This window comes from Cucumis sativus, chromosome 5 (genome assembly GCF_000004075.3).
Source record: "Cucumis sativus cultivar 9930 chromosome 5, Cucumber_9930_V3, whole genome shotgun sequence".
NCBI lineage: Eukaryota > Viridiplantae > Streptophyta > Magnoliopsida > Cucurbitales > Cucurbitaceae > Cucumis > Cucumis sativus.
The window spans coordinates 19,479,721-19,551,484 of NC_026659.2; the positions used below are offsets into that span (position 1 = coordinate 19,479,721).

Below are 71,764 nucleotides of genomic sequence, written 5' to 3' on the forward strand. Positions count from 1 at the left end.
TTGTAAGACATACCATAGTTGAATTCAATAATTTTTATAAGGTAAATAAGTTGTTTTTGTTTTTTGCTTACAGATTTTCTATTTCCACGAAATTTCCAAATTCCCTTTGATTTTTCATGGGACAAGAGAGAAAGAAAGTGAGACATTGAAAGACAGTAATTTCATGAACTTCATTATCTTCTTCTTCAACTTGATTTGAACAAACCAAACCAACAATAAACAACACTCCCAATTTCCACTTAAAAGTCCATAACTTTTAAAAACGCACAAATCAAACCACAGTTTTCCTCAGTATACGATTGTTATTTCAACCAAACATCTCAACAATCCACAAAAACTCACTAAATCACACGACTCTGCTCTTTAAATTTGTTGAATTGCTCGTTGCAAACGCTTAATTTTCCAAATTATTGGATCTCTGGAGACCAAGCCATGTTCAATTAAATTGCTAAATCAGCTATCAGAAAGATATCTGGAAACACAGAAGTATAACTTTGTTTTCACTTGTTTTCACTTTTCAATTTTCACTATTTCCAGAGCTTGACTTATCCCCATTCCCAGAAGCAGAATGCTCATTACTCAGAACAAGGACTGAAGAACAAGAACAAACTGCGTTTCCAATCAGCAAGTGTAACATATATTTACGAAGCAATCATCTGTTAGAATATGATTCTGAAGAAAACGAGAAGAAAAAATATGCTAGAAAATGAAAGTAAGTTATCAAAGATTAATTAGGAGAATAGATCACTTGGAAGGTTCCAAATCAGGAAGATCACCAAGACAATGTACAATGGAACTCCGAGATGTTCTTGGCTAAGGATAAGCAATCAGACTTACAAAACAGAATTAGATTGATAGTAGAGCTGTTATTGCCTCTATAAAGCCTCCCAAAAGAGGTTTCTCAAATCAAAATGATACAAACTTACTGTGTCATGATTGTACAAGGCTCCAGGGGGGAAGGAATCTACCTAATGACTTGCAAAAGAACCAAGACTTTCATATTTGATTCTTTACACCAAAAATCCTGCAGTATCATTCTTGTTGAAATAAAGTTAAAAAGCTACCAACAAAAACATAGACGATCCTGCAGTATCAAAGCAAAAACAGAAAAGGTTGCTGGTCGGTTACTTGTGAGCAAAATCAAAATTCATGTGGAGATTCAACTCCTCAACAGCCATTAATAATCACTTCGAAGATTTGAATACCCTCCAGCATGAAACACCATGATCAAAACCCTCCCCCTGTGGGAGGAATGTTGCCATGATCCCTACCTCCCATAGTAATCAAATTCTGTGTCTTTTGGCCTCTTGCCATACTGATATTTCAAATCTTGGTTGTTTCTGTGAATATTTGGCTGTGTTCTATCAGGTAAATGCCTGACATTATGAATGTAACTGCTATTCCCAGGCCTATTATAATGATCAAAATTACTGTTACCAAGCAGGTGCCACTGCCTTCTCGATGAGTTATTTCTTGCATCACTGGCAAATCCTTCGGTCTTCCAGGAGGCAGTGCCACCTTGATGCTGTTTATCTTTCCGTGCATTGTCCACCACACCCCTTGCATTACTAGCAAATTCTTTGTTCTTCCATGAGGTGGCAACTTGATTCTTTTCAACCTTCCAGATACTGTCGACCATACCTTTGTTCCCCTGGTTAATGCTACTGTCCCAAGGATTGCCATCATTATTCACATTCCCTGAATCACTAAAATTCCACCGGCGGCATCCTTGTCCTGTTTTATCAGTGAGCTGATTATCATGTCCCCAGGGATTACCCTCGTGACCTGGACCTTCAATGTGCCCTTCTGTCCAAACAGAATTTGAGTTCCTTGTTCTTTTATTTTTACATTCCAACCAATCATCACGTTGTTTCATATTTGGAGTGTAATATGCCCAATCCAGTTCCTCAATCATTTTAGAATCCATGTCAGGACTCCAATCGATTTGTTCAATATGTTTGTCTGGATCAGGCAAATGGATGTCACTCTGATGCCCATTAATCTCTGCCCAGTAACGTCTTTTGGCATTGTGGAATGCCTCTTCACAAGCGGAATCATCCCACTTGACTACATTAGAATGACAATAAATAAAGTTCTTGGAATCAACTATTTTACCCCATGGCACACAACCGATCTCTGCACAAAATTTCTTTTCCCATAGAGGAATACCATCTCGCCAATGCTCTACACAAAGAAGAAACGATGAAAATTATATTCATAGTTCACTGAAGGATTAAAAATATGGATGAGGATTTACAAAACAAGATGTTAAATTCAAATTCTACGATCAAATATTTGCAAATGCTTTAAAATCAGTGAAGAGATGAAAATAAATAGAATATGTCTTATTTCGATCGTTAATAATAGGCATAGGTTTCATTTTAAATCCTGAAGCTTTAACACAAAACAATTCTATCTTGAAGTTTTGAAGATTAGCCAAATTAGCCCCTACCATCAACTTTCTCTAAGAAGTTGGGAACTTCTAATTTCATTCATAAAACACTTTATGTTTATGTTGGACCCTCCTCTCCCTCCCATCTTTCGAATCCCTTGCTTCTCTCTCCAATTCCCTGTTTTCTCCCTCAGGATCTCTCCGTCTCCCCCCTTGTTGGATCTTTTTCTTTCTCACTTTCCATATTTCTTTTGCCACTGCATCACCCTTAACAATTCATTGTTACCTTCTCCCTCTACAGTGATTGACATGAAGAATGCACAAAAGGGCATTGAATCCTTCTCAGGTACCATGTCTACATATTCAGTTTCGAGAAGTAGGAGAGTGATTAGATGTGAGTTAGTTTGAAGTTTAATTGAGTGTTAATTTTATGTCTAATCAAAACTATTTTGTGGCAACTCTCTTGTCATTTCTAATGCCATAAACCACTGCAATCCACCACTTGGCGATAGAGATAGAAGGGAAAAAAGAGAACATAAATTTTAAGGTTGTACAATCAACTTTATCCTTGTTTCCTGTGATCCCCATTTTTCATGAGAGTGTTTCTTGTAATGTAATAAGATGTTACAGCATCCATCTTACAATAGTAACCATAAGCAGTTTCTGATGGTTCGTTTACTTCTGAGAATCACATTATTAATCAACTAAACTTCCATAAATACAAGAAATAAGCAACACTCCTATCCTTAAAACACCAATCATCTAGAAATGCCGCATGTATTCAACAAATTGGGAGCAGTTCTAACAAAGTTAGAAAGGACCTATAGCCCCGTTTGATAAAAATTCTGAATTTATATGTTTATTTCTTTTCAATTTTCCATTTACCGTTAAGAAAAGAACACTTGAATCCCAAATCAAATTAGAAAAACAAAAACCACTCGTTTTTAAGATTTCACACAGCATACATTCACTTTTCTCATCTTCCCAGAAAAGAAAAGAACGTGATAAGACGTTGCAATGCATTTTTATAGCAGAAACTACTCAAAATAGTAACCTAATCGCCCATACACTAGTAGTAGCAATCACAAATTCACAACATTATGAAAAAATATAAGAATTTTCTCCGAATATAAATCTAAATATGTAAAGAAACAAAACAACAATCAAGATTGGTGCCAACTCCAACCCAAGCTTCAGCTTACTTCAACATCTTGCCCAAAAACCATTCTTAAAACAGAACCAAAACAACCCAGATGTCCATTCAATTCAACAGCTGAAGAAACGAATAAAAAATCTATCCAAGAAATGGAATTGAATGAAGAACAAGGCCATTGCACCCTAAATCTAAAAATAAGAAAGGGAGAAAATCACCAAGTGGAGGATCGTGATCGTAATTTCTTATCGCCGACCATGGAGGCTTCTGGTATCGAAAATTTCTCCTGGGTCGTTCTCTCCAATTACCCATTAATGAAACAGAAAACCCAGATAAAATATAGGAATTGGGCAGTGAAAATCTCAAGAAATTAATCAAATTAGGATAGAGGGGCAAGAATTGAGAGGGAACCCATGTTGAAGAAGGGAAATTCGTGATGGGAAGAAAGCGAAAAAAAAAAAAGAAAAAAAAAAAGAAAAGGGCGGCGAATGTGTAAGAAGAAAGACGAGGAAGAGCGAAGTATGAGGGAAATTGAAGTGAAAAAACGTTGGATTTGAAAGAAAGATGGTACAAGGCGCTGCGGCTGTACAGATTTGGGGGAACTGACCGACTCCTTTTTGTTCTCTTCTTCTTCTTCTTCTTCTTCTTCTTCTTCTTAGACACGTTTCACTACGTATATTTGTACTTTCATTTCCATTTATACTCAACTTTCTACTTTTTTTTTTTTTTTTTTCTTCTCACTCCCTCCACTTTTTATTTTATTTCTCAATAGTCATTCAAATAAAAATTGTTTAAGGTATAAACTACGAAAAGTTTTTTCTTTTTTAACGGGATGGATGAAATGAGTTATAATAGTCTAATCTTTGTTTGAAATTAGTTTTAGTTGAGGATTAGGATGAAATCTTTTAATAACTTAAGTCTTCACTATCTTCAACTTTGAAAGAATGTTTGTTGAAATTGTTGGAATGTTTGTCGATAGGAGATGTCTACGAGTGTGGGAGATGTCATTCTCCCTCTCTGTGCAATTTTCCATGGGAATTGGATTGGAATTCCCCACAGTGAATTTAAGGGATTGGGTTTCATGGGGGAAATTTTTTCCAGTTATTTAAAAAAATATATAAATTATTAATGAGAAATTTTTTATTAAAAAATTAATCTATCACTGAATAGCTTATTATGGTTAGTTTATTTAGTTATCAAAGCATCACTTACCCGACATTGAACAATATGTTCTTCAAAATTGATCCATTTTTTCGATTAACTTTGTTTTCCTTTGATAAAAGGCTTTACATATAGTCTTTCTCATTGTTAATCCATCATTTATAAAATTGTAAGTAGATGACAGGTGCTATGCACAACGTTTAAATTATAATGAAATCTCGTAAAAAAAATATGTATTGAGTTTAATTCTCAAATATTTGACCTAAAATGAAGTTTGGAAATAGTGTAAAAAACTGTATATTTCCTATTTCAAGTTGATTAACCATGGACATGAGATATTTTGTAGACAGTGTATAAAAGAAATATATATGGATTAATAAAATGAAAATAGCATGGAAATAAAAATTGATATAAAAGTGACATAATAACACATATTAATTATTATTTAATGGGAAAAAATAGTTGGTTATTTATTATTTAAAAAAAGAGAGTGAAAGTGTGTGAATCTCATTTCCTAAGATTATTGACTTGATCACTTTATAACAAACATTTCTCTCCAAGTTTATAATAAATTGGCTATCAATTATCACCTACCATAAGAACTAAGAAGTTACCATGAGAAAATGTGAGTTTGGGCTTTTATTTGGCCCTATATGATTTTTGGCTCCAATCCATTACTACCCTTTCTTTTTTGTTCGCTTTTGGGTTAAAAGAGTTCTTTTTTCTCAAATTATATCTAATAGAACAAATTAAAAAACAAACTATATAAAAGATAAAATTAGTAAATTTTTTAAAACGATAGCAATCATCAATTGCTACTATCAATAATAGCTTTTAATCTGAATGTTTCAGGAAGTAGTGTCCAAAACGGTAGCTATACGTTGATTTTTTTTGTTTGTGTTATATATGTATCTTTTTCCTTCCTATATATTCAATTAATTTTTAGTTAAGTGCCATTTACTCGAGTGGTCCTCTTTGGTCCCTAGTTTAATTGAATTAAATCCGATATTTTTAATAAATTTGCCTAAATTAATTTATTTAATTTCAATACAATATTTTTTCAAGATCGAAGTCCAATAACATATAATTTTATTATCAATTTAAGAAAGTATGTATGTTACCCTTTATTAATGAACTAAAATTTCTTATTAAACTATAGATCTTACATGTAAATACTTAAATTATGTCATGTCATGAGACTTTTAATTAAGTCTCTCTAGGGAAAAGAATATTCATTCATGTGACCAACACCAATGACATTTATGTATGTACAATATTTTGTACTTTTAGGTCGAAATAAAATTTCTTAAACTAAGGTCCTGATTTTTTACACAATCACAGAGTTAAAATTTAACCTAAAAAAACTAATTATTATATTTTGTTTTTAAAATATTTGACGAATTATAAAATATATTTATTTTTTATTTTGTGTTGTACTAACTGGAAATTCAAAATTTGAAATCTCGCTTTTATTATATGAATAAAAAAGATAGAATAATTTAATGGATTTCTTTTTTATGTTTTTTACAATATGTGATGAAAAATTGGAGATCAAATTAAATGACTTGTCCTTTTAATGGTATTAATATAGATCTTGTAATTGTTTGACCTATGAATCTAATGTTTTAATAAAATCAATGCACAGTTACAGACCTATTGTTTTAATATCATTTGTTTGTAACAAATTCAAACTTTATTTTAAAATCTGAAACATTCTTTAATTTATCTATATAAATAGAGGGAAAAGACTTATGATGATCTTTATTTTTTATCTATTTCAGTAAAGCATTTTCTTCATTCTAACTCTTTTCTGACAAGTGCTCGTTGTTGAAGGAAACTTCGAATATAAAATAAACTAAAATACTCTAGCCAACTTAGTACACCTCAATTGAAAACAAATACACGTTGTAATGTATGATAAGATGATGTAACAAGACTTAGATATGGAAATAATAAAGACTTTTGAGAAAACCTCAAAATCTTTATATACTCAAACCATGGTCGAGGCATGTTTATGATAGTCGTTGTCCTGTTCACTTTGCAAGGAGACTACAATTACCATCTTTTTGTAAAATACAACGACTAACTCGAGTAGAACTACAACTCTGAACTACTTGATTTTTTCACTACATATGTATGTTAGTCAAGAGTGTTGTGTTAACCTTGGAGAGAGATCAATATATGCGATTGAGTACATATGTTGTTGTATTGAGTCTTTGTTTTGAAGGTAGTGGATCTTCTATGACACAATAATAATGGACCATGTAGATTAAATATAATATAATAAGAAAAAATAAGAGAGGAGAGAGAGGGAAAAAAGAAAAGAAAAGAAAAGAAAAGAAAAGAGAGAATGGAATGTGTGGGAATTAATGTGGGGGAAAGATGAAACTAAATTATATTCCTAAGCCAAAAGAAAGAAAGATAGAAAGAAAGAGAATAATATATGATGACAAGGCTTCCTATGAGGGACCCATTACCAGCTGGCTTATCTGTTCCTTTCAACAATTATGCTTTGTTTTCTTTCTCACATTCTCACATTCTCACATTCTCACATTCTCACATTCTCACATTCTCTCCTCTATTTCACTTCCTCAATTCCCCATTTTACCCTTGTCTCCCTCCTTCCTTTACATCACATTACTAAACTATATACTTAATTACATATCTTCTTATAATTAATTACTTTCCACTTCAACCTTATTCCAAACCCGTCAATATGTAAATATATATCTATATATCCAAACGTTTGATATCCATATTTAATATCCATACATATCTCCAAATCTTTTAAGATTTAAAAACTATGTTATCTATCAAACCAAATATGGATAGGAATACTAATTAATGACAATATCCACGACTTTGTGTTCAACTAAAACAAATTGATTATTAACCTAAATAAAATTTATAATTTTTGCCACTATATTAACATATATTCATTGATATATATCTATAGAATTGAAATTTCCATATTGACATTGATAACTATATCTCAAAGTTAGATAAGTAAAAAAGGGTTGCAATTTTAATTGATAACCAAATTCTATCTTGTGCATCCTACGAATTGTATAAGTATCTTTATGATAGTTGTTAAGTCATGTACCGATTACTTTAAGTTGTGGACTGGGTACATGATTAGGCCTACACGTTTGCAGTTTACTTAATGGGCTAACTGACATTGAAGTTTTTTTTTTTTTTTTTTAATTTGATTAAAGTAACGTTGGAATGAACTATTTTTATGATATTTTACCAACTTTAACGGTTGATTAAATATGTCTGTGCATTATGAAGATCTAGTTATTCTAAAATCTAGTAATGACCGACTGATGCATACTCAACTAACAAAATTTTGTGCAAATGATTAATATATATGTTTTGTTGTCTAACTATGTTGTTTTTTACAGATTAATTGGACATCATACACACACGACATTATGACATTGCTTGATCAATGTCATAATGATCAAGAAGTTTTGACTTCCTTTGGCTCTTTGATATGCTTCAATATCATAGAATGATATTTACTAGATCGTGTGTTATGACAGTTCGGTATGCGACAAATCGTAACATCGTTGTGTTTTACAGACCCAAAACTACATCAAATTGATTAGAGGTGAACACAATCAAAACTAGTGTAAGATTCATAACAAATATATCACAATGTGGTGTGCACCTCATGAGATCCTTGTGCATAATGAGAGAAGAAACACATGACCCAACTGTATCAGATGATTATTTTTCCTAGTATAATTCAATTACAAGACAATTTATCACATACGACAATACTTACTATTATTGCATGATAAGAATTTTAATATGATACGTTTTACCGTCCATCTCTTCATCACCTCCTTTACATCATTTCCTATTTATTCCCTATTTAAACTATTACCTACCAATTCTCGGTTTATTTTACTTTTTCTTTCTCTCCTTTAATCTCATTTTGGTTATTGTTTGACCTTTGTTTATCACATAAAACAAATACTATCCCTTTAATTAAGATATATTTGGATTGTAACAAAAGAAAATAAAATAATAGAAGCACCAAAGACACCTTAAGACTTATATATTTAGGGTTAACTGTGCGTTAATAACTAGTTGTGTCTTTTGTGTATTTTGTTATATTTATCAATTTAGTATAAGCTCTAAGAGACTAAAATTTGTGAGATTCCATACTTTGAAGTATTAGTTTATATATTTTGCGGTGAAAATTGGTGTAATAATTACACAAATGGGAGTGAAAAATTGGTGTAATAATTACACAAATGGGAGAACGACGAGAGTATTTATATGAATAAAATGATATCTATAAATTTGTTTTAGATGGATTCTTTTCAAATTCAAGAAAACTTCAAACGAATAATTGATCACAGTACTAGCTGTGGAAAACATTAGTTTAAACTTTGTTTTTCAAACTAAGAGAATGAAAGATTTTTAATTAAGTATTGTCCGTTTAATTTGTAATGAATGATTTTTAATTAAGTATTGTCGGTTTAATTTGTATTTGTATACTAACAATAAAGCTATATTTGAATATTGAAGTTTTTTTATAAAAAAATATAAGGTATTTATGAAAGTTTTGAAATTAGTTTAAAGGTATTTTAATTTATAACAAAACACACTAACACTATTTCTATCTAAAACTAACAATTAAAAGAGTTACTTTTTAACATTTTTAAACTTACAAAATAGGAAGAAGATTGAATTTTAATCTCACAAATTTGTTCATCCTTTACATATATCTGTTGAACTATATGAATAAATACATTCCTATTAACTACTAAATGACAACATTATTTATTAAACTTAAATTTTTTTATAAAACAACAATTATTAAACTTAATTCTTTTATAAAGCATAAATATATTGTTATTTTTTCTATTTTTAACACATATTAAAATAGTTTGTAGAAAAAAGTATTAATCACTTGGTTAAATGTATTTTTATTTTTAAGTGAATTATATTTCATAAATACAACACCACATCTCTTTTTCCTTAAACTGAACAATTACATTTAATTACGTGAAAGAATATTTTGATTCTTTTTTTCTAGAAACATATCAAAATTACCAATCCAAGGTTGTTTATAGACTAAAGAATTAATTTCTATGTTTATGGTATTAGAAATTAATTATGTTGCTTTCCACCACTATTTTCTTCAAATTAGTATGTTTTCTTTTACTTTTTGTATATTTTCTTAAAAAAATTTCCAAAGAAAAAAGAAAAACATTCTAGAAAACAATGACCAAAGAGAACCTATACGACCATTTACGTATTAAATTCTCTTAATGCAAGGTATATTTTCTCGATCAATTGTCCTTGAATTATATTTTCATTTTAACGTAAAAATAATTATTTTAATTTTTAAAATTTTTTTTACCCAAACTCTAAACCATAATTTCAAAGTTCAAAGATGAAGATAGAAACTTTTGAATGTTATTTATAGACACATACTAAAATGTCTTTTTATATATAGTTAATCCGTGTAATATTGTATTTAATATTTCTAGCTAGAGACCTACCAAAGCATCAACCATATCATACTTTACATTTTTAGAAAGAAAAAGAAAAAATAGATGTAGACTCATTATTATTGTAACCATCTCTATAAAAAGTCTCCATACAATATAACAAAATGGTTATAATAATTGTGTATCCTTTCATAAACTCATTTAATTTAGCCCACAATCATTAATTAATACCCAACGATAACATATGCATATATACTATTCTTTTGTTGTTTTTCAACTTAAAGAGGATGTTAAGTACTTAACAAGCCTTTTTATGTCATGATTTAGTCCTAAATGACCTTTTTCATTCCCAAACTTTTAAGGTTTCTTTTTAATAAAATATGAGTTCTATGTTCACTTTTGTATTAATATAAGTTTCATATATATGTAGCTTACATAACCAAATTTAGTATTGAAAAGCCAAAAGCCTTAAGTACACATCAATATAATTAAATATATATTTAATTTAACGGTAATTGATATAACATTTCATCTCCAATTTAACGGTAATTGTAACATTATTATATTATCGTAGGTATAAATGTTAGCTAGAGTTATTTGTTTTAATTCATCTCAATGCAAATGTTTATTGGAATAATGCATTAATGTGGTAACATGCAAATGTTTTTTTTTTTTTGTTCATCTTGAATGGGTTCACAATAATCACAATAATGTTGTTTTTCATCTTGAATGGGTTCACAAAAATAACAACAAAAACACATTGTTTACAAATTAAAATATCTCAATCGGTGAGATTTGATTTTTCATCTCAAGCTAATACATATTAAAATGTGGGGATATAAAATTAGAAGGGTAAGAAAAAAGTATATGAAGTAAAGAAGGGATTTTTTTGGGTGTAGTTTTAGAACACATAACTTGAAACTGTACTAAAATAACAAATAAAAACAATAAAACACTATTACCAATTTGTACTATTTGTTTGTTTTCAGAACCATTTTCCCATCAATCTGTTTCTTTAAAAAGTGCTTTTTTTTTATATATATATATAAATAAAAGATTATGTTATTTATAATCCCATAAACTTGTTAAAATTAAACTTTGAACAGTTTTAAGAACTTTTCTTTCTATTTGTTATGAAAGGGAACCATGTCTTAAATACTTACACATGGTTTGGTATATGAGTTAGTACTTTCACTAATAATGTCTCTACATTATCAATCCTCAATCATGGTCAAAACTATTTCAAACTAAAGAAATTAAAAACATCATTGACAATTAACTTATTACAAAACAATACACTAAACTTTTGTTTTTGGTCAAAAAAAAAGAAACTGAAAGTTGAAGAAGAAACTTATTCATTACAGAATTGAAAGTTATGCTAATTGAAGTTAAAAAGAAAAGAAAGTAAATTGGTGATTGTGAGATGTTAGTAAAAGGAATGGAGTGGAGTGGCAATTCAGTAATTTGGTACCCAACAAGCCTTTGAATATGTTTGATGGATTTTGAGAGAAAAAGTAAAAGGCTGTGACAAAAGATTAAAGGACCCATTCAAGTCAAAACCATTTCTTTTTAAAATTTTGAAATACCCATTGAAGAAGATGTTCCCACAAAAGTAGAGCTCTGATGACTCCTCTCCCATTCTTTTTCCTTTTTTACATTATGTTCATTGAAAGGCCCACAGAACTGGAAGCAACCAACACAAACTCATCTCATCAAAATCACTTAACAAACACACATCAATTCACAATTAACTAAACACTTCTAAACTATTCACTTCACATCTTTTCTCATTTCCCCCATTTCTCTTCTTCTTCCCACTTGATTCTTTTTTTTTTTCTTCTTCAAAGTTCCTCATGATTTGGGCAAGATCTGCCTCTCTTTCTACTTTCCCCCCTCTTTTGCCTGCTTGCTGTTTCATGAGATGCATCCTCCATTGTTGAAGGTTCTATCAATGCCTTCCCTCTAACATTTATTCTTTTTTTTTTTTTTTTTTTTATGTAATTGGGGTTGAATTTTGGAGGGCCCTTGATTCATTTTTCGTGTTACTTGGATAACTTTTTTTTTTTTTTTTGAGTTTTCTGGAGATTAGTTGAGATACTGTTCTAGACCAAGTATTTTCTCTCCTTTGGGATTGAGATTGAGATTGATTGAGATACTGTTTTATTTCCATTGCTCATTGATCTCATTGGATTAGCCACTTGATTGTCTCCTGGTTCTCAAATGGGGAAGAAGAAGGGCTGGTTTTATTTAGTCAAGAAGCTATTTATTTCAGAGTCACAGCCTAAGCCTGAGAAGGTAAAGAGAGAGAGACCTATATAAAGTTTGGTTTTTATTTTTAATTTTTTATTATGTCTTCAACTAATCATCAATTCCAATGAATTTGTTTCCTCAGAAGCAAAAGAGATGGAAATGGGTGTTTGGAAAGATGAGGAACAAGAGACTAGCCACACTAACAGCGCCATTGCCACCAAAAGCAACGACGACGACGACATCGAGACTAGAGGAGGAAGAAGAGGAAGAGGAGAGGAAGCAGGCTCTTTCTGTGGCCATTGCAAGTACTGCAGCGGCCGAGGCGGCAGTTGCAGCAGCTAAGGCTGCGGTTGAGGTCGTTTGGCTCACAGGGACCACTCAATCTCATCAACAAGAGGCTGCAGAAGAAGTCTTTAAGCCTCTCAAAAAGGCTCCTCCAGCTGATCTCCTTAAACGTGAAAGGGAAATCCATGAGTTTGCTGCTATTACTATCCAAACTGCTTTCCGTGGCTTCCTTGTGAGTACTTCTTCTGACTGTACTTTCTGCCTTGCTTCAATAGAACTAGATTTCAAAATGCTGCAACAAATTGGTACTGCTACTGTCTGAGTTAAAAAAGCAGAACCCATGGAGCAAGATTTTAAATCTTGTATTCTGATTTTTTTCTTTTTAAGGAATTGAAGAAATAAACATTCAAGAAATTAGGCATTTATTTTGTTTTTTTTGGGATGAAAATGAGACGTATGAGAGATAAAAGCTTAGAAACAAAAACAAAAAAATAAAAAATAAAAATGGAAGTTCTATCATCATTTGTGGAAAGTTAGACACACTAGGAAGGGAATACCAGAACTTCTTTTTTCTTAACTTGGTATACACATATAACAATAAGAAGTAGATATCATGTAAACAAGTAGTTTTGTTCGTTTTATGGATTTGGTTTTACTTACGTCGGTGTATTGGTGCAAAACTAAAATACTTCAGTTTCCAATTGGAAATACTTTTTCTAATCACCTATTGGTGTTTGGGGTCTGCCCTTATTTCATTGTTTTCAATAATAGAATGTTTCTCCTCTAAAAAAAAAGTAGAGAAGGTAACTAAATGCACTTATTTTTCAAAAACAGAAACGAACAGTAAGAAATATGAAACTAGTACGTTATCAAAAGACATTTAATAGTTAATCCTAAGACATCAAAATGTCACAACTACTTGTGTACTCGTTCACAAATTGTGACTCTCCAGGCTTGTCTACTTAGTGATATTTGTATTATTAAGTAAAGAATGTAAATTTTCAGGCGAGAAAAGCATTAAGAGCACTGAAAGGAATAGTGAGGCTACAGGCAATTATTAGAGGGAGAGCTGTTAGGCGCCAAGCCATTGCTACTTTGAAGTGCTTGCAGTCCATTGTTAGCATACAATCACAAGTCTGTTCAAATAGACTTCATCTTCCTCAAAACACTTTCAATTCCCCTGAAACGAGGCAGTTTCAGAGCTTGAAGGATAAGATCATAAAGGTATGCCAAGTCGAATTATGGCAGTATTGTGATTGATGTACTCTGTTAAAACTATGATTGGTTCGATCATACTATTGTTTCTGAACACAGTTATTCAAGACAACAAGTCGCTTCATAGACTTAGCTTGCATGAATTTACTTCTGGACTCTTCTCTAAAAGCCTTTATCAATGGTGATGTTGACCATTGATAGAGGACAACATTTCTAATCTTCATCAATAACTCTAAAAAAAGGATATCTATGAAAGATATTTTCCATTTCTAACGAAAATAGGATTGTGTTCCCATCAATAATTCTCCCACACAGCAGAAATAGTACCATGCCCACATTGCTTTACTTTTGAACTCTCCCCAAAAGACTTGTACGAAGGTTGTTTTACATATTCAACATTTTTCTTTTACCTGATGTAGGACTATATTCACGTCCCAACAATTCTCACTCGAACAAGGAACCACCTAAACTACATCTTAAATTGTTGTTTATGCATCCACACTTGATCTTAACAAGTTTGCTCTCATTTAGATTAACTCCTCTTCTCTGAAGCATGCGAGTGTATTTGCTAAAACTCAACCACGAATCTCATTGTCGGATTACCATAGGCAGCCACTTTTTGTTGTTCCTTAACAAGCCTCTTCCTTGTCTTCCTCTGATTTTCTTTGACATCCTGGATCAATATACATTAGCAGTTTGATTGATTCAAATTGTTTTCTTATTCACTTTCTTTCATTGACTTTTGAAGTTGGATTCAAACGATCAAAGGTGGGATGATAGCCTATTATCAAAAGAAGAAGCAGATGCAGTGTTTTTGAGCAGGAAAGAGGCAGTAATCAGGAGAGAGCGAGTGAAGGAATACTTATTCGCCCACAGGGTAAGTAATTATAGTACTAACAATGAACATTTCTTAAACAAACACTTCCGTTCCTTTGCTTCCTCAATTCAAATTTCTGATATTCCTCCATTTTACAGAGATCTGCAGAATCAGAAAGAAAGAAAGTACGAGGAAGATGGAGATACTGGCTAGACCAATGGGTCGACACCCAACTCTCGAAAAGCAAAGAACTCGAAGATTTGGACTCCATTTTCACCTCAAATCCAAAATACAAAGAGACAACAAACGAAAGATTCAAACCAAACCCAACAACAAAAAACATGGATAGAACAACAGAACACCCCCCCAACCAATCTCCATCTCAAAAACCAGCGCTGAAAAGCCCCTTTCATCACAAGAAGCAACGTTCATTAGGAGGTGGAATAGACTCAAACAGCTCATTTTCAAGCTCCCCACTGGTACCAACGTACATGGCTGCCACTGAATCAGCAAAGGCAAAATCAAGATCCTTAAGCTCCCCAAAGCTAAGGCCAGCAGGGGGATTGGACACTTGCTCTGATGGGAATTCTCCATGCAAGACAAAGCAGCTCTGTTTGGTTTCTTCAATGGTGAGTGAAGTTGGAATTAGCAGTGGGAGAAGAGGTTTTCATCAACAGCAAAGATCACCAGGACTTAAGGGGCTTCCAGGGCCAACAAGATCAAGCAGAACTCTTATCAAAGATTTGAGCATTGATTCTGAGCATTCCTTGCCAAACTGGGATAGACAAAGTGCCTTCCAATGATTGTTTTCTTTGTTGGGCAGATTGATATTAAAATGAATATAGAAAACAGTTTGTGGTGTTGTGCTCATATATCTAATAAAAATGTGTTTGATGTTTGTAGATCATAGGTGTGCCTATATTTAATCATGGTGAGTTTTTCTTTTCTTTGTTATTAAACCATATTCTGCATATTTGATCCTTGTACTAATTGTTTTTGTTTACCTTTTCTCCAATAGTTTAACCCTACCAGAGGTAGAAATTGGACGTTAGACTTTCAAAAACAGATATATAATACTTTGACTAGTTGAACTGTGTACAACTCCGCTTATTGTTTTGATCATCAGTAAATTACTATTCTATCAAATTTCTTAACTAGCGGTCACATTTAACAATTTTAATTCTTAATCTTATTTTACAACTAACAAACCATACGTAACCATGTTCATGTAGTCAAAGCGAGTTTAGTTTAGAGGGTGTTTGATGCATATGTTTGGAATCTTAAAGTGCAAGAATATTAGGTTTCGAATGGAGATGGTAGACTTAGACTGTCTAAGAATGATATACAAATTTTTAAATCTTGATTTTGTGAAATATTTTTTTCTGTTTTTAATTTTTCTTTTTTTTTTTTTTTTATCATTGTTTAGATTTTAAATTGGTTTAAATTTTCCTCATCTTAATAATTTTAGTATAGTTAAATTTAAAATAAACTAACAAAATCTAAGAATTCTTTTTTATAAAAAATTTGAAATAGAGATTTGACTAAAATTATAATTTTATTTGATTTTACTAGGTTTTAAAATAAAATTTCAAACACTTTTTTGGTCACTTTCATTCATTTAAAAAAACCAAGTTCTTTTTAACCATAATTTACTAACTTCAAATGGAAATAAATTAGTATTTTGATTTTAAATTCAATTGTTAAAAAATTATAATTTTTCTATCAAGCAATATTTGAGAAATAAAAGTAATCATAAAGTTGGAGTTTTAATTTTTATTTGACTAGAATGTTTCCAACATTTTAATTTTAATTTTAAAAACAATTTTCTAGTTAAATTGATAAAAAAAAAACATTATTACACTAAAACATAAGCAATGATATATTTAATAATATATTTGATTTATAATTGAGAATGTAATTGATAGATGATCAATTTTTACCTAAGAAAAATAGAAACAAATAAACAAAATCTTCTCAAATGAAAGAAACTTATTTTTTTAAACTAAAAAATTAATTAGAATTTCTTAAGAAAATGTATTTCAAAAATCCATTTTTTACATGCACTCTTCATAAATATTTCTTAAAATAAAAACAAAAATGTGTTTGACAACAATTTTATAAAAATGCTTTTATATAGAAGTTTAACTCGGTTTGTTAGTGTTTTTATTAATATTTTTAAGGTTAGTCAATGATAATCGAAGATTGGTATGTGAGGGTCATTGGAGTTGGTGGTCGAACGTTTGTTGGAAATTGCAGTTGAAGATTAGCTCTTCGGAGGTTGTGTTCGTAAGTTGACCAAAAAATTTTTTTTAACTTTTATTTTTTAGTACAAGAAATGTGAGTAAGAAAATTGGAATTTGAGAAAAAACCATTTTAATTAATTTTAATTATTTTAAAAATATTCAACCAAAAATCTACTAATGAACTCAATTCTTTCTTTTCATATACCTAATTTGTAGACATGTACCACATGGATACGCGATCGAAGCCAACACTTGGTAAGTTAAGTTATATAATCCCGAAATGTAAGAAATCTTAAACATGTTTTGTATGAAAAAGTTATAAGTTCTACGATATTGAAAGAAATTGCTAACACAAACATAGTTTAATTGAATAAGTGTAACATCCTACGTTTAAGAGAGAAACATGAATGAATCAATTTCATATTTGAATGAGAGAGATCTTGAGAACATGAAAGTAAGGTTAGGAAAGACTTGAAAGAATTAAAAATTACTACCTATACCAATAAGTGTTTACCTTTCTTTTCGGTGGCTCGATCATAGGTTAGCTTGGAGCAATTCTATGGTGGGTGACTTCTTGAGGATTTTTCTAAAATGCATGTGAGTGCCTTTAAGACAAGTAAAGATGATGTTGGTAGGTCGTAGATGATGCAGAAGAATGTTGAAGATCTAAATTCTAAATCTTTATCCAAAATAACAATATACACAACATAGATACAATAATATTAGAATAAATAATAGAAAGTTAGGTTTGCATATAGATTATAATATTATGTTATATTTATAAACATTCTCCTTATTCAAAACAATTTTTCTTTTCTTCTCATCATTCTTTCTCAATCTTGCACCAAAACATTTAAACCAAAAGAGGTGGGAGAAAAAACAAAGAGAGAAAAAAATTAAAGTTTTTCTAATAGAAAAATTAAACAAATCCTTTTTTCTTAGAAAAACAAATAAATATGTTGGTACATCAATATTATGTTAATACATGAAATAACAAAAAATTAAAATAATATCAAACTCAAACTTCAAAAGTAGATTATCAAGATTAAAAATTGAAAGACGAACATTTGAGTTAAGGAGTTCAGATTATTATCGTTGGATTATATTAAATGATGTTTGATGTGTAAATTATTTTAGTTTGAGTTATATTAATGTGTGTTTGAGGTGTAAATTATGTTGATTTGAGAATTAAGGAAGGAAGAATAAAAAAAAAGATGAACCAAGTGAAAGTAAACCGAAGGAAAAAGAACCACTTTTGGTAAAAGGGATTATTGAAGTTGAAGGGGCCAGCATTGTTGTTTATTAAACGCCGCCCCCATAATTCCTTGTGATTTACACCGAACCAAAAATATCTTCCTATCCCTTCATTCCAGCCGTACGATCATCACTCCTTACTACCATCCATCCCTTCGTTCTCTTTCGCTTTTTTACAATACAACTTTTGAAGAGCCATGTCCCAACCGAAGCTTCGGTAGTTCCTAACCTTCTGCTTCGTTTCTTCCAACTCTCATCATCTTCATCTTCTTCTTCTCGTTTCACTTTCTTCTCACTCCAACAAACATCTCTCTTTCTTCACTCTAACGGTAACAACAACCATCCGTTTCTAATTTCCATGATTTTTGTTCTAACTCTAAACCTGTAATGATGCTGATTCCTGTGTTTAAACTGTATTCACTTCCATTTTTGTCCCTCTTACTATCTTTGTTTGCTTTTTTATTTTTTGAATGATCCTTCTGATTTCTTGGCTGTTGTAATATCATTTTTGTTCTGAACTTATTTGAATAACGATTCTGTTCTTCAGATCGACGTATTATTAACTCTTTAGGATTTGATTCGCTAGTAGCCGAACTGACTTTAAATTCTTATGAACTCAATACAATCAATCCCCCCCCACGTAAAAGTATTAATCGTTTTTCTAATTGGTTTAAAATCATATGGAGTTGTGGTTTTTCTTGTGTGGTCCGGTATTTTCAGCTTTATCAGCTGTCATAGTTGCAGGGATAAAGAGCAGTTTTTGTTCTATTTTGTGAGGGCTTTTGGGGCAGAGGAACAACCAAATCTTCAGAGCGCGTGCGAGTTCTTATAGCCATATTTGGTTCTTTGTTAGATTCTTGGTTCTCTGATGGCCTTATGTTTCTACGTTCTTTTCTACCGTCTTGTTTCATTCATAATCTGACTCCTTTTTTAGGTTTTTCCGTTTTCCTATGCTAGTGTATTCTTTTCACTTTTCTCTATGAAAGTCTCTCTCACTTGGTTAAATGCTTGAATTCCCCATTCATTGGTTTAGTATCTTCTTCTCAAAAAGAGGAAAGAAAATTCAATTGAAACCTGTTGAATTGGATTGAGTTGTGTAGTTCTTCGAGTGGCTGAATTTAAGGACACGACAATAAATAGATTTAACAATCTGGTGAGAGCTTAAACTCTGTTTTTTGAAGTTAGTGTGTTAAATTAACTACTAAGAACTTGCTCATTTAGAGTTTACAAGCTTAGGGTTCCTTTATAGAGACAGGTTTCCTGTTGTACTGCCTGATTTAAAGAGAGAAAGTAATATTCTTTTAATTCCACTTGCATAGTCTAGTCATTGCTCTATTTTAGTGGAGTTCTCATGATGGTTTTACTCAATCAAGTGTCTCATATCAAAACTTTCCAGGTTTGTGGTCTGTAAAGGCTTTTTTAGAGCTGCTGTTCATTAAAAGAATTGGCTAGTCTAGAGTAAGGATGACATTATTGTCTGGAAGAAATTTTACACTGAACCCCAATGCTCCAATCTTCATTCCTTTTGCAATTCGCAACGTTGAGGATTTCTCTCCAGAGTGGTGGGAACTAGTCAAGACATCTTCATGGTTTCGGGACTATTGGCTAAGCCAACATCAGGAAGATGATTTCGAGAGTATTAATGATGATCTAGACACTACAGAAGAGTTTCTTGAGGCTATGGCTCTATATGAAGCAGATGAGAAACCTGAAGTCAAACCAACGGCTCATAAGAATCTCACAAAAGGTGTGCCTTTTGCTAATCTTGTAACCTTATAAAAGAAGTATAGAGTACAAGACTTTGATCCCTTCATAATTGAATTTGATAGGTGCAAGTAATGAAATGGATGCGAAAAAATTACTGAAGGATCTAGTCATTCCAAATTCTCCAAAGAACAAAGGTCCAAAGTCCCCAATTGGTCCTGCGAAGTACAGTGAGAAGCCAGCCAAGTGCATGAGCCCAAAACACACTCCAAGGTTCATTCACCAGCCTCGTTGAAAAAGAGATTCATACTCGTTACTGGATTGCTATTGCAGCAAGCACATCAAATGAGTGAGTACAATATTGTTGTCATCGGGATTGTGTAAGTTTCACTTAATGATGCATTTTCTTCCATATTAGCAGTCAGTCATTCATTGCCCTTCCTTTTAGTGATGCAAACTGGATATCGGATTGTAGCTGCAGCAAGCGCATGGAATGAGTAGAATCGTCTTGTCACACAGGTCATGTAAGTTTCTTGAAGACAAGTAGACTAAAATTTGACAAGTTTTTCATCAATTCACTTCTGTATGTATGTATGTATGTATGTCTGTTTGATATAACAAGTTATATGTATAAATTATCAGAGTCTTGTAGTCTTTGTGTACAGATTTGGAGTACTACTTTACCATAATATCATTACTCAATAAAAGAGCTGTCTCTGTTAATGAGGTCGTCTCGTTTTCTTCTTAATTGACTTCAATTTGTATTGATTACTGACAACTAGCTCGGCTCTCGGCTAAACTATAAAAGATACCTCTAAAGGTACCACTTTTCTTCCTGAAATTGCGAAATTTTATTACCTTTTGACTTTTATAAAAGTTTTAAAACCACTTTTTGGAGTTTCAAATGTGGATTGAGATCAGAACAGTTTAGTGATCTAAATTTATGTTGTAGGTTACTACTGTTGCAATGTTCCAAATCTCAATTTGTATTTGAAATTGTAAAGAATTTTAACTCTAAAGGTAGTTTGAAACGTTAATGAAAGATCTTAAACATTGGATATTTTTTGAAATAATGGAAGAATTTGAGGTATTTTTTCAATCATTTTATTTAACCTATACATTTTCATAGTTATTAATTGATGAAATCCTTAACTTCCAAAGGGTTGTTTCATATCCTTTGGCTTTAATAATAGCTTATAAAAAAATATCAATTATTAAGGTTGGACGAAACTAGCAATGGTTGAAAATTAGAAATATAACATCATCAACTTGAGCATAATTAGAATGGTTAGATGTCTATAATTTCTCATCAAAAATTTTCTACAATTAGCCTTGTGGTTATTTATTACTAATATGAAGAGATAGACTCGTTCCAGAACAAACCATAGTTTCTCACAAATCATATATAGATTAATAATGATAAAAGAAATCACACTTGTAGTTTGAATGAGTTCGAACAGAGATTATTGAATTAATAAAAATGAAGTTGGCTGTGGGAGTGTGGCTCTCCCAAATGTATGTTGAAAAAAATAAAAAGAAAAATACCTCTAAACTACATATATATATATATTTACCTTTTCTTTGGGTTTCTAAGTCATGTTTTGGCTATGGAATTTGAGCTTTTATTATGTTGAAACTGTCCTCAACTTCTCTTGTGATAGCATTCACCATCTGCATAAGAACACAAAATTAAAACGTAAACCATAATAGGATCAAATTCCACTTACCACAAAGTTTCCTTAAAAACAAAATAAATGTTATTTTTGAATATGGTGTGTTAATTTGAAAATTTGTTTTAAATTATAAAATTGTTGAAAACATTTATAGATATAGATGTAGAAAGTGGTAGATGCTTATTTGAGACTATCACAATCTATCACATATACAAAGTAAAATAAGTTGGTTCATTTTGCTATATTTGGGAGTATCCCAATTTTTTCTCCTAATTTTATTATCTTTTCAATCTCAATTTTTTTTTTATTGAGCAAAATGAGTCCCTTCCTATTCATTTATTTAATGTTAAATATCCATCTCAAGGAATTGGATTAAGAGAAGTATGTTAAGGCCTTAGCCACAATTTTATTTATCAACTATTGGAGAAGGATTTGAGAGCTTCCCAATCAATTAACTATTCTCTAATGAGAGTTCTATACCAAAATCATTCAACAAAAAGATACCCACCCCATCATTCAAGATACCTAAATAGGCAAATACTAAGAAAATTAACATAATACTTGGCTCCACTCTAAGAATCATACTCCAAAGGGCCCGCACATTGAAAATTAGTAACTAACTCTCAATCATTCTTTCTTCTTTCCACTTTTATCCCTAGGTGAATACATGGTTTCTACGGGGGTCTATCATTACCCCTCCCCCCAAAGCTACCTTGTCCTCAAGGTGGAATTCATAAAATTGTTCTTGAAAAAGAGTGGCTTGTTCCCATGTTGTGCTATCAGGTGTGCCCTCGCTCCAACGGGTCAAGACTTCTAGGTTGTACTCATTTTCTCTTGTTTTGCGAACTTCCAACACTTCGATCGGAGAAAATTGTATAGAAAAATCAACAACCAAATCTTTGAGAATTAGGAATAATAGCCTGTTTGAACCCACTACCTTGTGAAGAATAGAAACATGAAAAATCGGGTGAATAAACGATTTCTTGGGAAGGGCCAAACAGACCAATTCAAGTCACAATCATAAATGGACCAATGAATCTTGGGGCCAATTTGGGGTGCTTAAAATGACTGAGAGAGGACTATCGGTAAGTGCGTAGCTTCATATAAACACAATCATGTACCTCAATTTGCACCTCTAGTTGTTTAGCATTGGCATATACCATTCATTGTTGTGCCTTCAGTAAATTGGCCTTCAAAATGCCCATAATTTCATCTATTTCTTTCATCAAATGGTCTACTTCATTCACCGGACTCGAGCCCTTCACATACGGTAATATAGAGGGGGTAGCCGATCATAGAGAGCCTCAAAGGGGGTCATTAATGTGGTTGTATGGATAGTTGTATATAGCTTAATTCATCCCAAGCTAGCCTAAGCCCACTGTTTAGGTGTGTTCATAACAAAACATCGCATATACGTCTCCATCCCTCAATTGACAACTTCAGTTTGACCATCTTTTTGAGGATGGTAAGTGGTGCTTCGTCTAAACTTAGTTTCCAACAAACGTCACAACTCTTTCTAAAATAGACTTGTGAAAATACGATCACATTTTGACACTATATTTCAGGGGTATCCATGCAAACGAATAATTTCTCGCATAAAAACAGAAGCTACAACTTTTGCACCAAATGGATGCTTCAAAGGAATGAAATGTGCATACTTGGAAAGACGATCCACAAACAACAATATGACATCATAACCATCGCATTTGGAGAGACCCTCAATAAAATCTATACTAATATCCTCCCATACATGGTCCAAAATGGGTAATACTTGAAGGAGACCGATCGTAGTTAATGACAAATATTTGGCTTGCTGACAAAGCGATCATTCAACAACATAGATGCGTATATGTGCTTTCAATACCTTACCAATAGATCTCCCTTACTAGCTTTTGATATGTTTTCAATGCACCATGATGTCCCCTTATCGAACTGTTATGAAATTCAACTAATAATAAAGGAACAGTTGGTGAATCCTTCGGAAGAACCAAATGACCGTGATAGCATAGAACCTTTCCTTGTAGCGAATATCCCTTCGGAGTTGGGCGTTCATTTATCAAAGATAACCGAATATTGTTAAGAGAGTCATTCCCAACCACTTGATCAATGAAAATTGAAGGATTTAGCTCGTCCACAACACTTAGGAGCCCAATTTAAATACCGGTGGTAATCTAGATAAGACATCAACTGTTTTTTTTTCAATCCCTTCTTGTATTCAATCACAAAATCATACCCCAATAGTTTAACGATTCATATATGATATTCTCTCCCAATAGCTCGTTGTTCAAGAAGAAACTTCAAACTTTTCGGATTCGTACGCATCATAAAAGGCTTACCCAATAGATATGGCTGCCATTTTTGAATAATCATCATGATTGCCATAAGCTCCCATTCATAAACAACTTTAAACCTATGGGTAATAGGTAAAGCTTGACTAAAAAAGGTCACTAGTCGTTGATGCTACATTAAGACAGCCCCAATACCCATACCCAAAGCATCAGTTTCCAGCACAAAACTTTGTGTAAAATAAGGAATACCTAACACCAACACCGATATCATGCATAGAGGATTTTAACTACTGAAACACATTTTCTGTCATCTCATTTCACTGAACATTATCTTTCTTTAACAGTTGTGTCAAGGATAGTGTGATAGAGTTGTAGTTCACCACAAATTTTTGATAATACCATGTAAGACCTAAGAAACCTCACAGTTCCTTCACGTTCTTGGATGCTGGCCATTTAACCATAACTTCTATTTTTGTTGGATCTGCCGCCACCCCATTTGATGAGATAATGTGGCTCAAGTATTCAGTTTGATCTACTGCGAATTGACATTTTTAAAAATTCGCCACCAATTGATGAGCTACTGAAGTTTCTAAAACCACTGCCAATTGGTGCAAATGTTCCTCCAATGACTTGCTGCAGATTAGGATGTCGTCGAAGAAACCAAAATGAATTTGCTTAAAAAAATGTGGTTGGGGTATTCTTAAACCTAAATGGCATCACAAGAAATTCATAGTGCCCTTCATAGGTACAAAATGTCATTTTATGAACATCGGTAGCTCGCACTTTAATTTGATGATAGCCATACTTTAAACTAATTTTTGAAAATATAGTTGTTACCCCAAATAATTCATCTAGCAGTTGAACAATAGGAATCAGATACTTATTTGTTATAGTAGCGAGATTAACTCACAATCGTTAACTACTGTCCTTCTTCTTAACAAGGAGCACCGAGCTTGAAAAGGCATTTTTCTTGGTTGGATAATTCCAGATAACAACATTTCCTTCACTAGTTTTTCAATCTCTTCTTTTTAGAATTGAGGGTAGCGATAAGGCCGCACATTCACCGCTCGAGTCCTTGGTTCTAATTTAATAGTATGATCATAATCGCGAGGTGGAGGCAACTGATTATTGGGTTCAAACACACTGCTAAAAGACAAAAAAACTCTTTGAACTTCGGGTTTTAGACTCAGACAGTCTGCTAAAATATCCTTTGACTCTTTCACTTTCCATTGTTCAGCTGTACTCAACTCGATTAACGCTTCTTGATCTTCCTTCTCAAAGGTCTTCCTCATTGATTTTAGTGACATCTGCGATTTCACTAAGCTTCTGTCCCCTTGTAGAATCACAAAAAAATCTCCCAATGAAAATTCCATCTTCGATAACTTGTAATCGAACATTACTTTCTCCCCAAGGTTTCCAGCTATGTAACTCTCAAAATGACATCGACACTTCCAAGTGGTAGAGGAAGAAAATCATGAGTGATTGATAAGTTCACGATATTAGATTTTCACATCCTTACACATTTTTGTTGCTCAAACTACACCCCTTGTTCCCAAAACAATGCCATAAGCATCTAAGGTTTCCATTGAAATTTTTAATTCCTTAACCACCTCCTTCAAAATAAAGTTGTGTGTAGCTCCCCCATTGATTAGCATGACAACCTTGCGACCCCTAATTTTGCCTTTTATTTTTATAGTTTTGGGAGAACTAAGACCTACCAACGAATGCAACGATAAATTCGCAATCTCATTAGTTTCCTTATCCTCCTTATCATCAGTTTCCCCTGTTACCTTATCAATTCCATTGCTTAATTCCTCCCTTTCTTGAATAGCAATGATATTTAATTTTTGTCTTTTGCAACGGTGTCCCGGGCTGAATTTCTCATCACACCAAAAACATAGTCCCTTTTCCTTCTTAATTCTGATTTCATTGTCGATCATTCGGCGGTATGGTTGAGCCATTGAATTTTTCACATTAGAATTGTGAGGGGAAGTAATGAACTGTGACTAGGGTTAGTTGTAATGGTTCTTGACGTTGCGACCCGATCTATTCTCTTTGACCCAGTTTGATTGACCGACCCATTACCCAATGTTTTATTTGACATACTAGGATTTTTACTCGTCCCATGGATCCTTTTTAGTTGGACCACTTTGTCATTTTTTATTACTTGAGCCATTAACATTTTACCTTCTAGATCCATTGAATTTAATTTACGGATCTCTCTTTGGATTTTTTCCTTCAGCCCACACACAAATTTACTTTCTAGAGTTGCATCACTCATATCCGTAAAGTTGACAAAAAACTGCTCAAATCGCAGCCTATATTCCCTTATGGTGGTTTCTTGTTGCAATTTCATCAATCTCACGTTCTTATCCCTCTGACTAGTCTACATGAATCTTGCCCAATTTTGCCCAACTACTAATCTTCGTTCGATCCTCTTTTCGATAATACCAATCCAACACTTCTCCTTCCAAACAAAGAACTGTCACATCCAGCTTATCTCTCTCCACCAGTCTATTCACCCACACAATAACGTTCCACACTATGTAACCATCTATCCACATTTCCTTCTTCTCCTCTCTTAAATATTAGTTCATCTAATTTTCGTAATCTCATGTCGACTAGGGGTATCTCACACTGGTTTGATGCACAAGGTACTCTAATTCCTTCATTCATAACTGAGTTAGTTTTCCCTTAACTTTTTTCTTCATGAATTTGTTCCTCATTCATTATTCCCTAATTTTTCTTGTCTGTTATAATTCTTTCACTAGATTTGGATCCTTTTGAAGCACTTCCCATCACCCCATCCCTTATATCAACAATTTCATATCCTCACTCATTTTTGATAGATTGTCCTCAATCTTTTGTTCGGTAATTGTTCTTTAAATTTTTGCTTCCACAAACTCTGTTTCCATCTTCCTTTCGAATGCTAATTGTCATTCTTTTGCTTGCAACTTTTTTTTGCTTCTACTCTACTTTCCATTTAAAACATTCTTGTGGTTACTCCCTCCAAACTTTCTTCCAGTTCAATCACCCTAGCTTCAATCTTACCAACCATTTCAAGAACGACGACTTTGATACAAAAATTGTTAAGACCTTAGCTACAATTTTATTTATCAACTGTTGGGATGAGGATTCAAGAGCTCCGACCCCAATCTCTCTACACTTCTCTAATGAGAGTTCTATACCAAAATCATTCAACAAAAAGATACTCACCCCCATCATTCATAAGATACATAAATAGGCAAATACTAAGAAAATTAATAGAATAATTTGTCCCACTCTAATAGTAATACTCCTAAGGGCCCACACAGTGAGAATTACTAACTAACTCTCTTCTTCTTTCTATGTTTATCCCTACGGGAATACATCTTCACTATAGGGTACTCTATCAATCAAGAAGTTTTAAACAACATCATTGCCCAAAACTCAAACTCTACAATTTTAAAAAGTAATGTACCTAAAGTTGCAAGAAGTCATGAATTTAATTTATTGGTATGCTTTCTTAGTATCATTGCTAGAATGATTAATTACTTCAACTCATACTCATTCTACCAAAATTTTTGAATCATTATCAAGTTTAGAGTGATATTATCTTAGATGAAAGATATTTTAGAAACAAAAATATTTGGGTGCATCTTGGGCAACAATAAATTTTTGTTGGAGTTAACCAATTTTTCAACCACATTTTGTGGTGTGGTCAATTTTTGGTTTTTTTTTGTAGTTAGAGTGATTTTGTATTTTCTACTTTTGGTTCTATTTTTGGTCATATAGTTACTTTTCTTGTTATTATTATTAAAAGAAAGCTAAAACGAAAACTTTTTTTAAATTTTAAAATGCAAAAATATTTACAAAATATCATAATCTATCTATGATGAACAACGATAGACCAAAATAAACTACTATCTTTGTATATCTGTATCATGATGAACATATATAGTAGCCTATCTTAGTCTATCAAGATAAATTGTGGTATTTTGTAAGTATTTTTAAAAAGTTTTGTCCTTTAAAGTAATTTTCTGTGTTTTATTAAAAAAAGAAAGTAGTTTTAATAAAAATATTAAGTGCAAAGTCAAATACTTCTAGTAAAGTAAAAGAAAAGTTAAAATGGGTAAAATTGTTGAGTTTGAAAAAACTGATGCAATCAAATCCAAGCTAAAAAAAAATTGAGGAACCAAAAGTATTAACCTTTTAAGAATTCTCAAATATAGTATACTCACTTCAAAACTTAACTTCTCCTTTGTGGCATGTCCTCTTAGATAACCAAACTTGGAAACCCTAGACAAACTCCAACTTTCTATTCCCTGTATCAACATAAACCAAAAAGTAGAATAATCATTCTTCCAAAAAAAAGTATACAGTGCACACCTTTTATAATAATCATTTTAAATGCGTATATAATTATAAATAAATAGAGAGTGTGGGAGAATTGAGAGGAAAAAAGGAAGTACAAGTAGGGGGAATTGGTCGAGGGTAAATCCTGCCATGCCAATGACTGCATGAAGTGGAGCAGTATAATTATTATGATCATAAGTATCAATTCCATTTATGTCTTTCAATGGCATTCCTTTGCATATGCTGTTAAATATAGAACATGTTCTTTCATAGCTATGAACATGTCCAAACAACACCAAATCCACCTGCATTCATATAATATATATATATATATAATTAATTTTCATCCCCATCAATATTAAACTTAATTAATCATCAAAATAATACTCAACATCTCATCATGAGTATAATACTTAAAAGTATATATAGGTTGGTTGGTTTGGTTAATCATCATATATATATATATATACTTTCGTTGTTTGTATTATTACGAGTTGAGTATTTGACTATATATAAAAAGAGCATATGTTAATTAACGAGGTTTATAATCGTCTATTGTTTCGATCACTTTGACATTCTTGATATATTATAATTAACAAATATGCTTCATTTATTTAGATTTTTATATATTTTTGGAATAAGATACCTTTCTTATCCATAAGTCTGGAGTATGATTTTCTGTAGTATTGGGTCGTTTCAAAATCTTACACTTTTAGTTTGAGTTTCAATTTAGGCTTTTTTTTCTTTTCATTTTTTTTGGATACAAATGACATAGAAGACTTAAAAAACTAATCTTTTAGTTCTTAGCTTGTACTATGTTTAGTTGAGCTAAACTCCAATCGGCTAGTTTAGATCCTATTTTGTTCACAAGTTTTGAGATTTTACATCGTTAGTTATCTTTAAATGTTCGGGAGTATCGGCCACTTTTGGTCGGTTGTGTTAATTTCTTATTAATGAATGGAATAGATCATGTGAAAACTAAACTGAACAAAATTAATAAATAACAAAGTATAAATTGGAACCAAAATTGTGGAGGGAATAAAAAGGTATTTTGAAAAGAAAGAATTTAGGGTTAGAAGAGAGGATATGTGAACCTTATTTTGTAGGAGAAGTGGCTCAACAGCTGCAACAAAGCTTGGATCAACGCTAGGAATGAGAAGTGAACCACTTATGGAACTGTACATGGGTCTATGCCTACAATTCAATTTCAAAAGTTATTTGGAACTAATTTAAATCTTCATCATACATTTGTTTTATTTTTAATTTAAAAAGAAATTTATAAAACCTCTAAATGAGAGGTAATATACACTAAATTATAATTCACTTTATTCTAATATAACATTTGTAGGTCACAAATAGAATAGTGTTTACTATTTTGGTCTAAAATAGTATAATTATTATAACAGATAGACTATAATAATAATTATAATAACTCATCCAACTTAATCAGGGCTTCATAAATCCTAAAAATTTACATAATATTTTTCTGAGTTATGTATTGGAAATTTAATGGTATATGTATCATCACATTGCCACACTTTCAAATTAAAGATGTAGATTTGTAATAAATTAAACTTAATTACCCAGCAAAAATGAGCCACGGTGTTCTTGACCTGTCAACAGATGCCATGTCATTTTTCATCCATTCATACTGTTAATAGAAAAAACAGTATATATATATTTAATTAAAACAAATTGAATTGAATGAATATGAAAAAGAAAAAAGAGTTGGAGTAGAAATGATTACTTGTGGTGAATTGATAGTAAAGTCATGCTCAGTTGAGATGATAGTGAAGTGAATAGAAGCCATTTCAATGGAATACCAAGGTTGATCTTTACCAGAAATTGGCATTTGAAGATATGTTTCATAAGGAACTCCACATTCTCCTCCTGAATCAGGAAATGTGTATACCGACGTCGATTGAAGGTAGTCTCTACACCCTCAAATTGAAACATACCATGTTTAGATCGATTAGTAAGAAAAAAAAATTGTTTGAAATATGATTTGAAAGTACTCAAAATAATTTTTCAAGAGAAGACATCAAACCAAATACACCCCATAATGAATTTGTTACTTAGCTAGACTGCATGTTTTAAAGTTTAAATACTTATTAGAGCACATTGAATTAACTAATTAAAAGACGAGAAGGAGTTTTGAGTATGTTTGTTTATAAATTTGAATAATTTCTGAAATCTAAAATCGGAATAATTATGAAAAGAGAGGGGTTATATTTGAAATACCTCTCATGGTTACCAATGGCAGTCATGTAAGGAAGACGAGAAGCAATGGGATTAATAAGATGAAGAAAGAAATCCCATTCAACTAAGAAACCAGTCGCATAACTTATATCTCCAATATGAAACACTCCATCTATTTCCCCTCTTTCTACTTCCTCTTTCATTGCTTCCACCACTGAGATCGACCCTGGCTGTTCATTTCCCCAAAATATATATACCATTAAGCCCTAATCCATCAATGCTAATTTCAAAAATATATGCAGATCGATAGTACCTGAATGTAATGCTCAGCTGAAGAAGAATCAAGAGGAGCCTTTCCCATATCACCAAATGCAATAAAGCTAAAATCAGTTTCATCTCCGGCCGCCGGTGGTGTTCTAAATGTTGTTTCCTCACTCCAACCAACTTTCTCACTACACACATACACACACAACCTCTTTTGTTTTTCCATTTTGAATTGGGTTTAGGGTTTAAAATAGGAACAATACATATACCTTCCATATTTGTAGGAATAGGTTGTAGAAGGCTTAAGTTGAGTCATTATTGCTGTATGAATGAAGCCAGGATCATGCCATCCAAAATCCTTCGCTGGACTTTGAAGAAATGATGCATCTATATCATACACACCCATATATATTATCAACAAAGTTTAATATATGTCAATGTCCACAATAATATCAAATTATCGATTCACCCATTACATCAATGTCGAACTCATAGAAATTAGACATGGAAATATCAATAAAAGTATCAACATGCGTTGATTGCATTTTTTGTGAACACTCCATAACGCCTTCATCACTCTCACTTCATTAAGGTAAAAAAAACTACTACAGAAAGTCAAGAGAGGGCTAGAGATAAATCTAATGATAAAGTTATAGAAAGGCAGCCCAATAATTAGGGAAAAGATTCTAATTATTACAAAAGCATTGATTACAATTTGACACTATGATCAAACATTATAATCTCTTCTAGTTGGTATGGGACAAGTCAAGAACTTTTCTTTGTACACCATGGGATGTAAAGATTGTAAAATGATGACAACAATTGGCATAAAATTTATACACCCTTGGATGGTAATATATGATTAAAAGCTAAGTGACTTAGAAATTATACACAGTTTTAACTATAAAGTTAGAGAGTTAATTAATTGTTGAAATAAAATTATTTTCTTAAAAGAAAAATTGAAAACAAAAGTGTTGAAATTAGGAGATTAATGGAAAAGGAGAACTCACTGCACATGTCATTTTGTGAGAAAGTAGAAACTTGAGAAGTTTGTATCTTTCCATCTTCATCATATTGAACTTGTTGAGGCTCTCCATCTCCACTAACCCAACTCAATCTCATCTACATAAATTATAAAAAGGCATATTTTTAACATATTATTTCTTTCAGTACAACCATTAGAGAGGTGAGATTTGAATTTCATACCTCCAAAGAAGAAAAATTATGCCAATAGAGCTATTTATTAGAATAGAACATAATCCGATCACAAAGCATATTTATCATTGCAGTAGAGCTATATTCATGATAGAAATAAGCATTTTATTTTTGCTTCATGTAAATGGAAGAACCACATAAAGTAATTCAATACAAAGTTTCATAATTCAAAACTGTTAAAATATAATGGACTAAATTGAAAATTTCTAAGCAATAAAGGAGGTATCAATGCGAAGAAAATGAAATAATAGGAAAAAAAAACCTTACAAAACAATTTAGATTTTGTACTCTCTAAATAGTTTTGTTCTTGTTTAGTACAACAATTGGAGGGGGATAGGGCCATGATGAGACTTCCCTTCCCAGAACGAAAAAATCAAATCAATCACTATATATTAATTTTGGAAGTTTAATCGTAATTAACAATTAGTCTTTTATATGCCAAAAAAAGTTTAACTTAATTGACATTCATCTATATCAAGAACCAGAAGATTTGTCGTCCTCAACGTAGATTGAGGCCAATTGACAAAAAGATTCATAGTTTAAATCCACCACACAGTAAGAAAAGTTAGTGCATATTTGGTAGTTTGCAACAATTAATTTAATTTCTGCTTAAAAAATATTATCAAAATTTAATAAATTAAAAAATTGATAAATTGATGAAAGAAAAATTTTATTTATAAAATATAAAAATGGAAAGGTAGTACATGCATCTCGGGATCATCCATTTTTGTGCATCAAATGATCTCACCACTCACATAAAAAATTAATTATTAATTAACATAGAAAAATTATTGTAAATGACAAAAGTGTTGAAATTTTTTACAAAATGTAGTAAAATTTCATGTTCTATCCGTGATAGATCCTTTAACTATATTTTTTTTTAATTGTTAGGACTATATTTGACATGATTTTTATTGTTTAACTCTCCCCTCATATCACTTCATATATTCATTAAACTTACCTTATTGTAGGAAACAATAAACGACATCATAATAAGCCCAATGCAACGAAATTGCTTAAAACAGAGCAAAACGAGTCAGAACAAGCTTTAGGGACAATTTTATAATTTTATAAAAGTCAAGCGTTGCACATCGACACTTGAAGGCAGAGGCGTTGACATGCAAGCGTCACGACACTCAGCAACATTCAGTCAAGTGTCGAGACGCTTCGAACATTTTGACACGAATTAAGACGCGCTTCTCTGTGCGTTCCTCAACCCTAATAATTGCCATTATTAAGCCCTATTTAGCCCTAATTTCATTTTATTAATTGCATATCTCAATCATTTTTAGTTTGTAAGCAATAATTCTCTTAAATTTGTGTAAATTTTCTCAATTGTTCAATAAAATTCTCTCAATTTGCTTCAAGAATGTCTATCTTTCTCCATCAAATCTCTTTTGTTTCTTCAATCTCCGTGACGAACTAAGGTAACTCTTAGAGAAATTGGGTGTATTTACTTCAATTGTAAGTTTATGACCTTATTCTTTCTTGAACTGAGTACCAGAAGCCAAGATAATTACCAAAAGACATATTCATTCACAGTTGTAATTGTAGTGTCTTCACAAAATAGTTAAACATCATAGGGTCATAAAATCAAGTCTTCAAAATTACAAACAACAGTAATAAATCTTCATAAAAAATTAGTATAAACACTACTATTTCCAGCAAAATCTTCACAGACAACAATGATAACTTTACACTTAATAGTAACAGCCAACATTGACTTCATAGTTACTCCCCCTTCGCGTAAAACAAAAAACTAACTTTATTCTGAGCTATGGGTAGCAGAACCACCAGATGTTGAAAGAAGAAGAGTATTTAGATGTTGATCTAAGGCATCTACTTAGTCCAGCGTTCAGAAAGAAAATGGATCAATCACTCAAAGACCTGGATGCTTTTGATAAAACTCTAATAATTCTAGCAGCCAAAGTAGGAGGAATTAACAATTAGGAGAAATGCTGATATTTTATGAATTTGACGAGTGAGTTGATCTAGAAGTTCGAACGCTGTGCTCAATGTCTTGAACATGAGTTCTCTAGAAAAGTCTATAACTCAAATGCAAGGTTGTAGGAGTAGGTCCAAGGACATCTTGATCTGTTAAAACTTCAGGATGCTGGAGTACTAAAATGCTTGATAAAAGTCTTGAGAAGCAAATGAGAAGCTTCACACCAAAGGTGTCAACATGATTAAAAAACTTATTATAAATAAACTGACCAACATTGATCGATGAGCCAGTTCCAATGCGGTAAAGAAGGCTAGCAAGTAGAGACACTAGAGGCATGAGTGGAAGGGAATCAGTTGGCTATACTAATTTTATGCAAGATAGCATACTTGACCCTAAATGAGACAGCAGGTATTTGGCCATTTGAAAGCCATTGAGAAAAAATACCAGCAGTAAGCTCAGAAACCAAGGACTTACTTGAAGGCTGTATATATTAAAGATTGTTAATGCTTTAGGATTGATTTCTTGTTATTTTTATTATGTCCAAGTTTGTTCCTATTTTTAGGAATGAGTTATTTCAATATTCATGATTTGTAAGCATAGAGAAAGTTTAGGGTCATGTTATTAGTGGGTAGTTATTTTTAAGACTTTTAATATTTTAATATTTCTTTGAATGAAATACATCTACATTTCTGTGTCTTTAATTTACTACTGTAATCATTTTTTAGAAAACAACAATTGGTATCAGAGCGTTTTTCTTAACGGATCTATGAGTGTGAAGTTGTTGGGTCATGGATGTTGAAGCAAGTTCCAGTTTCTCTTCAATGTCTCCATCGATATTTGATGGAGACAACTACCAAGTTTGGGCAGTTCGTATGGAGGCATATATGGAAGCTTTGGATATTTGGGAAGCAGTGGAGGAGGATTATGAAATTTCTGTTCTTCCAGGCAATCCTACCATGACGCAAATCAAAGCACAAAAGGAAAAGAAGACAAAGAAATCCAAGGCAAAGGCCTGTTTGTTCGCTGCAGTCTCATCTACTATCTTCACTCGAATTATGAGTCTGAAATTAGCATATGAGATATGGAATTATCTCAAGCCAGAGTATGAAGGTAATGAGAGAATCAAAGGAATGTGTGTGCTAAACTTGATTCGAGAATTCGAGTTGCAAAAAATGAAGGAAACAAAATCAATTAAAGAGTATTCTGTTAGGTTGCTGAACATTGCAAATCAAATCAGATTACTCGGTTCTGAGTTCAAGGACTCGAGAGTTGTTGAAAAAATTCTTGTATTAGTGCCAGAAAAATTTGAGGCATCTATTTGTGCTTTAGAAAATACCAAAGATTTAACTCAAATTACTCTTGCAGAGATGCTCAATGCTTTGCAAGCACAGGAACAAAGAAGAGCCATGAGACATGAAGGTGCTGTTGAAGGATCCTTCCCAGCCAAGCATCATGAGAATGCTAGAATCAAATTTCTTCAAGTGAATCTTCAGCTTACAACAGAGCAGGAGTCAAGAAAGGATCCTACCTTCGATGTCAACATTGCAATAAATTGGGTCATCCTCCTTTTAAATGTTTGAGGAGACCGGATGCCAAGTGCACCAAATGTAACCAAATGAGGCATGATGCTGTAATTTGCAGAAACAAGAATCAACAATAAGGTGTAGAGGCCAAAATTGCTGATCAGGAGGAGGAAGAGGATAAATTGTTTGTGGCTACATTTTTCATGACTGGTGAATCAAATGAAAGCTAGCTGATTGACAGTGGCTGAACCAACCATATGACTCATGACAAAGAATTGTTTAGAGATTTGAAGCCAACAAATATCACCAAAGTCAGAATTAGCCTTCTTGAGGATATTACCACTTTAAAAAGGGCAACGAGAATTTACCTCTTTCTTCAGAATGTGACCTAGAATTTTTTGGTAAAGAAGACTCATGAATATTTTATGAACCTTAGGAATCGAATGCATGGAAGAATCGAAGGTTGTGTCAGCAGAAGACTTCCTTAATTTAACAGATTTTTCAAAAGGACGACGAGAAATGATCATTTTAAGCCATTTAAAGCTTGGCGAAGAAGGCCCTCTCATCTAAACTCCATGGATATTTCCCTAGGATTTTTGTCTTGGGAAGAAGCTTCTGAAGGAAAGCGAGCTTGGAATTTAGATTTTTTGGTGTTCGCCATTGTTGCAGAAACGAAAGGAGGAAAACTGGAAGATTGATTTCAGAAGGCTTTGAAGAAAAAAGATGGAAAGTTTCTGGTACTCTCGCTTGGAGTTTGAAAATTTGAAGAAATCTTTTAGCAAAGAAAATAATGGCTGTTTTGTAGAAAACTCTGAGTTTTTTTAAAAGAAAAATGAAAATTTTACTTGTTATGGGCTTAATTTAACAAAAATTATGTCAACATAAATTTAACCAACTATTTAAAAGTCTTTATCTGATTTGTTTATAAATAAGGTTTTATCAGTTCCTCCTCAAGTGTATCCTTTGGGTGCTAGAAAAATAGTGAGTCTTGCAGAGCAAGGTCTAGGAGCTTATTTGAGGCCATACAAGGCTTTGTTAAGCTTGTAGACATGTTGAGGGTGATCAGGATCTATAAATCCTTTGGGTTGAGAAACATAAACTTCTTTATTTAAGTACCCATTTAGAAAGACACTTTTGATATCCATTTGATATAGCTTGAACTTTTGTAGACATAAAATGCTAAGCATAAGGCTATGGCTTCAAGTCTAGTTACAAGAGTAAAAGTTTCTTCAAAATCTATCCCTTCAATTTGAGAGTAACCTTGGACTACAAGTCTAGGTTTATTTTTGGTTAATATACCACTTTCATCTACTTTATTTTTAAGAATTCATTTTGTTCCTATAATATTTGGTGAATCAGGTTTTAGAACTAGAATTCAAACATTATTTCTCTTTAATTGTACAAGTTCTTCTTGCATGTCATTAATCCAGGATTCATCTTTGAGATTCATGGAAGTGGGTTCAACATGTGACGTAGCTAGAGCAAATGTTGGCAATTAATTTGGCATAATCAACTTTGTCTTTCTTTCTAGTTGTTATTCCAGTATTTAGATTACCAACAATACTGCTTGAGTAATGATTCTTTTAGACACGGGTGGAAGGAGCACTTTCTTTTAAGGATTCTAGAGTTTCATTTGAATTGGTAAAAGGTTGAGAGTTATTAATGTTTTCATTGATGTTATTGTCTTTAGGAACAACTAGAGGAACATCTGTATTTTTCTGATTTAGGTCATCATCGAGAATTCCATCATCATTTGGACGTTTCTATAAGACTTTTTCATTATCTGATTTTCCTCTTAAAAACTTAACCCATGTATAACGAGCGTAATCATCAACACAACACAAAAGCATATTTTTGCCTCCAAGACTTTCAGATTGCATTTGACCCATTTGACCCAAATGAAGTAGTTCTAGAATTTTGTTAATATATCACTGCCCAAGCTTTTTATGTAAAGCTTTAATTTGTTTACCACTTTGGTATTCACCACAAAAAGAATCTGAGTTGATTTGCAACAGAGATATATCTCCAACATAGGAACAAAATAAACATATTAAGGTGGATTGTCACTTCATTCGTGAGAAAATTCAAGATGGGTTGGTGCTCCCAGGATATATAAAGATTGGAGGACAATTAAAAGATATTCTAACCAAAGCTGTAAATGGAGCATGAATAAGCTATCTGTGCAACAAGCTGAACATGATTGACATATTTGCTCCAGCTTGAGAGGGAGTGTTATGATATCAATTTATGTAAAACCTTGCTATGAAAGTAATTGAAAAAGTAAAATTAAATAGTTTATTTTACTTTTAGGTTGTTACTTTGATTTAGTTAAAGGCTAGAGTGATAGCTAAAGGAAAAGGAAGTAAAAGAACATTGTAACTTTAATAACTCCGTTCAATGAGATATCACCTACTTCTGGAAAGCTTTTACAGTTCATATAAATAGATTTTATTAAGATTCAAATGAGTAATAATTAATGAACACATTTCATTAATCTAAAAGACACCCCCTAGATTGGTACACTTTCTAGTATTTCTTATTTACTAAAAATAACCATGTTGTCAACATGAACTTAGCTTAATTGGAATCTATATATTCTGGAAGACAAGAGGTGTTAGGTTTGAATCCCATCACCCCCAAGTCGTCTTTAAAAGACCTTTTCAAAAAAGAAAAAAAAATCAAGCTCCTCCTGGGTTGTAATTTAAATCTTTTGAAGATGATTTTCAATGTTCATGAAACAAATATCTTCTTAAAATATGTTTTAGCTAGAGAAAGTGTGATCTTGCATATCTTTAAAATGATCCTACCTAAAAAGCAACTTTCAGAAACGTAGGAAGATAAGTAATAATATTGGAAATACAGATGAAGTATTTATGAAAATTAGAAAGGGGAGGAATATAATACTCACAGATGTAGCAGTAGAATCAATAGAAGACAGATGTCCGTACAATGGAGCATTTGGATTTTGGAAGGAGAGAGTTTTTGATTTGTAGAGAAGACAAGGGGTGAGAAAGCCACCATCAAAGAGGAAAAATTCCACGTCAGTTCGAAAGTTGATGATGTGAAATGACAACGTGGCAATACATGTTGGTTCTTCACATTTATCCCCTACTGGAGGCACCACACACCCTTTCTTCTTGCATGGCAAGTAATCTGGATCACTACTTAAATATGCTGCCTGCCAATTCAATAAAAAAAAAAACTTGCATTAGGAGAGCCAAAAGAAGACTAGTAATGCATTGAATAAAAATGATGATAGAAAAAAAAGATTTAAATATTTTTCAAAGTCATGACCAAAATGGTCAAATTTAAAAATTTAGGAACTAAATGCACCTTTTTATCAAAACTTAGTAACCAAGACAATATTAAAGCAAACTTTCTTATAGTTTTAATTAATTTAAATATGTGACTAAATAATCTTATATAAGAATTGGAAACAACTTACTCAAATATATTTTTTTTGCAACAACTCTTTAGTTTTATCAATTTTTATTTACCTCTTTAAATTTTTATATTAAGAAAAACTAATAAAAGGTATGATTTTAAAAGATAAAAGTGTAATCCAATTCAAATTTCAATCCTTAACGTGGAAAACTTAGTTATGAGGGAAGGCAAATACCACAATGAGGTTGGTAAAACCTAGCTCAAGAGGTGAGAGAACTAGAGGATTGAGTTCAGGGAAAGGAAGCCCTAAACACTATCTTTAAGGTGGGTCGTGGACGTCTAAGGTAATGAAAGAAGTGGAAGTTTTCATGCCTCAAAGTACCCAACCTTCAAAAGCAATGTTTGGTGAGATGGAAAGGAATAATGTGCATTACTACAGGATGAAGTGAGCAAGCCAGACATCAAGGTCGGAGAAAAGGAACAGATGTTAAGCGAAGATAGCCCTAATGTGATGACATAAAAGAGGTAGTTGGGCAACTTATGGAAAAGTGGAAGTGTCACTTTTAGACCTTTAAGTATCTCTTATAGAGAGCAACGTTAGTGGCAAAAAGCAAAAAAGAAGAAGGTGATAAGAATTCGCCTTTAATCTTAGAGAGTAAAAGAGTCATAGAGCCGAGCCGAAGAAAAGGTCTCACGCGTTTAATTAACTGGCTCAAGAAGTAACCCCAGGTGGTAGGCGAGAAGAGACATAGGCATTAGGCAGATGGTAGCCAAGTATCAGTGCCAAGAGAGTTTAAGAATTGTAATTGTAATATCCAAACTTGTAAAAGTGTTAAGTTAATGAAGAGAAGTAATCATGTATTCCGCTGTTTTATCATTATCTATTGAGATTTTTGCCTAAGATTTAAAATTGAGTTGCATCATACTAAGCGATAAAGTCAATATTAGAAGTTGCAATTTTTCGTCGAGTAAAGAGAGTCTAAGTCCAAGGTAAAGACTCGCGAAAGGACAAATTTAGTAAGATGTTCTACTTACTAGGTCTTTAACGCGTTATCTTGCGAGAAGTACGCAATAAAGGTATAGGCGACACGCCTCCACTTAATCGTTGGAAGTGACTTTGGGGTGGGGTGTGACATCCCCCTCAAACAAGAGGGCAAATTTATTAATTCGTGTTTTGGAATGTAAAGTTTGAACTATGAATGAGTGAGAGGTTTGGTTAAGAAGTTGGCTAATTGGTTTTAGGAAGGAACATACCGTACATCCATAACACTACGAAGCACTACTTGGTCTCGAATGAAATGAACATTAATTTCAATATCTTTCTTTCGAGTATGGAATATGGCATTGGTAGCAAGAGCACTCGTATTGAGGTTATCAAACCAAAGGACCGATTTCATGGATGAAGAGAAACATTCAATTTCGATAGAAGTTGCTGCAACCAAATAATCTTAGAGGTAGCAAGAGTCAGAGCATGATATTTCAATTCCATACTAGACTGAGCAACAATAATTTGCTTCTTAGAGGACCAACACACTAGATTAGTGTCTATAAACACATAATATGTTGTAACGGATTTTTGATCATCAATATTAGATGCCTAATTAACATCAGGATTGTTGAGTTTTATGTCCTAAAACTCGTAGATATTAAATGTAATATGTTGACCGTTATTAATAAAATGATATTATTATAATTTCAATAAACGCTATTGATTATATTATTAACTTTGTCTTAATAACCTAAATCCAATAAACTAACATCCTAAGTTGGGGATAAGGCTCGGTACCTTATTCCAGTAACACTATGGATACAACTTATTTTGTATTTGATACATACGCAATGATCCAACGTGTTCGTGTAGGTGAGATGCGAGTGAGGGTATGCTATGCGATGAGCTTACATAAGATTGAACCATGAAATAAGAACTACTAGATGTAACTTCGATAGCTAGTTAGGTTTCTATTTTATTGGGATGATTTAGTCTTAATCTTGAGTGTATTATGAACTCCTGTTTGTGAAAGATTGTCCTTTGATTTGTACGGGTGAGTGTGACCAGATTGTCAACTCAATATACTTATCATTTTGGGGACAAGATCAAGTCAGAAGTTGGAAACATAATCACGCAAGATGAAATTTACTCATTTCCAACTGTAGGGTAAGTAGAAGAGTGTTCCCTTAAATGGTGTCTCTGAGACTTGAAGAAATAGCTATACCCTCTTTATGGCATGAGATGGGTTTCTGTTTAGTGGTTAGACCATAAACAAGTTGTTCATTAGAAGAGCATTGATATTTAAGGACTAGAAGAGTAACTCGTAGGTAAAACGATAATTTGACCCAACTTGTGTTATGAATACTTGTGCAAGACTAGTTTAATGTTATTGGTCTATATTGTGGCCATAGAAATATATCTACAATGAGAATAGTTCAGCTATGAGTCTAGTAAATTGTACACATAGTTAACGAATATTGATTAATGTGGTTAATGAGTTTAGCCAATTAATCTCATATCGTAGTAGCTTCTGATTTATGAGTCCATAAGGTCCTCTTCCTACTCGTAAAGAGTAATGCGGTTTATAAATATTGGTTGTAATTTGAAATGTTCAAATTTACTTTGGGAATTAATATAATGTATGGTGATACATTATCATTTAAAATTTATATTTTAATTAAACTTTATTATATAATTTAATTTTGGATATGATTCAAAATTAATTTGGGAGAAAATAAAATATTTGAATGAATTCAAATATTAATTTAATGTGAATTAAATTCATATTAAAACGATACGTTAAAATTTAATATGTATATGATACACATTAAAACTATAGGTTATGAGAGAAATTTATAATTTTTAATATGATTCAAATTTGAATTAAATTAAATATAAGATATTTAATTTAAAAATTAATTAATTAGAAAATTAATTAATAGTCTAGTTTAAATTTATTTAATTAAATTAATTAAATTAAAACTATGAGTTAGGTTAAAGATATTCATTTAAATATGATTTAATTAATTATTTTAATGTTAATTTATTTTATTTTAAATTAAAATCAAAGAAATGGAATCGTGGGGTTCTCTCCCACGTCATCCAAGAACCTGTCTAACTCTCTCTTCTTCAGGATTAAGAAGTAGAGGGAGATAATAGTATAACATAATGGAAAAAAGGTATTGTGGGTTCTATGCGTTTTCTCTTAAAGGAAAAAAAAATCTCTCTACAAAAATTCATTTTTTCAATTTTGGTTCCCACAAACCAAAATCTCAACTTAAAAAATATGAAGGATTTCAAGTGGTGGTGCCTCAATTTGGCGTTTGATAGATATAGAGTAATCAACAAAAGTAAGTGTACTTTTTCTCTTCTCTGTAATTTTTTAATAATACATGGTTAGCCATACAAATTAATTTATGTTATTATTTTTCTAATTCACTAGTACTTTTAATAATACATGGTTAGCCATAGAAATTAATACATGTAGTTTAAATTTATTTAACTGTGTAGGGCTCTTATCCCTTAAGAAATAGGCAGGACTTGAAAGATCGGGACTACACTGAAACATTAAACCATCAGTTAAACATGAATTACCAACATAGAAAATATACAAACAGTCTCCATTTTCCACAATAACTTTTTCTATACTTGAATATTCAGTTGAATTAGTTAGATTTGAGTATTCAACCACAACATGATTCTTTGCTCCGCTGTCAATGTACCAATTATGATCAATAACAGTCTTTGGAGTGACAAAAAGGTTTGTGTTCTAAGTGACAAAAAGTTTTGTGTTCTAAGTAACAAAAAGCAGCTAGGTTTGGATTTTATGGCATGTTGGAGTTTTGTCCTCCTCGTTCTTGGGCTAAGGGACTAAAACAATTTTTATTAAATATAATCTATTATAACATATGAGAGTAGAATGACCATACTTACCACGTTGATTTTTTGTTACATCATCGACCGCTGCCTCTACGATTATTTGATCCTCCTAGATGTCCATTGAAACTATTTTTGTTCTTCCCATGGAACTATGGATCACTGTGGGGTCTGGGTTCACTTGAATTTTGGCTTTGTGCCATATTGACAGTGGCATTCAGAATAATATTACTAGTAACTTTTTTAGTGTTCTGGTGCTATAATTGTTTTTCAAATATGAAAACCTCCGATAGCATGTCCAAGCAAAATATATTTGGTTTTTCTTGAACGATAGAGAGATCACCATGTTGATCTAACTCGAGTATAACTTGTGAAACAAGTGCACGATGAGGGATGTACATGGCTACCAGCTTGACCAAGATTACCATCCTTAGTTTTTACAATGCATAAGTAATCCTTCATTTTAGAGTTACATTTTTAGGTTGTCTGAAAGGTTTTCCAAAGGATTAATCTTCTTCAACTCTTAACTGAACACCTAAGAGATCTTGTATTGCTTCCTACAAATCTTTAGTATTGGGTGAATCTCATTAGCTGAATAGCCACTTATGATGCCATGGAGTTGTATAACCAACCAAGTAACAACATATATATCGTTAGTGATCCATGATTCAAACAAAGGATTTGTTATCATTGTTGTTGTTAATTGTTGCGGGCGAACTTGACAATACTCTTTGTGAGGCTCCTTCAACTTCTTCAATGTTAGTCACTAAAGCACTTGTACTACATGGTGTTGGAACAAACTTCGAAGGACAGGGAGTTTCGTGGGTAAGGTGACCTTCGAGTTTATACCCCTTGAGGATCGAAGGAGCAACAGTTTTCCACAATAGGTAATTGTTGCAATGTTCGAGTTTGGTTGTGGGTTAGTTGGTTAAGGACTTGATTTAAAGAGGGATTTGAGATCTCAGTTGCAGGAGGGTCGAGGACAGCAACATTAGAGGCGGCATTGGCCATAGTAGGCTCTAATACCAACATAGGGTTTTAGAACTTTTCAAATTTTTGAAAAAATTTCCTCTGTGTACTTCAGAGGGTGTTGATAATGACCAATGGTCAATTTATACAACCAAAATCTCTTAATTTTGAGATAGAAATAATAAAAAAAAATGAATTAAATAATATACATTAAATTGTACGTGTCCTCATTTTTTATAGGCAAGGATAAATATTCCTCATAAACAATTAACCAATCATTAGTTTCTAGAAGACGATTGAGGATTCTCTTAGTGGCTTCATGAATCACTTCCAGCGTGACACACTCTGCTGAATTGGTTTCCTCCTCATTTTCATAACCTACTCTAACATTGTTATCCACGTTTTTCAAATTTAAACATTTTTATATCCATTTATCTAATATTATATAATGAAAATTATAAAAAAAAATAGAAAATTTGACAAAATACTTACTACATAGAGTAAAATTTTCAGATTCTATCAATAATTGACATTCAAAACCATTGATATGCAAATGAGTGACATTGATAGACCACAAGTCTATTAGTGGCGACTATCATTGATAAAATCCAAAATTTTGGTATAACTTGTAAATATTTTAATTTTATAAATATTTTAATTTATGTTGCTATTTTTAAAAATGCCCCCGTTATATACTTAGGATATATGAGAAGAAGAAAAGGACTAATAATTGCATTTATATTTATTAATGTATATTCTGTAATTTAGGCTAATTATATTACATTCCTTATTTAATTTGGGAAATTTAGCTATTTATGTAACAATTGATATGATCGTAGAAAATAGAATATTTTATGAATAAAGAATATTCCCACATGGTATCAGAGCCTCTAACCTAGGGTTACTGCATAAGCCGCCGCCGCCGCCCATCTCTGCCGGTTCATCTCTACCGTGAGGTGGATCTCTGCACAAGCCGCTCGCCGTTCCGTGAAGCTGCAGCCTTAGCGTCGCATCAGTCGCTCGCCGTCCCGTGAAGTTACAGCCTCGGCGTCGCACCATCGCGCTCGCCGTCCCGTGAAGTTGCAGCCTCGGCGTTGCACCATTCGAACCAGCCTCAGCCCAAGAACCAGTCGCGTTTGGGTACGTTCCTGCTCCGATTTGTCTCCATTCGCGAAGCACCCAAGCCTCATCACCACCGCCGCCCAGATCTCTACTGTAAAGATCCTTACTCAGATTGGCCGTCTGTCTTCATTTTCGTCTCCGTTCACAGTCGTGAACCTCTGTCCGCGTCGGACAACCTAGCTGTGAAGATAAATCCTGGCCGCGAACCCTCGAATCCAGTCGTGTCCTCGTCGTCGCATCTCAGCCGCGACTCAGACGTGGAGATAACCACACAGTCGCGATCTCCAATCGCAAACTCCAGATTTGACGAATCCCAGCCACGAATGAGTTGAAAATCAGTCAAAAATCTTCGTTGTTAACCTCAGCCGCAAATCCAGTTTATACAAAACTTGTGGTTAAGGTTCTTGCGTACTCAGTTGCTAGTACAAGTGAGCTTCTAATTTTTTCAGAATGGAGAGAGATCATATCATTAGACCCATCAGTACAATACTTGATGGAACAAATTATATCACATGGGCAAATCAAATGAAAAGTTTTTCTCATTGGAAGAAAACTATGATGCATTGTAACTGGCGACATAATCAAACCAACTACACAAGACAAGGACAAGGAAGGAGATAACAAATTCATTGAACGCCTCGAAGATTGGGACAGTAAAAATCATCAAATTATCACCTAGCTTGGTAACACTTATATTCCCGCTATACATGCACAATTTGATGCTTTTGATGATGCTAAACAATAATGGGATTTTTTTGTCTACACGCTTCAAATCTATTGGTTTAGCCCATTATTATCAACTGCACAATACTCTTGTAAATTTGCATCAAGACATTGGTCAGTCTGTCAATGAATATTTGGCAGTTCTTCAACCCATTTGGACTCAGCTTGATCATCTTCACCTTATTAAAGTCCTTATGGGATTACGCCCAGAATACGAATATGTTAGAGCTGCTTTACTACACCGGAGTCCCTTACCCTCATTGGATGCAACTATTCAAGAAATTTTGTTTGAAGAAAAGCGCCTTGGCATCAATTCTACTAAACAATCTGATGTTGTCCTTGCCAGCACATACACTCCCAACAGAGCCTCAATTCTTGATTCTGCCTGTTCTAATCATATGACCTCTGACTTTTCTCTTATGTCTAGTTCTAGCCCTACAAAATCTTTACCTCCTATTTATGCTGCTGATGGTAACTGTATGAACATCTCTCATACTGGTACCATTGATACTCCCAGTTTACATCTTTCCCATACTTACTGTGTTCCTAATCTGGCCTTTAATCTAGTATCTGTCGGTCAATTATGTGATCTTGGCTTAAATGTTTCCTTTTCTCCCAATGGTTGTCAGGTTCAGGATCCGCAGACGGGACGGATGATTGGAACGGGTCGCAAAGTGGGAAGATTGTTTGAGCTCACATCACTTCGGGTTCCATCTCCTTCTTTCATCTCTGCTTCAGTCTTGACACATATCAGTGACATCTTCGTCTTGGTCATGCTTCTTCTGAAAAACTTCGTCATTTAATTTTTGTTAACAATTTGAATAATCTTACTAAGTTTGTTCTTTTTAATTGTTTGAATTGCAAACTTGCTAAACAACCTGCCCTGTCTTTTTCTCAATCCATTTCTAATTGTGATAAACCTTTTGATCTAGTGCATTCTGATATTTGGGGTCCTGCCCCAACTACTACTGTTCATGGTTATCGCTATTATGTTTTATTCATTGATGACTACTCTCGATTTACATGGATTTACTTTCTAAAACATCGTTCTGAATTATCTCGCACATATATTGAGTTTGCTAACATGATTCGCACTCAATTTTCCTCTCCCATCAAAATTCTTCGCACTGATAATGCTTTGGAATATAAAGATTCCATCCTTCTTTCTTTTCTTTCCCAACAGGGCACTATTGTTCAGCGCTCTTGCCCTCATACCTCTCAACAAAATGGACGTGCTGAGCGCAAACATCGTCACATTCTTGACTCAGTACGTGCCCTCCTTCTTTCTGCCTCTTGTCCAGAAAAATTCTGGGGTGAAGCTGCCCTTACATCAGTATATACGATCAATCGTCTCCCTTCTTCTGTTCTTCAAAACACCTCTCCATTCGAAAGACTATATGGTATTTCTCCCGACTATTCTAAACTCAAAGTTTTTGGTAGTGCCTGCTTCGTTCTTTTACATCCTCATGAACACAATAAGCTTGAACCACGTGCCCGTCTCTGTTGTTTCCTTGGCTATGGCACCGAACACAAAGGATTTCACTGTTGGGACCCTCTTTCCAACCGACTCCAGATATCTCGACATGTCACCTTTTGGGAACACACTATGTTCTCTCGTTTGTCCTCCTTCCACACCTCTTTCTCTAGTCTGCAATCTTTCTTTACAAATACATCTGTTGACCTTTTTCCTCTCTCTGAACCCACCTTGGATACTGAGCTTGCACAATCTTCACCTGCTACTGCAAATCTGGATCCACCGTCTGTCTCCGATGATGTTCCTGAATCGCCACCTGCTACTCCTCTTCGTCGCTCTACCCGGGTAAGAGAACCTCCCACTCATCTCACTGATTACCATTGTTTTTCTACCATTGTTTCCCTTGTTGAACCCACCTCTTATCAAGAGGCCAGTACTAACCCAGTATGGCAGAAAGCAATGGATGAAGAATTACAGGCTCTTGAAAAGACACACACTTGGGACTATGTTGATTTACCTCCCGGTAAAAGACCCATTGGTTGCAAATGGATTTACAAAATCAAAACTCACTCTGATGGAACTATTGAACGTTATAAAGCTCGGCTTGTTGTCAAAAGGATACTCACAAGAATATGGGATTGACTATGAAGAAACATTTGCCCCTGTTGCCCGGATGACATCTGTTCGCAGCTTGTTAGCTGTTGCTGCTGCCAAACAGTGGCCTCTTCTTCAGATGGATGTCAAAAATGCATTTCTTAACGGCAACCTATCTGAAGAAGTGTATATGAAGCCACCTCAGGGAACTTCTCCTCCTCCCAACAAGGTGTGTCTCCTTCGTCGCGCTCTATACGGTCTAAAACAGGCTCCACGAGCTTGGTTTGCCACGTTTAGCTCCACCATTACTCAACTTGGATTTACCTCCAGCTCTCACGATAAGGCCCTTTTTACACGACAAACAAACCGTGGTATTGTCCTTCTCCTTCTTTATGTTGATGATATGATTATTACTGGTAATGTTCCACAGGCCATATCTGACCTACAACAATATCTTGGTCAACATTTTGAGATGAAAGACCTTGGATCTCTCAATTACTTTCTCGGTCTTGAAGTCTCTCACCGTTCAGATGGTTATCTGTTATCTCAAGCGAAATATGCATCTGATCTAATAGCTCGCTCAGGAATTACAGACTCCACCACATCTTCAACACCGTTAGATCCTCATGTCCATCTAACTCCGTTTGATGGTGTTCCTCTTGACGATGCAAGCTTGTATCGGCAACTTGTTGGCAGTCTTATATACCTAACAGTGACTCGCCCAGATATTGCATATGCTGTTCATATTGTCAGTCAATTTATGGCTGCTCCTCGAACAATTCATTTCACTGCTGTTCTACGCATACTTCGCTATGTCAAAGGCACCTTGGGACATGGTCTCCAGTTCTCATCTCAGTCTTCCCTTGTGTTGTCGGGATATTCTGATGCTGATTGGGCTGGGGATCCTACTGATCGACGATCCACCACAGGATACTGCTTTTACTTAGGTGATTCTCTCATCTCATGGCGTAGTAAGAAACAAAGTGTTATCTCTCGCTCAAGTACGAAATCCGAATATCGTGCTTTGGCTGATGCTACAGCCGAACTTATATGGCTCCGATGGCTCCTTGCTGATATGGGTGTCCCTCAATAGGGTCCTACCCTCCTCCATTGTGACAATCGTAGTGCCATTCAGATTGCTTCACAATGATGTGTTTCATGAACGTACAAAACACATTGAAAATGACTGTCACTTTGTTCGTTACCACCTCTTAAGCAACACCCTCCTCTTACGTTCTGTTTCTACTATTGAACAACCTGTGGATATCTTCACCAAAGCTTTGCCATCTAATCGGTTCTGTCAATTACTTACCAAACTCAAGTTGATCGCCACTCTACCACCTTGAGTTTGAGGGAGGGTATTAATGTATATTCTGTAATTTAGGCTAATTATATTACATTCCTTATTTAATTTGTGTAATTTAGCTATTTATGTAACAATTGATATGATTGTAGAAAATAGAATATTTTATGAATAAAGAATATTCCCACAATATTCAACTTAATTATTATTATTATTATTTTCTTTAAAATTGGAATGTTACAAAATGAACCTAATTTTCATTTGTTTTTTCTTTTCTTGTTTTAATATTTATAATGACAGTTTAGGTGTATAAAAGTTAATTAAATTAGAAAAAAGTTGATGAAGATTTATTCCATAACCAAACAGATGGACATTTATAAGGCAGATGGGTCATATATACTTGTAGCATGAAAAAAAAAATAGATAGAAATTTTTTCAATTTGTCCTTAAATGTTACAATATTTAGAGTTTAGTCCCTCTCTTGAGTTCATTATTTGAGTTTAAGTATTTATTATGTTAAATTAATAGCACAAAAGAATTGATAGATATAAAATACATTTTAGTAATTGAGATATAAATATAAAAAACAAAAATGATGAAATTATTACCTTGACAGGATAATGGCAAAGTAGAGGAAGTAGGGTTAAATCACCCGTTTGGCCATATAAAATGCTACTCACTGAACAATCTTCAACACTGATAAATCAACCAAACACTAAATATTATATACACTTAAAGCTTGGTTTAAGTTTGTTTTGAAAATAAATGAACATACTTGGCATTTGAAGGTGTGATCATAGCAATCCAATGGTCTTTTGATGGATTCGTAATTCCACCAACAGTAACGTTGACGAACTCTTCATTCAAAAGGCTATTGGATTTGGAGATGACATCGATATTAATAAAAAAGTTTCTATTAGTTGGACAACTGAAAAACGTTCTTCTGTTCAGCAATCGAAAATCCGATATTGCAGTGTAATTACGATGCAAGTTTGCGGAATGGGCTGCCAATGGATGTAATGTTGACGACGAAGATAGAAGAGAGAATTGAAGAAGGGAGAGAAGAAAGAAAAGTGTGGAAGTGAAACTAAAGTTGAGTAAGAGATCCATGGGAAAGAAATGAATAAAGCGGTGGCCGGAGGGAAAAATGTGTGTGGCCTTTAATGTTCTCTTTTTTATGGTTGGAAATTATTTTATTTGTGACCCACGGGAAGATAGATGAAATAATTGGAAATTAATTAAAGATTTAAAAACAACTTGTTTTTTCAAAAATATAATTCTGACAACGGAAAAAACCCACGGTAAAAAATACTAAAAATGTTCCAATCAACCTGCGATTAATTGATTTTTGGTGCGTCTGTAATTCTTGTTCTAAATGATCATGATACTTGATCCTATAGAGATATATAGTATCAACACTGGTCATATACATGCATGTATTTCTTTAATTTTTCTAAACGATCATGATATTGATTGTGTAGAAAATGATACAAGATCATTCAAATATTGGTATATGATCTTCTACCAATTCTAAACGATTGTGAACCAATATTGTTTATATATTGGTACACGATCGCAGATCTAAACAATTGTGCACCAAATAAACAATTGTGCACCAAATCTAAACGATCTTAGTTCATGATCGTGTACCAATATTATTTATATTTATTACAAGATCGGGCATCACTATCATTTAGATTTGCTACATGATCGTGTACCAAAATCTTTTATAATTGGTACACAATCTTGAACCAAGATCATTTCGATCTTGGTACACAATCGTTTAGATATAGAAGAGAAAATATATGAGAGATGGTGAAGATCTTTTACTAAGAGAGAATTTGAAGAAGTAAAATATATATATATATATATATATATATATATATATATATATATATTATATATATAAAAGATGACGAGGAAGGAAGAAATTCTAGTAGAAAAAATAAAGAAATCACGAACAAGAAGTAATAATATAAAGAAATTAATAATATGAGGAGGATGAATAAATTGCAAAAAAAAAAAGAAAAAAGAGCAAAGGAGGTGGAAAACGGTGTTCAATATTGAAGGATAAACCTGGAATTTATAAAACTATCATACACTTTTTTATTTTGTTATTCCAGTATTTTGATGCATTGTTATATTTATAAAAATTAATCATTATCTCTCTTTTTTATCATTATTTTTCTTTTCGAAAACATTATTACGAAATTTGAAATCACAAATTAGTTAAGATGTTCAATAACCTTAATTTCACAAATAATAATATAAAGAAAATACAATTCATGAAAAATACTTTTTTTGAAAGACAATAATGTATTCTAAAAACAATAAAGAATGGAGAAACTTGCATCTTTTTGGTAGTACCAAAGGAGAGGTTTTGCAAACAAACAAGGTCAACAATATTTTACAAATACATGGAACTATAATATTAATTATATTGGGATCATTCTTTAGGTTTTATCATAAGCTTCTAAATAACATGCATTGTCAATTTATGATAATACTTAGGAAGCCTACCTGTCTACTTGGCATCTTGCTATTGACTTTTCCAATCATACGTCCAATTAAGCTTCTTTTTTACAATAACTATCGGTGAAAGATTGAACTTTTAACCTTTAGGAGCGAAGGCCATGCCAATACCATAATAGCTAAGTCTACTTAGTAAAACTCAGAAATTTTTAATCATAAACTCATATGTTTACCTTTGCAACTAATAATTAGTCCATATTTCAATCGTATTTCATTTAGTTTGCTAATATATATTTGTATGTCAGTTAAACCATATAGCTCATTTGACTTAAATTATTCCTTTCAAAGTGCTTCAAATACAACATATTTACTACAAAATTTTTAATTAAAATAATTGTTAACATATCAGGTAAGCATTTTAATTTATCTAAGTTAATAGAATCAACTTTATATAATAGAAAAAATTTAAATAGAAACGTTAATGTATACGAGAGATTATATAATATATCAACTCATCAAATATTTCAATTTGGCCCGTCCATTCTATTTCACTTAATTATGTAAAGGACAAGGTTTATTATACCACATATAGACCTTGTGACAAAACAATTTTTTTTTTTTTTTTTTTTTTTTTTGTAGCATAGCATTCATATATATTATTTAGGCATATCCATTTAGAAGTAGAATAATATTTCAATAAGACAAAGTCTTAATTCATACACTTTATGCTTAATTTATTCTAATAATTAACAAATAGTTCTTGGCAAGCTAGCTAATTAGTCCATACTGATATATATATGATCTTGACTATTTATTAATTCTATATTAATGGTGATGAAATTAATTAAGGAGTTCATGTTTTGGGTGTGGAATTTGAACTTTTTATAATCTTGAAACTATCCTCTACTTCTCTTGTATCAGCATTCACCATCTGCATAAAAATTAAAAATACAAAATTAGTTATTTTCTACAAGTTCATATTTTTCTAAATGTTTCACAATTTTTCCTTACTAAAAATAATTAGTTCATAATAAATTGATTTTATCTAACTAAAATTAAGAGTCCAACTATTAGAAAAGCTTTTAGAATTATTGACTGAAATTTAGGAGAATACAAATGGTTGAAATTCTTAAATTAATATATCTTATATATAGTTTCCAACTTTATATATTATTGCTTTTCTGTAAATCTCCAAAAATCTTAGGTGATTATTTTTACACCAATAGAAACAGTTGATCACAATACTAACCTCTAAACTTAGCTCCTCCATGGTTGCATGTCCTCTCAAATAACCAAACTTTTTAACCCTAACCAAACTCCATCTCTCTACCTGCAAACATATATTATATATATAAAGTAAATTGAAACGAGAAAGCAAAAGATATTTAAAATCATTTATATTAAACTGGTTAAAGAGTACAATTTTCTATATATTAAAAAAAGCACTTTGAAACATTTAAAGTTTTGAAGGTAAATTAGTTTTCAAACACGGAAAAACAAAATAATTTTGGACATTTTAAAATGAGAGAGATTCGAGTACATTGATTGGAAAAAATTCATCGAGCTCGAATCCAGCCATGCCAATGATTGCGTGAACAGGAGCAGTGTAGTTGTTATGATCATAAGTATCAATCCCATTTGAATCTTTGAAAGGCATTGCTTTGCAATTATCTTCAAACACAGAACATGTTCTTTCATAGTTATGAACATGTCCAAACAAAGCCAAATCAACCTGCATTAATATATATTCATCTCAACATAATAAGTTTTCACACAATTTATAGTTAGGTTTAATTTTAATCCCTAAAACTTTTAAATTTACCTGATATTGGAGGAGAAGTGGTTCTACTTCATCAACAAAGTAGGGGTCTACACTAGGAGGAATGCTTCGTATGGAAGAGTACATGGGTCTATGCCTACATGTGCATAACATTAACAACATCTAAGAATAACTTTATTTATATTGTATCGCAAAAAAGTACACAACTCTAAATTTGCAATAACTTACCCCATAAATATAAGCCATGGTGTTCTTGACCTATTAACAGATGCCATGTCACTTTTCATCCATTCATACTGTTAAAGAGAAAAGACATTTACATTAAGGAAAAGAAACAAAATTCATTTATAAATTGTAGAATTTGTCAAAGCTATATATCTTTACCGCTCTAAGATTGTATTTGGAACTTATACAGTGATGTTGAGGTAAGAGGTATGATCCCCTAACCCACATATTTTATCAAGAAGAAAAGTGAAGAATTTAATTTATCACACTCAAATCGAAGATAACTAAACATAATTCTATTATAAGTCCTTAGTTCAAGTGTAATGAAAAAAGAATTTAAATTAAAAGCACATGTACTTTTGGCTTTTTTATCCATTTTAATTTTCGTATTCTTAACTTAATTCATTTTTCATATATTTTAAAACTGTTTGTTTTAATCTTTTCATTTTAATTTTTATTATTTCATTTTTTAAGAGATGAAAATGATCATTATCTAGGAGTACAAGACTCGAAATAAACAATAAACATTAGGACATTGAAACTATAAACACTCAAATGAACCAAGTTAAAAGTACCTTAGGATTTTTTTTATATATTTTAAAATTTTTAAAAGTAAAAATAGTAATAATAAAAGAAAGTGTAGTGTTTGGAGGAAAGGAATGAAAATAAATTTACCTGGGGCGAATTGATAGAGAAATTATGCTCAGTAGAAATGATAGTGAAATGAATGGAAGCCATTTCAATGGAATACCAAGGCTTATCTTTACCATAATTTGGCATTTGAAAATATGTTTCATATGGAACTCCACATTCTCCTCCTGAATCTGTCAATGAGTATACTGACCCTGATTTAAGATAGTCCCTACATATACGTAAAACAATGAATATCAACATAAACATTTACATGAAAGCTGTACTAAAATTGTGTTGGTTACACCTACAAAATTAGGTCTGAAAGTTCTCGAAGTAAAGTCATTGTAATCTACCGTACTAAGAATGTTTATTCATAAAGTTGCGATCATTATATAGAATACCTACACACAAATTTGTATTAACATCTTTGAAAGTTAAAAGACTAAAATAGACCGATGGTAGCTTGATGAAATGAGGATGAGTAGTGGTACCTCTCATGGTTACCAATGGCAGTCATGTAAGGAAGACGAGAAGCAATGGGATTAATAAGATGAAGAAAGAAATCCCATTCAACTAAGAAACCAGTCGCATAACTTATATCTCCAATATGAAACACTCCATCTATTTCCCCTCTTTCTACTTCCTCTTTCATTGCTTCCACCACTGAGATCGACCCTGGCTGTTCATTTCCCCAAAATATATATACCATTAAACCCTAATCCATCAATGCTAATTTCAAAAATATATGCAGATCGATGGTACCTGAATGTAATGCTCAACTGAAGAAGAATCAAGAGGAGCCTTTCCCATATCACCAAATGCAATGAAATGAAAATCATTTCCTCCGCCGCCAGCCGGCGGTGTCCTAAATGTTGTTTGGTTACTCCAACCAACTGAATCACTGCACTTTTCCATCTTAATTTTTAAAATCTATCTATCAATTTAACTGATAGTTTTTTTAGTAAAATAATAGTGGAATGAGAGATTGAACCTCTCTAGAGAATAGATGAGAGAGTTGAAAAGAAATTACCTTCCATATGTATAAGAATAGGTGGTAGAAGGTTGAAGTTGTGTCATTACTGCTGAATGAATGAATCCTGGGTCATGCCAGCCAAAATCCTTTGCTGGACTTTGGATGCGTGATGTATCTATTACCAAAGGAAAAAAAAAAAAGAAAAAGAAAAAGGAAGGTTTTGATTTCAAAAGTAGGTCAAATTTTATTATATTGATGTCATTTTTGAAATTTAAATTGTAGAAGTAATAAGCAAATGAGAAAAAGGGAACTCACTGCACATATCATTTTGGGAAAAAGTAGAAACTATAGAGGTCTTTCTTGTTCCATCTTTCCCATATTGAACTTGTTGGGGATTTTGATCTCCACTAACCCAACTCAATCTCATCTACAATTAATATGTTATATTCTTTATTAAAACTGATATTATAAAGACAATGTTAATTTTAAAGATAGCAACATTTTACCCTGATGGATAGAAATAAGTGTAATAAGAATAAGAATAAAGAAAAGAAAAAGGAAAAGGATTTGGGGGACGACTCACAGAAGTGGCAGTGGAATCAAGAGAAGAGAGTTGTCCGTACAATGGAGCGCTAGGATTGAGGAAAGGGAGAGGTTGTGATCTGAGGTAAAGACAAGGGGAGGTAAAGCCGCCGCCAAACAAGGCCACTTCCACGTCGGTTCTGAAGTTTATGACGTGGAATGACACGGTGGCATTACATGTCTGTATTACGCAATTGTTTCCCACTCTTTTCTTGCATTCCCTCTTTTTACATTGTAGGTAATCTGGATCACTCCTTAAATAAACTGCCTGCCAATTGCCAAAAACAATATATATATTTTACTTTTTCTACAATTAAAAGACAAAAGCTGTGTATATAACATTAATATGTGTATATATATATATATATATATATACCTTGACTGGATAATGACAAAGTAGAGGAAGGGAACTTAAATCACCCGTTTGGAGATAAAGAGCTTTGCTCTCTGGACAGCCATCAACACTGTTTAATATACATGAACAAATAAAATTATCAAATATCGATCACGAGATCAAAAAAAAAAAAAAGAAAAGAAAAAAAACTAGAAATAGATTTAGTTGTCTTCAATAAAAGTAAAGTTATAAAAATTGGGCATGTTGAACTAATCAATTACTGCTGTGTCGTAGAATGTAGAATGATCATTGTCTAAAAAACAATTGCAACAAAGAGAGATGAAAATAGAGGAAAAAGGTCTTTTTCCAAATAGAAATGTGTCCTCTCTTTGTAGAGAATTCAGAAAGCTTCGTTTTAGATCTATAACAACAAGCAGTAAAAAGAAAAACATTTGTCGCAATTGTCAAAATATTAAATCTATAATGATTTTGGTAAAAATGTAACGTTAAACATTTAAAAACTTTCAATGGAGATGCTTTTCGACAAGTTGTTATCAACGGTAACAAGTCACAGTTTTAAGAGTAATGAATAACTAGAGATGATAATGTATATACTTTGCATTTGATGGTGTGATCAAAGCGACCCAATGATCAATTGACGGAATCGAAACTCCACTAACAACGACATCCAGGAACTCCTCATCCAAAAGACCATCCTTGGATTTGGAGATGACTTCAAGTTTGATATAAGGGTTTAGATTTATAGGACAACTTATCAAACTCCTTCGATTGAGAAGTCGAAAATCGGAAATGGCAGTAGAATTAAGATGGAATTTTTCAGAGTCAACAACTAAGGGATGTAATGATGATGAAGAAGAAGAATAAAATGGAAAGAAGAGTGAAATAACTAGGAAGAGAAGTTTGAACATTATGAAACTAAAATTGTTGAAGAGATGGGAAGAAAAACTTATGTGGTTTTGATGGATGTAGATTGTAAGAGGAAAAAGGACAAGCGTGAGATGCATGCTTGAGTTATTCGCGGACTAATCTATTTATAGTTTTTTGCTCGTGCAAAATATTTGTCCAATATGATTTGTTTTTAATTAGTAGAGGATTTGAACCACATATTCCTTTTGTTTCATGCATATAGGGGTGTTCATTAGTTTAACTAAATTCTAATGTTGAATATAGTTTAGTTGATGTAATCTGGTTATTAAATGTATTGATTATTGTGTTTAAGATGAAGGAGAGGGATGCAATGAATTGACTTTTTATACATATTACTTTAAGATGGAGCTTTTTGTATTTTTATGAATTTATGAGTCTTTCCAGGTTGCCAATTTATGATCAAGGTTAATCGTCATTCAATCCAGAAATAATAACTCATTCATAGACAAAAAAAAAAAAAAAAAGGTATAATATTATTAGCCATTCAATTCAAAATATTGTCTATTAAAACAATTAACTTTAGGGTTTAGCGTTTTAAAAACACATTCACAAATCTATTAGATAAAAAATGTTATTTTTAAATATAGAAAAATATATAAATAAAAATATTTACAAAATATCACACAGTTAGTTTATCTACCGTTGATCATAATAGATCAAGATTAACTACTTTTAGTGTCGTGGTCTATTATAGATAGATTATGATATTTTATTATATTCATAAATATTTTTAAAATTTTATTATTTGGTATAATTTTGAAAACTTATTAGTGGTATGTACGTTAAAAACTTAGGGAGAAATTCGCGTCTATTTTGATACCATCATAAAATAGATAACTTGTTGTTAGTAAACAAAAGTAAATGAATTTTAATATGCAAATTAAGGGACTAATTAAGTTTCATCATTAGCTACATGTAGACTTTGGCACGTTACTATTTTTCTTTATTGTTAATAGATTCAAGTTGCTTAGTTTGTGGCTAGCTTTGCTTTAGTTGATTTTTGAAAGTAATGCCATTCATATCTTTCATGCACGTTTTTAAAATGCCAAAAACTTCATATTGGACGATCAAAACATTGACGTTTCCAATCATTTACTCTTTTGATATGAAAAATATAGGACCCCATAAGAGCTAATAAGCTCAATTAATTAACATGATTTGTATCAATCTAAAGACAAAAGGTTTGGGTTCAAAATCTTCTATTCCCAATTTGTATATAAAAAAAAAAGTATGAAACATATGTGTTATTGAAGACTTTATGAATCATATGGTTGAAGCTATCGTCTAATGCATTCATTCACGTACAACAAGAGATTTATTCTTTCCTACCACGTAAAGACTTGTTCTTGAGTGGATCAAATTTACGGTAGGCAAAGTGTGTGGAGATGATTGAGATAGTTGAAAACACTTCCATTACTATCACGAAAATAATTAAGCATGTAATTAAAAACAATTGAAAAGTACAAAAGAAAACATGAGAAATTACAGTGGAAATTCGAAAATTGAAGAAAAATCATTACCAAAACATCCTCAATCTCAGTTACGAAAACATCCTAAAGTTTTTGTACTTTTTAAATTTTAATTACAAGAGCTATCTATCAAAGTTTTAGTACCCTTTTGATATTACTCAAACTAGAGAATAAGAAAAATGGAATTTAACTATAGACATACATTCTCAAGCTTATAGAGTAACCATTTTGCAAGATTTATTCTTTTTTGTCCCATGTTGATAAATACTACTTAAATTTATAGGTAATTATAATTGATGGTTATTTGTGGAATAATAATTACAGATATAACAATATTTTTAAAAAATTACAAATATAGCAAAACTATCGTTGATAGACTCGTATGATCTATTAGTGATAGACCAATATTTACAATATAGTCTATTGGTAATAGACTTGTATCTTCGATAGTATTTGACAAATTTTGCTATATTTGCAAATTTTTTAAAATATTGCTATATACTTAATTATTTTAGATCTAATTATTAAATTTGCAACTATCCCTAAATTTATTGTGCAACTTCCAACTACTTTGTTCATCCGTAAGTTCCCAAGTCGTCAACACATGACTTTCACCCCACTTCTTGCATAACTGTTAAGTCAATGGCTTTGTGTGCAAACTTGTGAAACAATTAATCAATACACTATCTTATTTTGCTTAATTCAAGCTCGTTCTGTGATTTTACGTTTTTAATGATGGATTAGAGATGATCTTACGTAATAGAAGAATTTTATGGAACATTTTTTCAAATTAAATTGGAAATTAAAAAAAAAAACTCATACATTGAAAAATTTACTGTAAACTAAAAAAATTGACTAAGCATGCTTTTCATAATAAAAAAAAAATTACAGAGAAATAGAAACTTACATTCGTTGTCGTCTCTCAATTCTACAAAACACTAAATGGTAGATCACCAACACTTGTAACATCTCATATTCTCTGAGTGATTGAGGTTCTTGACTTATGAGAACAAAAAATGGATTTAGAAAGAAGAGAGAATATTTCTTTTTTTTTTTTTCGAATAGATTACACAGAGAACTCTATTTCGTCTTTAATTAGTGACCAACTTCCATTTTCTTTAGCATGAAGAAGAGGGAGAGAGATTTCATAGGGATGAATGCACTACAAGAAAAACTACCTACTATGATAGTTGTATACATCCCAAATTCAAAGGAGGAGAGAAACAAACTGTCACAAAAGCTAAAAATCACGTTTTTGGCTGGAAAAGACGAAATTTTTTGGATTTCACTTTCCGCGATAGTTATTTGGTGTCATAAAAAATACAAAAAATAATTTATTTAATTTATAAAAAAATTTATTTGAAATAAGAAGTTTATTAAACTCAAAAATTTTCCTAATTCTAAAAACATTAAATAATATATTTATTAAAATAAAACATCTCCAAAACCCTTTTCTCTACCTCCTCTTCTTCTTCTCACGCACGTTAGAAACGACGAGACTTTTCGTCAACGACACCTCCGAAATCCCCCTCTTTCTCTCCTTCAACCGACGCCGCCACCCAACACCCCTTGCACCATTGAACTCACTGGTGAATCTCAACCATTAGTTCTATTCTTTGTATTTATACAGTATATTAACTTCAAATTCTTCCATTTTACCCACAATGTGATATATTGATGGTTCTTTTTATGAAAAACATCACTCATAGTTTTTCTTTTATAGGAGATATGTGTTTGTTTTGTCTACCATCCTCTTCAATTTTTTGTTGTTTACAATCACTTTTCTAATTTGAATCTACATTTTTTCTTTATGGTTGGCTATATGATGAAGCCTTTTGGTAGCTTACAATGTGTTTGATGAAATGTCTCAATGAATTGAAGCATTTGGTTGATTTTTAATTGATTTTTGTTCGTTTGAATTAGGAAATCAAGGCCAAGGGAGATTTAATGGCTATGAGCTGAAGCTTTGAGAAAAAGAGAATGAAAAATGAAATGTCAGATTTTAAACATTGATGGTGTGTAGGGTCTTTTTGTTTGTCTATGCATTTTCCAAATGAATTTGAGTACTTTTGATTTTTCTATTGATCTTTTGTTTATGGTTGCTATTGAGTTGTATCGTAATTGCATGATATTTGTGAGGTAAGACATTTGCTATTAAACCTAAATGTATCACCCTAATTTTGAAACTCATAACAAAGTTGACCCGTTCTCGAAGGAACTTTATCTCGAGTTTACAACTTGGGGGTGAGCTCAAAACAACCAATGTCAATATCTTCTTTAAAGATCCTTTCAATACTTTCACCAAGAACAACATAATAATCAACAATAAAATTGTTATCAATTGAATGTTGGCTTTTTGGCCCTTAATCTCAAATTAATTTATTTTAATTATTTAATTAATTTATATTTTGATGATAACAAATCTGACTTTTTTTATTGACAATTTTATTAATTTGAATAGACTATATTATAGAGCTTGGAAAAATGATTCTAACGCCTCTTGAATCACCCAAATCAAAGTTCAAACGAAGAAAATATTGCTAAAAGAAGCTTAATGGAAAAGTATCCGAGATGGTGACGTGGAGACCAAGCATTCAATTTGAACCAATTAGAGAAAGTCACTTGGAGCAATGGAGGAGTAACAAATGTGGCTTTTGGTTATGATTTATTGGCTTTTGTAAAGAAAATGAATTTAAAAAGAAAATTACTTTAATATTATTATTTTCCTTGTATCTAACGACTAGTTTTTTTAAAAGATGGTAAAGTTGCTTTATTGGTTTTTTTTAAAAAAAGTATTTTGAAAAGACATATTATTATATTTTTATTTGTATTGTGGCTAACGGCTAATTGAGTTTAAATCTCAACCATTCGTTTTTCTTTTACTTACATCTAATGACCCAAAATGATTTTGAATTTATCTTTCCTCTCTTTTTAAATACTTCACTTTTTCCAAATTTTAAATAGACAAGATTAATAAAACTTTACAATCCTCAAAAAGTGCAAAAAACCAACATTGTTATTCTCTCAAAAGCTTCCAATTTTTATTCTTTTCATCTTATTCTTGAGAGCTTCTTATTGTATTGTGAGGACTAAATTTGTGAGCTTCACATTGTATACTCACTCTTTTAGAGAGTTTTCTTTTGTGTGATTTAAAAACTTCAACATATTGTAACGATTGGATCCTAACCCATGGAAAGGATCGAGTTTGCTCTTGAACCTGAAAAAGGAGCAAGAATCGGTTCGGCTCAAATCCGTGGAAAGAGTCAAAAGAAGATTTTCAATCAAAATCCCAAGAGGTGCTTGGGGATGTGGATGTAGGTTGAGTTTAACCGAACCACTATAAAATTACGGTGTCTTATTCTCTAACTCTTTTCTAATTATTTTTTATTTTATTTTATTTACATATTCTTATTGGTTGAGTTTGATTGCATACTTCCGTTCATATCTTTTTATCAATCTTGTTATTTAACAAAGTTTACAAAGTTCTTTTACTTAATTTAAAAAATATCTAATTAGTTGAATTTACTTTTTATTTGTTAAAAAGTTTATTTAAACCCTATTCACCCCCCCTCTAGGGCTGCTATACCGATCCAACAATTGGTATTAGAGCAAGGTTTCTCATCTTGAAATTTTAATTTCTTGATAAACTTTATTGTTAGAGTATTATGGCAAACCTATTGGCAAATGAGATTGTTGAAGGTCAATCTACTTCTAGACCTCCTTACTTTGATGGTTCAAATTATGCATATTGAAAAGCTAGAATGAAATTTTTTTTGCAATCTATTGACTATAATTTGTGGTTAATTGTTGCTAAAGGTCCTTATGTACCCATGAAAAATGTTGATAAGCCTAAATTAGAAGAAGAGTATGATGAAAATGAAATGAAAAAGTGTTCTTTTAATGTTAAGGCGCTATTAATTGTTTGTATTGTACCTTGAGTAAAGATGAAGTTAATAGAATATCCATGTGTTCTTCCGCTCAAGAAATTTGGAATACTCTTGAAATTACTCATGAAGGAACAAATCAAGTTAAAGAGTCTAAAAATAGCATGCTTGTTCATAGATGGATACTTGTTCATAAGTTAAAGAGACTATCACCGATATGTTTACTAGATTTATTAACATCATAAATGCTTTGAAGGGTCTTGGTAAAGTTTATACAACTTTCAAAAATGTTAGAAAAATTCTAAGGTGAGACCTAAGACTTGGGAAGCTAAGGTAACGGCAATTCAAGAAGCAAAGGATCTCACCAAACTTCCACTAGAGGAGCTTATTGGCTCATTCATGACTCATGAGATCATCATGAAGGAGCACTTGGAGGATGAGTCGAAAAAGAAGAAGAACATTGCATTAAAGACTATCTCCTTGGAAGTTGATCCCGAAGATGAGGATGACCTTGATGAAGATGACATTGCTTATTTCTCACGTAAGTACAAAAATTTCATAAAAAGAAAGAAATATTTCAAGAAACACCTATCAACCCAAAAAGAGTCAAAAGGTGAGAAAAACAAAAAGGATGAGGTGATTTGTTATGAATGCAAAAGATCGGGTCATATAAGAACGGATTATCCTCTCCTCAAATCATCTAAGAAATCCAAGAAGAAGGCAATGAAGGCTACATGGGATGATAGTAGTGAAAGTGAAAGTGAAGTTGAAGAAATGGCAAATCTTGGTCTCATGGCTCATAGTGACAAAGAAGATGAACATGCTAATAAGGTAACTCTAGAACCTCTTTCTATTGATGAATTATTTGAAAATTTTGAAAGCATGCAAAATGACCTAGAAAAACTTAGTTCTAAGTATGTTGTGCTTAAGAATGTCTCTAGTGATAAGCATGTTTGTATTGAGAAAAATGCTTTGCTTGATAAAGTTAGATTTCTTGAGCATGATAGTTGTGAAAAAGATAACTTGATTAAAGTGCTTAAAGAAAATGAACTAAATGTTTTACAAGAACTTGATAAAGCTAAATAAACTATTAAAAAGTTGACAATAGGTGCTCAAAGATTGGACAAAATTATTGAAGTAGGAAAATCTTATGGTGATAAGAGAGGTTTAGGTTATATTGATGAATCATCTACTCCTTCAAGTTCTAAAACTACATTTGTTAAAGCATCACCTATTGTGCCTAAGCTTAACATGCCTAATGATGTGTCTAATCATGTTAAATCTAGTTTTGTACCCATATGTCATTGTGGTGTTGAAGGTCACATTAGACCTAAATGCTTTAAATTGAAGTATGCTCAAAATAAATACTTATTCAAGAAGAAATTTTTCACAAATAGCAAAGTTTTACAATGCTCCAAGGAAGAATTTCTCCAAGAAAAGTAGAGTACATAAATTTGTTATGAAAAATAAATCTTCGCATAATGTTGTTTGTTATTCTTGTGGCAAGTATGGACATAAAGCTTATTCTTGTTACCTATCTAGATCTAGTGCTTGTAATGTCTATGAAAAAATGAAATGGATCCCTAAATATGTAAATGCTAACATTCTAGGACCCAAACAAGTATGGGTACCAAAGGATCAAACTTGAACTTAGCTGTTTTTAGGTTTATTTGAAAGCCTCCAAGAAAAACAAATGGTACTTGGATAGTGGTTGCTCAAGACATGACAGGAGATCGATCCAAGCTTATCCCTTTCTCCAAAAAGAATGGAGGCATGGTAACCTTTGGTGACAACAAGAAAGGTAAAATAATTGGTAAGGGTAATATAGGAAATGATTCATCTACTTTGATTGAAAATGTTCATTTGGTTGATGGTTTAAAGCATGATTTTCTTAGTCAATTGTGTGATAAAGGATTTAGTGATAGAAAAGTTTTGTTTGTTGGAAATAAGGATGAAAATGTGTACACTCTTGATTTGAATGATTATCCTATTATTGATAAATGTCTTTCGGTTTTGCATGATGATTCTTGGTTATGGCATAGAAGACTAGGACATGTTAGCATGCACTTAATTTCATATATTTCTAAAAGTTGTTTGGTTAGAGGTCTTCCTAGTTTTAAATTTGAAAAAGACAAAGTTTGTGATGCTTGTCAAATGGGTAAGCAAACTAAGTCCTCTTTTAAATCTAAAAATGTGATCTCCACTGCTAGACCCTTACAACTATTACACATGGACTTATTTGGCCCTTCTAGAATTGCTAGCTATGGAGGAAATTATTATGCTTTTGTGATAGTTGATGATTTTTCTAGATTTACTTCGGTTTTGATGATAAAACATAAGGATGATGTTTTGAAAAGTTTTATTAGTTTTGCAAAATGAGTACAAAATGAAAAAGGATTTTTTATTTTTAAAATTAGGAGTGGTCATGTAGGAGAATTTGATAATGATGCTTTTATAGCTTTTTGTGAAGAAAATGGTTTTTCCCATAATTTTCTCTCTCCAAGAACTCCTCAACAAAATGGTGTGGTTGAAAGGAAAAATCGTACTTTGCAAGAATTTGCTAGATCAATATTGAATGAGTATGGTTTACCTAAATATTTTTGGGCGGAAGTCATTAACACCGATTGCTATGTTTCAAATAGAGTTTTAGTTAGACCCTCTTTATGTAAAACTCCTTATGAACTTTGGCATGGAAAAATTCCAAATAATGGGTATTTCAAAGTTTTCGGTTGTAAATGTTTTATTTTGAATAACAAAGAAAAACTTGGAAAATTTGATTCTAAGACGGATGTTGGTATTTTTCTAGGATATTCCTCTACTAGTAAAGCTTATAGAGTTTTCAATAAGAAAACTTTAGTTATTGAGGAATCTATTCATGTTGTATTTGATGAATCTTGGAATAATGTTTCTAATGAGTCTATTTGTAGTGATGATTTAGAAAAAGATTTTGGAGATTTACTTGTTAATGACAAAGGCAAAGAAATTGTTCCAAGTATGCAAGATGTGAACATCATAGAAAAGAAAGAAGAGGGTTCTTCATCCTTGCCTAAAGAGTGGAGATATGCTCTATCCCATCCCAAGGATCTAATTCTTGGCAATCCCGAACAAGGTGTCAAAACTCGTTCTTCTCTTAATTTATTTAGTAATCTTGCTTTTGTGTCTCAAATTGAACCTAGAAGTTTTAAAGATGTCGAATGTGATGAGTTTTGGATTTTAGCTATGCAAGAAGAATTAAATCAATTTGAAAGGAACAAAGTTTGGAAATTAGTCACTAGGCCGTCTAATGCATCTATAATTGGAACTAAATGGGTTTTTAGAAATAGAAATAAGATGAGTGAAAATGGAAATATCATTAGAAATAAATCTAGGCTTGTAGCTCAAGTTTATTGTCAAGAAGAAGGTATAGATTATGAAGAGACTTTTGCACCGGTTGCTAGATTAGAAACTATTAGAATGTTGCTTGCTTTTGCTTCTTATAAAAATTTCATTTTGTATCAAATGGATGTAAAAAGTGCTTTTTTAAACGGTTATATTGTGGAGGAAGTTTACGTAGAACAACCTCCGGGCTTTGAAAGTTTTGATTTACCTAATCATGTTTATAAGTTGAAAAAGGCTCTTTATGGCTTAAAACAAGCTCCAAGAGCTTGGTATGATAGACTTAGCAAGTTTTTACTTGAGAATGACTTTAAGATGGGAAAAATTGATAATACTCTATTTATTAAAGTTAAAAATAATGACATGCTTATAGTACAAATTTATGTGGATGATATTATATTTGGTTCTACTAATTCATCTTTGTGTGAAGAATTTTCCAAGTGTATGCATAATGAGTTTGAGATGAGTATGATGGGAGAACTTAGTTTCTTCCTTGGTCTTCAAATCAAACAACTCAAGGATGGCATCTTCATAAGTCAAGAAAAATACACAAGGGATTTGCTCAAGAAATTCAAATTAAATGAAGGTAAAGTTGCAAAAACTCCTATGAGCACTACCACTAAGCTTGACAAAGATGAAAAAGGTAAGTGTGTGGATATAAAGACTTATCGAGGTATGATCGGATCTTTACTTTATTTGACCGCTAGTAGACCCGATATCATGTTTAGTGTATGTCTTTGTGCTAGATTTCAATCTTGTCCTAAAGAATCACATTTCCATGTCGTTAAAAGGATACTTAAATATTTGCTTGGAACTATTGATGTTGGATTATGGTATCCTAGAAATGTTGAGTTTAATTTGGTAGGATATTCCGATGCGGACTTTGCCGGTAGTTTACTTGACCGTAAAAGTACTAGTGGGACTTGTCAATTTCTTGGTAGTTCCTTAGGTATCTTGGTTTAGTAAAAAGCAAAATTCGGTTGCCTTATCCACTACCGAAGCGGAATATATTGCGGTTGCTAGTTGTTGTGCACAAATTCTTTGGATGAAACAAACTCTTTGTGATTTTGGATTAAAATTTGATAATGTGCCTATATTTTGTGATAATACTAGTGCCATAAATTTGACTAAGAATCCTATTCATCATTCTAGAACTAAGCATATAGATATTAGGCATCACTTTATTAGAGAGCATGTACAAAATGGTCATATTACTCTTGAGTTTGTAAGTTCCAATAATCAATTAGCGGATATATTTACCAAACCTTTGAGTGAAGAAAGCTTTTGTAAAAATAGGCTTGAGCTTGGAATTATTCGTTGTGATGCATTTTGATTTTATATCTTACTTGATATTGTTACTCGAATGCATATTGATAGGGGAAGAATTAGACATTTTGTATGTGTTCATATTCGTTTTGGAGAGCTAACTTCCTTGGTATTGTTTTCGATGATTCCAAAGGGGGAGAAGTATAAGAAAAATATGTTTTTATGAATTTGTTGCATAATTGTTTCTATTGAATAATGCATATTTTTTTAGAGATAAAAATTAATTAAGGACAAAGAAGGTTCTCTTTATCAATTGTTTTCAAGTATGATCTTTGTGGTGAAATATATACATGAGCTTTATGGTTATACATCTTGATAATAGAATTACTTGTTGATCATGTGTGTTTCAAGTTATTTTTGTTCAATGATTTGTCATCATCAAAAAATGGGGAGATTGTTGGGTTTTTGGCCCTTACTCTCAAATTAATTTATTTTAATTATTTAATTAATTAATTTATGTTTTGATGATAACAAATCTGATTTTTTTATTGACAATTTTATTAATTTGAATAGACCATATCGTAGAGCTTGGAAAAATGATTCTAACGCCTCTTGAATCACCCAAATCGAAGTTCAAATGAAGAAAATATTGCTAAAAGAAGCTTAACGAAAAAATACCCGAGATGGTGACGTGGCGACCAAGCATTCAATTTGAACCAATTAAAGAAAAACACTTCGAGCAATGGAGTAACAAATGTGGCTTTTGGTTATGTTTTATTGACTTTTGTAAAGAAAATGACTTTAATATTATTATTTTTCCTTGTGTCTAGCGGCTAGTTTTTTTAAAAGATGATAAAGTTGCTTTATTGGTTCTTTTTTTAAACAAAGTATTTTGAAAAGACATATTATTATATTTTTATTTGTATTGTGTCTAACGGCTAATTAAGTTTAAATCTCAACCATTCATTTTTCTTTTACTTATATCTAATGACCCAAAATGATTTTGAATTTATCTTTCCTCTCTTTTTAAATACTTCACTTTTCCCAAATTTTAAATGTGACAATATTATTAAATATTTACAATTCTCAAAAGGTGCAAAAAGTCAACATTGTTATTCTCTCTAAAGCTTCCAATTTTTATTCTTTTCATCTTATTCTTGAGAGCTTCTTATTGTATTGTGAGGATAAAATTTGTGAGCTTCAAATTGTATACTCACTCTTTTAGAGAGTTTTCTTTTGTGTGATTTAAAAACTTCAACATATTGTAACGGTTGGATCCTAACCCGTGGAAATGATTGAGTTTGCTCTTGAACCCGAAAAAGGAGCAAGAATCGGTTCGGCTCAAATCCATGGAAAGAGTCAAAAGAGGATTTTCAATTAAAATTCCAAGAGGTTCTTGGGGAAGTGGATGTAGGTTGAGTTTAACCAAACCACTATAAAATGACGGTGTCTTATTCTCTAACTCTTTTCTAATTATTTTTTAATTTAATTTAATTTACATATTCTTATTGGTTGAGTTTGATTGCATACTTTCATTCATATTTTTTTTTTATCAATCTTGTTATTTAACAAAGTTTACAAAGTTCTTTATTTAATTTAAAAAATATCTAATTAGTTGAATTTACTTTTTATTTGTCAAAAAGTTTATTTAAACCCTATTCACCCCCCTCTAGGGTTGCCATACCGATCCAACATTGAAGAGCATTGAGTTGAAATTGGGTTTTAAAGTGGAGTTGAGTGTGGGGTTGGACTTGAAATTGGGCTTACAATTGGAGTTGATACTTATACTTGGACTTTATGTGAACCTTTATTTGTTGAAGGTGATGAAGTCATTAATTTTTGGAGCCTAGCAAATTATGAGACAAAATGAAACAGCAATAATAGTGATGTACATAACTTAATACTAGAAAAGTCAATGAGCTCATGCCTTGAGAAATGAGTTGAATGTATTTCACTCTCTCAAGTTCTTGTATTTGTCTCAGATATGTATGTGTTTATTGTTTATTAGCTTACCAAAATGTTCTTCACTCTCCAACGTTCTGGTATTTGTCTCAGATATGTATGTGTCTATTGTTTATTAGCTTACCAAAATGTTCTTCAATACATATCTAATGTCCAACTCACAAAGACTTGATAACACTAAAATGTTCATCTTCTTTTTGTATAACTATTGAGGCATAAGTCTAACCAATTTGTTTAATATCATTTGATAGTATAAAAGTTTATGGAGTCCTTGTTTAGATAGGTTTCTTTTTACTATTTATATTCATGGAGCCCATGTTTAGATAGGTTTCTTTTTACTGTTTATATTCATGGAGTCCTTGTTTAGATAGGTTTCTTTTTATTGTTTAATATATTGAAATGTCTCTTGCTTATCCTTTTTATGAATATCTATTTTTATAAGAAGCATAGAATGGAAAATTTGAGCTAGTTTGCATATTATTCGATCCTAGATATATATATATAAGAAAAAAAAATTGAGGAGGTGAGGAAACTAGTATTTGGAATATATTTATGTATGAGACTTGCACTTTATATTTTCATCCTAAAGTGTACATACTGGAAATGACTTGAAGTTGTTGTGATAAATTTTGTAATAGTATCATCTTACTATGCACGAATGATAAATTTTGAGCAAGAGCCATTGTTGTAGCAAACAGATTTTTAAGCATATAATATTTCTATTTATAAGCAGTATATCAATGTAAATTTTCTCCTAAATCTCCATCAATGACTGTATATCTCTTTCTATACGACCCTTTTTGTAGCATATCTCCATTGCAGCAATGTAATTATCTTATCTTTCTCTTTTCCACTTGTTAAGTATTTGGTTGCTATCTTTTCTTAGATTGCCAATGAGTTCATTAACCCAATGTTCGTAAATATTATTTCATATTATCTCTTTTTTGGTTAGTGATGTTAACCTTTACTCTTAAAATATCGAAGGTGTTGGAACGGTGGAGAAGTGCAAATGCAGTATGCTTTGATGTTGATAGCACAATTTGAGTTTAGTGACAATCATTGAGGTGACCTTGCTAGTTCACAATCTCTAAGGTCAGTTGCCAATATTATACAAATTTTACATATATGACTCATGTTTAATTGATCTAGGCAAAATATTACATTATGACCTCCAAATTGCCAAATTACATGCCAATTATTTCATGATTTTAGTGTTCTTACTGCTAGGAGAAAAAATATAAATTTTCTTTTATCATTTGTTGATTTTCTGTTGGGATTTTCCATATACTTTGATTCGTTTTTCATTGGATTTATCCTCAACGTATAGTTCACTGAAGCCTCATTAGTAAAACTTTATACCAATTGGTCATTGTCTATCTTTTGGTATGTACTTTAATCACATCTTTCTTTAACCTTATTCAATTTTGTCGTTACTTGTAAGAAATTGCAATCTTGTCTTTTCTTACTAGATTTAGAAGAATCTATTGGAGCAATGAATCCAACTTGGAGCAATTGATTGACATAACACTTTTTGGTTTTTTTAGAAATAAAAGATTCGACCATGGTTCAAGCAACAAAGAATATTTTCAGAAGTAAAAGATTACCGGTTGGTTGTTTATGCTTGTACAAAAAATCATGTATTATAATGGTATTTACACTAGTTTTGATTAAGGGTTGTAATTTCATACTTGTAAATTGTTCAAACTTGATTGAAAATGTACGAATAGTACAAAGTGTATTATAGTGTATACATATTAAAGTGTCCATTTGTTTCTATATGGGTGTTATATATTATAACATTATTGTCGTTCAAATGATTCGTGTAATGACGGAGCGACAAGGAGAACAAGGAAAAACGGTAGTAATTAAAGAACTTGCAACATGAAATAAATGTCATAATTTATGAATTCGTTACACTTCACAGTTGTCGTCAATATTAAAACAATGACATTTTTTATAAGAAAAACTGTCACGATTGCTCTATATTTGACAGAAAAAAATGTCGTCAATAACAAAACAATGACATTTAATTTCTAAAATAACTGTCACAATTAACATATCCTTGACATTTAAAAAATGTCATAATAAACGAATTTGCGACATTTTTAAACTGTTGTTAATACGCAAATGATGACAGTTATTTGTTGTCATAATATAAAATATGATAGTTATTTGTTGTCATAATATAAAATATGACAGTTATTTGTTGTCATAAAATAGTAATTAACTACATGTGTCATGAAAAATCTTATTGCGACAGTTTTCGAAAATTGTCATGGAATGATTTTCCGTGACTCCCGCTTCTATGACTGTAAATAACTGTCACAAATTTTATTCGTGACAGAAAATAGCTATCGTCTTAGACCATTTTTCTTGTAATGATGGTATACTTCCCGTCTTCCTCAATAATTTTCACGTAGGGAGTTATTCATTTAATTTAAAATTTAAATTAATTAATCAAATTATATTTCATTAACATTCATTTAAATTATATTTAAATTAATATCTCTCACATAACCTATAGTTTAATTTAATTAAATCAAATTTAATCACTACAAGAAATTTCGTTTTTAGTGGCGCATCATAAACGTCAATAAAACTCAAAAACACGTCGCTAATACTTTTAGTGACGCAACATCATTCATTGCTAGGATGTTGCTGTATTCGCATAGCTAAAGATTTTACCGATGCAACAATTTGCGCCGCACAAGATATACTTTTAGTGACGTTTGTGCGTTACTAAAAGCTTACTTTTAGTAACATTTGTTATGTTACTATTTATTTTTATAGTGACGTATTGCACTCGCCACTAAACGTGATGTTTTAGTGACAAATAATATTGTTGCTTAAGGTTAATATGTGACCGTTACAAACATCTTTTGCGACATATTGAAGTGCGCCACTAAAAATTTCTACTACTTTTTTTTAAAAAAAAAACCAATGCCTTTAGCGACATTATTGAGCGCCAATAAAAGAATATTACATAAAAAATAATACTTAATTTATTATATAAACTTGTTATAAAATGTCAAATACAATA

At 32.0% G+C, this 71,764-nt stretch overlaps 5 protein-coding genes across 11 annotated transcripts; 2 read left to right on the forward strand and 3 right to left on the reverse strand.

Moving 5' to 3' along the window:
• Positions 1–697: 697 nt before the first annotated feature.
• On the reverse strand, positions 698–4,216 carry LOC101203639. The gene is made up of 2 exons (XM_011656953.2): positions 3,764–4,216; positions 698–2,184 (listed from the first exon to the last, which is right to left on the reverse strand). Exons 1-2 carry the CDS (start codon positions 3,855–3,857, stop codon positions 1,268–1,270), a joined length of 1,011 nt encoding a protein of 336 aa, XP_011655255.1. The 5' UTR covers positions 3,858–4,216; the 3' UTR covers positions 698–1,267.
• Positions 4,217–11,759: 7,543 nt separating this feature from the next.
• Positions 11,760–15,829, forward strand: LOC101203390 (protein IQ-DOMAIN 14). Its single transcript, XM_011656955.2, has 6 exons — positions 11,760–12,119; positions 12,372–12,472; positions 12,570–12,944; positions 13,718–13,936; positions 14,676–14,804; positions 14,903–15,829. Exons 2-6 carry the CDS (start codon positions 12,398–12,400, stop codon positions 15,545–15,547), a joined length of 1,443 nt encoding a protein of 480 aa, XP_011655257.1. The 5' UTR covers positions 11,760–12,119; positions 12,372–12,397; the 3' UTR covers positions 15,548–15,829.
• Positions 15,830–18,411: 2,582 nt separating this feature from the next.
• LOC101209113 (protein EARLY RESPONSIVE TO DEHYDRATION 15) lies at positions 18,412–20,693 on the forward strand. 4 transcript variants are annotated; one of them, XR_004217048.1, is made up of 4 exons: positions 18,412–18,570; positions 19,638–19,988; positions 20,071–20,325; positions 20,394–20,693. XR_004217048.1 is itself a non-coding variant. In XM_004140237.3 (3 exons), the coding sequence occupies exons 2-3, from the start codon at positions 19,706–19,708 to the stop codon at positions 20,238–20,240; spliced, it is 453 nt and encodes a 150-aa protein (XP_004140285.1). In that variant the 5' UTR covers positions 18,412–18,570; positions 19,638–19,705; the 3' UTR covers positions 20,241–20,693. The 4 variants fall into 4 exon arrangements, 1 of the variants encoding a protein (XP_004140285.1); XR_969555.2 differs by having other exon boundaries at positions 20,071–20,294; positions 20,367–20,693; XR_969554.2 differs by having other exon boundaries at positions 20,071–20,294; positions 20,394–20,671.
• Positions 20,694–21,312: 619 nt separating this feature from the next.
• On the reverse strand, positions 21,313–49,945 carry LOC101202910 (probable inactive purple acid phosphatase 27). Of its 4 annotated transcripts, none has more exons than XM_031885129.1 (13): positions 49,597–49,945; positions 49,430–49,517; positions 38,296–38,565; positions 31,715–31,826; positions 30,974–31,091; positions 30,754–30,892; positions 30,483–30,670; positions 29,989–30,175; positions 29,825–29,892; positions 29,336–29,435; positions 28,358–28,546; positions 28,127–28,210; positions 21,313–21,616 (listed from the first exon to the last, which is right to left on the reverse strand). In XM_031885129.1, exons 1-13 carry the CDS (start codon positions 49,929–49,931, stop codon positions 21,551–21,553), a joined length of 1,944 nt encoding a protein of 647 aa, XP_031740989.1. In that variant the 5' UTR covers positions 49,932–49,945; the 3' UTR covers positions 21,313–21,550. The 4 variants fall into 4 exon arrangements, 3 of the variants coding, with proteins under 3 accessions (XP_031740989.1, XP_031740990.1, XP_031740991.1); XM_031885130.1 differs by having other exon boundaries at positions 28,095–28,210; XR_004216482.1 differs by having other exon boundaries at positions 21,559–21,616; positions 28,358–28,401.
• A 1,957-nt stretch (positions 49,946–51,902) lies between these two features.
• Positions 51,903–56,829, reverse strand: LOC116403781 (nucleotide pyrophosphatase/phosphodiesterase-like). Its single transcript, XM_031885344.1, has 13 exons — positions 56,436–56,829; positions 55,863–55,950; positions 55,488–55,754; positions 55,220–55,331; positions 54,962–55,079; positions 54,694–54,832; positions 54,423–54,610; positions 53,974–54,160; positions 53,302–53,369; positions 53,116–53,209; positions 52,834–53,025; positions 52,543–52,623; positions 51,903–52,224 (listed from the first exon to the last, which is right to left on the reverse strand). Exons 1-13 carry the CDS (start codon positions 56,747–56,749, stop codon positions 52,147–52,149), a joined length of 1,926 nt encoding a protein of 641 aa, XP_031741204.1. The 5' UTR covers positions 56,750–56,829; the 3' UTR covers positions 51,903–52,146.
• Between the last annotated feature and the right edge of the window lie 14,935 nt (positions 56,830–71,764).

Coding starts and splice junctions, on each gene's coding strand:
- LOC101203639 (XM_011656953.2), bottom strand. CDS start 3,857: ATGGGTAATTGGAGAGAACGACCCAGGAGAAATTTTCGATACCAGAAG. Junction 2,185..3,763: donor CGATCACGATCCTCCACTTG/GTGATTTTCTCC, acceptor TTCTTTGTGTAG/AGCATTGGCGAGATGGTATT.
- LOC101203390 (XM_011656955.2), top strand. CDS start 12,398: ATGGGGAAGAAGAAGGGCTGGTTTTATTTAGTCAAGAAGCTATTTATT. Junction 12,945..13,717: donor CTGCTTTCCGTGGCTTCCTT/GTGAGTACTTCT, acceptor GTAAATTTTCAG/GCGAGAAAAGCATTAAGAGC. Junction 13,937..14,675: donor TGAAGGATAAGATCATAAAG/GTATGCCAAGTC, acceptor TGACTTTTGAAG/TTGGATTCAAACGATCAAAG.
- LOC101209113 (XM_004140237.3), top strand. CDS start 19,706: ATGACATTATTGTCTGGAAGAAATTTTACACTGAACCCCAATGCTCCA. Junction 19,989..20,070: donor TCATAAGAATCTCACAAAAG/GTGTGCCTTTTG, acceptor TGAATTTGATAG/GTGCAAGTAATGAAATGGAT.
- LOC101202910 (XM_031885129.1), bottom strand. CDS start 49,931: ATGGATCTCTTACTCAACTTTAGTTTCACTTCCACACTTTTCTTTCTT. Junction 30,671..30,753: donor CAGCTGAGCATTACATTCAG/GTACTATCGATC, acceptor GGAAATGAACAG/CCAGGGTCGATCTCAGTGGT. Junction 28,211..28,357: donor TCGACCAATTCCCCCTACTT/GTACTTCCTTTT, acceptor ATGTTGATACAG/GGAATAGAAAGTTGGAGTTT.
- LOC116403781 (XM_031885344.1), bottom strand. CDS start 56,749: ATGTTCAAACTTCTCTTCCTAGTTATTTCACTCTTCTTTCCATTTTAT. Junction 53,026..53,115: donor CACTTCTCCTCCAATATCAG/GTAAATTTAAAA, acceptor ATATTAATGCAG/GTTGATTTGGCTTTGTTTGG. Junction 52,225..52,542: donor TGGAGGAGCTAAGTTTAGAG/GTTAGTATTGTG, acceptor ATTTTTATGCAG/ATGGTGAATGCTGATACAAG.